The sequence below is a fragment of the Tenrec ecaudatus genome, chromosome 3 (assembly GCF_050624435.1).
Source record: "Tenrec ecaudatus isolate mTenEca1 chromosome 3, mTenEca1.hap1, whole genome shotgun sequence".
Taxonomy (NCBI): domain Eukaryota; kingdom Metazoa; phylum Chordata; class Mammalia; order Afrosoricida; family Tenrecidae; genus Tenrec; species Tenrec ecaudatus.
Window position 1 is genome coordinate 102,759,903 of NC_134532.1, and position 72,089 is coordinate 102,831,991.

The 72,089-nt window shown below is 36.8% G+C and overlaps 1 pseudogene; it reads right to left on the minus strand.

Annotated features, from left to right (window-relative positions):
• Positions 1-25,160: 25,160 nt before the first annotated feature.
• On the minus strand, positions 25,161-45,155 carry LOC142442316 (enoyl-CoA delta isomerase 2 pseudogene; annotated as a pseudogene).
• Between the last annotated feature and the right edge of the window lie 26,934 nt (positions 45,156-72,089).

Sequence of the window (72,089 nt, forward strand, 5' to 3'; positions counted from 1 at the left end):
TCCATGCAAGTAACTATTAAGGAATCATAGGACGTATTTTATTGAGTAAATCTTAAAGACCATATGTTAGCTCTAAGGTGGACCCTTGAGTAAGGGTGAGCCTCACCAAAGCTATGATACTTTCAATTACCTCATACATGTGTGAAACTGGAAATAAACAAGGAAGACCAAAGAAGAAGTGATGTGTCTGAGTTATGTTTCAAACGATTATTGAATGTATTTTGAACTTCCATGAGAAAAAATCTCTCTTATAAGAAGTAAAGCTAGAATGCCCTTCAAAAGTGTGGATTTGAGACCTCCTGTCTCCTAATCTGGACATGTTTTAAGAGTCAGCGGTCCTTGAAGATCAGCATACGTAAGTAGGAGATGAACTAAAAAGAGAACTCTCAATGAGATTGAGTAGCAAACATATTAACGACAACAATGGGGTCAAACATAGGAACAAAAGCAGAAAGAGTTTTGTTCTGTAGTGAATGTGGTTCCTATGAGTTAAACATACTAAATGGCACTTAAAAGAATACATCTTTCTGTAAGTGATTCTATTTGTTTTCCATTAATTAAATATGTGCTCAAAAATATGGCTTACATTTTTCTATGGTGCCCTGGTAGTGGAGTGGTTACGTGTTGGGCTGTCATCCTATGGTCAGCAATCCCAAACCAACAGCTCCTGGGAAGAAAGATCGAAAGACCGGACTTTCTACTCAGGTGAACAATTACAGTCTCAGAAGCCCACAGGGGGTCTCTAGGTCCCAGTATTGACTGAAGGGCAGTGAGTGAGGTTTCTATCTTCAGCTTGTAATTAGTGATGCCAATTTTCAATTAACTCAAATAAATTTGAAAATGTAGAACAAAACAAAATAAAATTAAGTCAATGAAAATTTGGTCGATTATTTTAAAAGACAGTTAAGTGAACTGCATGGTATTTTGTTTTTAATGCTAATAAAGAAAAACATATATGCTGTTTTACTGATAATTGCTCCTTAGAAGACTTTTTAAAATATGCATGCTACTGAAGTATATAATACTGGATTATGCTAATGATGGATGGACTTGACACGTAATGTCACTATGTATTTCACAATGAACAGAGAAATTCTATTAATAGAATATTAGATGATAAAGGGACAATAAATTTTCAGGTGAGATTTATAGTCTTTATTTTTTTTGCAAAGCCATAATTTAGTCTGAACTAGTCTCCTGCCATACTGTAGCTCATTGATGCTCTGTTTAGAAATGGACACATGAGGAAGAGATTTTGCTTTCAAATGAACACATCTAATAACCTTTTCCTCTCACATGTATTGTAAATTAAGAAGTCAGTGTATTTTAGGTTTAGTAGATTTTACTAATGATTTTCTTATTTTAGAAAAGGTCATTCAATAGAGTAGATATTCAGACTGGGAGACTACCATGATACTTAAGTTAAAAAGATAAATTTTAAAATTTATATCTGTGAATCTATAAAAGAAAGAGAAATGCAAAATATAGTGAGAGATTGGATCAAAATGATTCAATGAATTAATCAAATTTAACTCCACCAAAAGTTCCTTAAAATATGCATTATATTTTTAATAATAACCATCTTAACTTAAACCATCCTCACTTGCAAGTAGTTGATTCCAGTCATAACGACACTATAGGACAGAGTAGAATGGTCCCTGTGGGTTTTCAAGGCTGTCACTCTTTACAGTCTGGGAGTAGAAAGCCCCATCTTTCTCCTGCAGAACAACTGGCAGTTTTGGATTGCTGGCCCTTCCGTTAGTGGGACAAAGTATAACCATAACCAAATGAATGGAGAAAACAGCTTTAACATAGAGAAATTATTAAAATTCCATGAGTTCAGAAACAATTCCTAATAAAATTAGAGGGACGGCAGTATAATGTCCATGCTAGACAAAACTGTTTTAACTATACATTCCAATTCACATGAAATTCATACTCAGATTGAACAAATTAAAAACTTAAAAATGCTCATGCATAGTTGTGGTAGCTACATAGTTGAATGTCGACTTGATAAATAAGTGGAAGGTTAGAGTCTAGAGTGTCAATCAGGTCACAGATGGATGAAGCCTCCTTATGGACATGGGCTTCTCATGAGGATTCTGGGAACTTCCTCTCTTCGCTGGAGGCAGGCCACACCCTCTCTGCTTCACCTTCCTGTTGACAAGCCATGTGGAGCCATGCTGAGACCTGCAGAGGCCCTGCAGTGGAGACCTGAGCCAGCCCTATCATGCCTCCACCTCCACTGGATCCACAAGACTTTTCACCCACCGACCTGTGATTGTTCCAAATTTTGCATCATTGCATGTGGCCTGGTAGTCAGCAGAGAAATTTATAGCCTAGTGTCAGACTTATTGGCTAATATTAAGCTTATGGACTTGATCTAGACTGGGCTGGGATTTTTCTTGATATACTCTTTAATATAAAGCTTTGTGTTATACATGTATGAATGACTCAACTTGTTTCCCTATTCAACGCAGCCTAACACAATAATCACAAAAAATTAAAGAATTTTTGCACAGACAGCTGCCGTGATCTGCCAATTCCAATACTCCAGACACTCGTTAGATACTCCCACTGCCTACACAGGTTTATAAGAAGTAGATCTGAGTTCTAACTCTAAGGCTAAACGTTTTGAAAAAATCATTATAAAAAAATGCAGGCTTTTTAGGGAAGAAATCATTCTGTATGTGTAAGTATATGACAGAAACACAGCACAGTGCATCCTGTAAGTCAGGACTTTGCCATACATGCATATGTTGGAAGAAGCTAATAAAAGGAAGGCATAAAATAATGCTCTTTACCACTGATCTGTTTTGGAAGAAGTATGCTCAGAGTGTGCTTTAGAGGCAAGGATGGAGAGCCTTCATCTTATAGTCTTACATACTTTGGATATGTTTTTAGGAAACACCAGTCCTTGTAGAAGGACATCATGTTCAGTAAAGTAGAGGAACAGAGAGCAAATGAGGGGAAGGCCATCCAGGGGACTGATGAACACTGTGGCAGCAACAAATGGGCTCAATTTTAGGAGCCAGTGTAAGAAAGGCAAACGACTGCCCAGTGTTTTTAATTGCTGTGGATTGTGTCTTATGGGTTGGAACAGATTTGAGACACACAACAGCAACAATAACCACATTCAAACTCACTGCCATCTAGTAAATTTTGACTCTTAGTTACCTGTAGGCTCGAGTAGAACTGTTCCTGTGTGTTTCTGAGCTTGTGACTCCTTAGATAGGAGTTGACACCTCATGTTCCTACATCAGAGTGGCTTGTGGTCTATCTAGAAGGGCTCACATTTCAGTGAGAAGCCCAATGCATAACCCACTGTACCATGAGGGATGCTCTACCACCAGCTGCAGTTTTGATTATTTGTGCCAATTGTGAGTTTGGAAAAGGGCTGCTAAGCACAAAGTTAACTTCTGTGATCAACAACCACTCCGTGGGAGAAAGAAGAGACAGCCAGTCCTCATAAAGATGGACAACCTTGGAGAGACTGTTCAGGGTTAATAGGAATTGGAGCAGACTCAATTCCAGTGGGTTTTGCTTATTAGGTTAAGGATATCAGTATTTAGGAGAAGTAGAAGATGAATAGAAGAGGAATTCCCTGAATGAGATGAGTTAACACAGTAGATGCAATAATGGGCTCAAAATTCTCTAATTATCTTTAGAATAAGGAAGAGCTCGGCAATGCTTTGTTCTGTTGTGTATGGCATCTCTATAAGTCACAACCAGCCTGATGGTACCTCAGAACAGCAATTACATACATTTACTTGGTGATTTTAGAAAGGATGCGTTCTGCCATGATAAAAGAAATCAAAAAGAAGACAAGTACAAAGTGACATCATCTAGGTTTTAAACCTATCAAAAATTTCAGTGCAAGCTCTTGGATTTAGGAACAACTCAATTAACAAAATTCTGAAACTCAGGTCAAAATTAATGGAAATAATATTCAGCTGTTAAAATTAACTTTGCATCATTTAATTAATTTTATAATTGAAAAATTTTAAATGTATAAATGTTTAGATAACATTTTAACATAATCTATTTCTGTCAAGTGCTTTATACTGGAAATTAGTTCCACATAATAGTAGAAATAGGGCATATCCTAACATTTTTAGTTACTATTATATGACCGTTTAGTTAGATTATAGGTAAGGATGTTCACTCATAGTCACAGTGAGAATAGATTTGGACCTTCTTACCTTCAGGGCAAGTTCTAGACTTAATATATTATAATATGTTACAGACCTATGGTTGTAAGATTTGGACATGTAGCAGATTATGCCATCATCCAATCAGGGAAAATTATCTCAACAGTTTCAAACCTTGTACTTAATTGCTTTGACTACTAGTTTTAATAACATATCCTTAATAGGTAAGAGAGTCAATCAAAGCAAGTTTCATTTCTAAACAGCAGTAAGTACCCTTGTCATTTCTAGTTTAGTGAACTGCCCAACATCTTACAATCACTAAACACACTCTAATTGACTAAACTGAGAGAGTCAGAATGAGTTCGACCTTTCCTGAAGATAGATTTTCATCACTACAGCATGAAGGTGAATTTGCATCACTTGTGCAATAACGAGCAGTATTAGAGCTGAAAGACAATAAAACTGAGATGATTAAAATATATTTTCAATACTACTTGAACTGAAATTTCTCAGTAAAATGGAGCAATGCATTATATGCTAGATGATTGTTCACATTAACAAATAGAATTAACCTTCATTTGTGTAAAAAATAAAATTGATTTTGTTTACATCATCTATAGGATTTAGACATAATATACGTTAATATTAAACTTTAATGTAATTGCTAGCAAAGTATAATTTTATAAAATGTTGCTCTTTTAATCTTTATTGTGGTTACCTAATTTGCAACTGTAATCTATTTACTGGGTTTTTATTCTGTTATGCTTCCTATATCTAATTGTTGAAACTTATCTTCATATTATTGTATATTTTAGATTATCCATGTGGATATAATATACCTTTACAGTAAGGGCGCATTATCACTTATGTAATTTTAGTCAACTTTGACTGAAAGGAGAGGAGTGAATTTGTAATGTTGTCTATACAATCACAAGGGATATATAATATAAAAATTATAAGAATATTATATGGAAAATAGCAATTAACTTGAAGATCAGTGAGCAATCTCTATTGAGATGTATACTCTCTCAAACATTCCATTATAAACAAGCAATGACACAGTGGTTCTCTATTTCATTATAAAATTCAATTTAAAATTAGACATTTGAAGAAATTAAATCACTCAATCAAATAGGAACCTATAATAAAAATTCCATAGTTAATAAATCCTTAGATGTTCATTCATGATTAAGAATATATATATATGACATAAATGTGGGCAGCCCAATAGTTGCTAGTGGTCTGTAACTTAATCTAGGTTAGTGGTCAAATCTTTTCTCCAGTGTAGCTAGTGGTGAGTTTGAACCATCAACCTTTAGGTTAGCAGTCCAAAAATAAGTCATTGCACCACCACTGCTCAACTGATTCATAGACAAACATGTTGACTCAGCCAAGTCTTATTCCCACAATCAGAATGTCATTATTTTAATTTCTGTATCATTAGAAGAGAGAACCAGCCTACTTATGCAGGTGTCTATGTATCACCCTCATCCGATTGCAAGAATACCAAGGTCATTTATTGCCTTCCTTAAAGTTTCCTTATATTTATGCAGTGTCCTACAAGTACAAAACAATTTCTGAATTTGAAATGATACGCATTTATAATTTTATCTGATAGTGGAAGAAGCATCTTATCTTGATGAAATTTGGGTTGCAAAGCAAATGGACAATGTACAATAAAACTCAAAGACAATTTTACAAAGGAGACGGGGTAATTATACTGGATTGTATACATAAAGACATTATCCTATCACAGATAATGTACTTCACGCTCAATCTTGAAAAGTACTTTTTTATGATGATGATTGTGTTACTCCAGGTATTGAGAACCATATAATTTTCTGATTTAAAACAGCCAACACCATTCAATTTTAGCCCACTAACACCCAGATTATCATTCTTTATGCATTCCATTTCATTTTTAATAACCTCTTTTTTTTCGAGATTTATATTTTGTATTCCAATTTCTAATCATTAACTTATGCTTGCATCTGTTTTTTCTTCCTTTGAATATTGTACCACTAGCAAATGAAGGTCCAATGGCTTTAGTCCCACAGATTTTACTTCATCTGAGGCACTGTGGTGGAATTTACTTTGAAAAGGTAGCTCTTCCTCGATCATATTTTGAGTGTCTTCCGACATGATGGGGCACACATTTTGGCATTATTGCTTTAAAATTAAGAAAGGTGTTCATCAGGATTGAATGTATTTATGATAATTATTCATCTGCATGTGGAACAGATAAAGGAGCTGGATTGTATGAAGAAGAATACAGGATCAGAAGTGGAAAAAGCGTATAACAACATAACATATCAAGAGGGCATAACCTTGCTTGTTGAAATGAGGAGGACTTGAGGCACTTTCTGATAAGGATCGAGGATTGCCGCCTTCAGGATGGATTACAACTCAATGTACAGAAAACAAAAAGCCTCACAACTGAACCAATAAGTAAAGTCATAATACAAAAGAAAAAGATTGAAGTTGTCCAGGATTTCATCTTGCTGGGATCCCACAGTCCATGGTCCTAGGAGAGGCAGTCAAGACATCATATGATGCATTGCATTAGGCAAATCTGCTACACAGATGTCTTTAAAAGTATTGAAAAGCAAAGATGTTACTTTGATGGTACATCAGAGGAGTACAAAGATGGTACTCCTGATGATTCAAGCTGTGATATTTTCAGTTGTCTCATTTGAATGTGAAAATAGGACATTAAATAAAAAAAGACTGATTAAAAATTGATGCATTTGAACTATGGTGTTGGGGGAAATATTGAAAGTACCAAGAGTTGCCAAAATAAATAAACAAGTTTATTTTGGAACAAACAGAGCCTGCATGCTCCTTAGAAGCAAGGATGGAGAGGCTTTGCCTCATGTTTGCTGGATGTATTAATCTGATCAATATATATGGTTGCTATGAGTCGGAAGCTATTCTACGACACCTACAAATAACAACGAACACATAACAAAACCAAGCAAAATCCATTAAGATAAAGGTAAGCATAGTACGAGAAGTTTAAGTCTTGACACATTCATAATATTTCATTGATCCATTATAATATATATTAGAAGGAAGAAATTGTAAGCAATGATGTAATTGAAAACATTTCATATGATCTCACTAAGTGCCACCTCGTCAATGTAAGTATTTTAATGACTTGCAAGAATATATGACGAGAGACAGTCCATTCTAGCCATATCCATGTTAAAATATTCCTGGCTCAGATACATAGCAGAGAAACACTGAAAGACAGCTGGAGATTGATATGGCGGTTAAACGTGTGAAAGGGGTGACATTCATCCATCTAAGTTTTCTCAGATAAAAAGAAAGGTTATGTTAAAATAGATCATAAGAATGAATGAAACCTAATGCCAATGATAATTTTGAAATGGGGACATCTGTATTAATTAACTTCAAAACCTTGTTACTTTTGTGTTGAAATCAACCCATGAAGCCCCATGTGTTTAAGAGTAGAACTCCACTTGATGAGGTTTTGACAAAGTCCTCCAGAAACACCCACAGTGTATTATTGAAAATGTTTTATTTTCTTGAAAAATAATATGACTTACACCAAAGTAATCTTTAAATAACAATATTTTACTACAGAACTTTCATGTTAATTGGACATATGTATTGTAATGTGAATAGCCAGCAACTTAGTTCCATTGTATTGCTTGGTTTAGTTTCTGCCCAGGTATCTCTTTGTAAAAAAAAAAAATCACTCTGCAATTATTTTATACATTTAATTCAAAGGGAGAAATCTCTGACCTTGGTATATGAATTGTGCTACCTTGGTTTATTTTTTTAATAAATATTATATGACAATTGAAATGAGTCCAGAAAATACTCTTCGTTGATCTGAATTCTTATTCTATGGAAAGAAATCTATAGTCAAGGTCATGTTTAATTCAAAAACAAAGAGCAATCCATCATCTGAAACATGCTTATAAATTTTATTTTTAATACTATTAACATTTATGAGAATTTGCTATATGTTATATAAGCCTTTTCTTTAGCACTTTACCACCTGTATTTCCATTTCAAACTTTGTGGGGGAAATGATGTTTAAGGTGCATAAAAGGAAATCAGAGCCTGCAGTTTCACTCTTTCCAAAGTGTCAGGCACAAGCGTCTGGGAATAACCTTCATGCTGGAAAGCATTAGGACTCTGAGTCCTTAGAGCAGCACACAGCCAGAAGATTATTGAAAAAGGATTAGTGGTAAAATTAGGCAGAACCGTGTGCTTCTGTAACTAATTGATTGCTCTGTACTCTTCAACTGCCTGAATGACAAAGATAACCCAATCTCTCCAGTGAGCTTCATGAAAACTTTAAGCATTAAAAATGATTTCTCTCTCTCTCTCTTGCTCGCTCTCTCAATAATTAGTAGAGAAACAGCATGATGGAAATGTGTTTCCATACTGGAAAAGAAAAGGAGGACCAAAATAAATGAATGCAAACAAACATGTTATAGCATTATCAGTATTTTCATACAAATAATTAGCTATAATTTTGATTAATACACATATAAACCAAACTAAAATATTTATGATGCGGTGTAGTGTTTATACATTGGGCTGATAGCTACAAGGTCAGTAGTTCAAAACCAACAGCTGCTCTGCCGGAAAAAGATGAGACTGTCTAGTGCTGTAAAGAGTTATAATTAAAAAAAAAAAGAGTTATAATCTAGGAAACTTACAGGGACAGGTCGACCCTTTCCTACAGGGTCACTGTAAGTCAGCAGGGTCTACAGGGCAGTAAGAGAGAGACAGATGTTACAGAAAACTATTTTTATTCCCTGCAACTGACAAAATCCCAACTGTTCTAAATTTATACTCAACAGAGCATTTTCTTTAAAACAACACACAACTACTTATTAGTCAAAATGTAAATGTTGGCAACATATGTACAAGTGTACTTACTGCAAATGAATGATGGATTTTTACAAGTTTGTAAGAGCCCCCAATAAAATGGTTAAGAAATGAAAAGCTCTTGTTATATGACATAATAAGTGATTATTTTTAAAATCTGGGGTAATATGCCTGCGGTATATGGACAGAACACAATAAAGAACTTCTATTTTAAAAACTGATTTAGATTCCTAACTATTCTAGAGATTTTTCTCTACTGCTGTGATAATTTTTATCAAACCTGAAGATGGTTGAAATGCATATTCAGTTATACCAGAGCCAAACTGATTATCAGCTACAAATAAAGCAAACCAAGTAAGTTGTACCACAAATTAATCAAATTTACTTCCAGTTGGGGAAGAAGAGTAAAGGAGGGAGGGGCAAATGAGGAGCTGATACCAAGGGCTCAAGTAGAAAGAAACTGTTTTGAGAATGATGATGGCAACAAATGTACAAATGTGCTTGACACAATGGATGGATGTATGGATAGTGTTAAGAGTTTTATGAACCCCAATAAAGTTATTGAAATTATCTACTTCCAGTGACTAGCTATGACATTCACCCCTACCCATCTGCCTGTACATATAAAAGGTACCGTGTACATTTAAGAATTGGTCAGCTCCCATTGGGCACAGAGAACACAAAACCACAGTGTGATGTCATGCCTCTCCCACGAGGGCGGCTAAAGGAGCTCTGTTTGTACAGGGGGTAATCAGTTGGCTGCTAACCTGAAGACTGGTTTGAACCTATGGGAAAAGATGTGGCATTCGGTTTTTGTGAAAATCCATTGCCTTGGAAACACTGTGGGCAATTTTGCTTTCTTCTACACGCTTGCTCGGAGTTGGAATCAACGTGAGGAACATGGGTTTATTTATTTGAGGGGTTAGAATGGCTGTAATAATAACACACAAACCAACAAAAATAATCCCAAACATAAAATAGCAATATTTGCCACACTGTGAGGTAATTGGGATCCTTCTCCAATGCTGAATGGAATACAAAATAGTACAGCAATAGTATAGCAACGGTGGGGACCAGAGTAGTAGTTCTTCAATAAGTCAACATAGAAAGAGTCCTCACTTGTGTGGTTGTCAGCTTTGATTGAGTTGGTTCCTAAACATTGAGACTCTTTGTACCACAGAGTGCCATGCTACCTGCTCTGCACCATCCTGACCCATGTTCTTACGTGTTAACCCATGGAGGTTTAGTGGTGGTGTTGTGGGCTACTCACCTCGAGGTCAGATTGCTAAGACTCTTTTCCTAGGTAGGTTTGAGCCGTAGGTAGGTTTGAGCCACCAATCTTTCTACTAATACTCAAGCGTTATCTGTGCCATCCAGCTTTGTAAACTATGATAGTACAAATATCATATTGCACTGTGAATATTCACTTCTGAAATAAAGATCGCTTATTGGTTTTACCAAGAACTCTTACTCTGTTTCAGGACCATGCAAACATTGCTTTGAAAATACATTGTTTTTTGCTTTGCAAAATAACAAAGGAAGGAGAGCATATGGACCCTCTATGTACATCATTTTCCCTAAAACTTACAAACAGCCATCCAAGGAACGAGTTTGTCTCTATTCTCTGTAAATATTCAAAATGTAAATACAAATATGAATTTTAAGGAACTTCAATGGGCACTGATTGAGCCAAGTGCTTTACATATCACAGCGATATACAAATTGTGCAATCTCACAGACAACCAAAATCTTGAAGAAATAAAGTACTTTAAAAAACACTAAAACACACTAAGAAATAGGTAGTTTTTCCAGAGTTTTTTCCCAAGGGCATTCCATGTTCATATTCTTTATAAATGTCTGCTCCATTGTCCTCATGATTTTAAAGTATCTTCTACCATCCAGGTATACCATTAATATGAAGATATACTTAAAATATTTCTATAAAATCTTAGAATTTTTATTAAACAAAAGTACAATAATTTGAAGCTATAATTTCTCAGTAAATCTACATTTATGAATGTAATATATCCATTTGTCAAAGTCTTACCAAAAGAATTATTTACTCTTATTTATATCATATCAAAATGGCTGTTTTCAAATCCTTGGGGACTAAAGTCAAGCTCATTTTAAATGTCCCTTGAGGCTAGAGATCAAAAATCAGTCTCTAGGGGCAATATAAGGGCTTTGGGGTGGGCGGGGTAAGGTTTCCTTATGAAATTCTTTTGCATATCCCTTCCTATCCTAGATGGAGTAGATGCATTATTATGAAAAATAAACACATCCTTGGAGCAAATTGCCTAGACTTTTTCTCACTAATACAGTTTTAAATTAAAAAACAAAACTTTTTTTAATAGTAGATCCTAATGATTGTTCTATGTTCAGGAAAATATATGAAGACTGCCCCTTTGAACTTTCCAAAATCAGTCTTCAGAATCTGAGGTGAACTGACTTTAATTTAACTGACTCAGCAGATCATTCCAGAGGCCATCATCTGGGAAGACTTTGCTTGAAGGCACTCTAACTGGACAAAGAAAGGTGTATTATTGAGAGAGCTTGTCTTTATCCTCATTCTGTTAGAAGTGCTAATTCTTCTATAATAAATTATTTGATGATATGAAACTGGTGTGTATAGTCTATTAACACAACTCTAGTTTCTTCCAAGAATGATAGTGGTGTTCAATAAACATTTGTTTAGTTAAATCATTTTTAAAGTACTTATGTGATCTGGCTTGCATATGACTCTAACTACTTAAACATATTTGTATTTATTTTTTAATGCACATTATAGAAATGGATTATATAACTCATATTATATAAATTTTCTTATTTATATTATATAAATATATAACATATATTTGATTGATATTAATGAAAATTTTAAATCATTGAAATTTTAAATTTTAGACTATTTTTTTTCTTCTACATCTAATAAACCTGCAATAAACCTTTATGAATGTCAAGTGGTCATTTTAACAAATTATTGCAGACAAATATAACTTGAATATCCTTTCTGGAAAGTAAAAAAAATTCTAAATAAATGATATTTTAATTCAAATCTTCCTTGTGCAATGATTAACTCCATGCTACCTGTGTTTCCAGTGACTTAATCTCCATTTTGTAAATGTATTCTTCTCCTAACGTTTAAATTCAGAATTGCCTTTAAAAGTAGAAGTAAATTCTTAATTAACTTATAATGACAGAAAAACAATTTATACTATTAAGATATGTTTCTAGTACTTCACAAAAAGGTATATGCATATTAGATTGTTTAATAAGACAAAAAGCTGGTCAATATTAAAAAATCTGCATCTATAATTATTAATAAGTGCATAGCTTAAGAAGAAAGTATATTTCATATAAAAACCTTGCCATCACCTGAAAAAGTCTGGATATATTTATTTATTAAAAAGCACCAACATTTCCTACGTTTAAATATTTACTCATATTAAAATATTATAGTCATGAATTTAGTGCAGGTATGTGCTTAAAATAAGTATCAACATCATATCGAATGTTAAATTGCACTTGCAACTTTGACTCTTAACATTGTCCACTATGTTGTAACAGTAATTTTGCTGAGGACTATCAAGAAGATTCCAATTCACAGAGACCTCATTTTTCCTGTTTGATCGCATTGTTGAAGCCGCTGATATCAATCCCTCTTCTTAAGGATCTTCCACTTTTTTACACTCATCCTAATTGTAATGCATCCATGTTTTTAGCTCTTTCTTGTACATTTTCTAGTTTTCACATGAGGTGATTGACTATATCATGACTTGACTCAGATACACCTTAGTCCTCAAAAGGACACCTTTGCTTTTAGCACTTTAAAAAGATCTTTGGCTGCATGTGCAAACAATTTTCTGACTGTTAATTCCATGTGCATTGTTTGTCAATTCAAGTCAAATAAAATATTTCATAATTTCAATATTTTCTGTGTTTATGCAATGTGAATTATTGATTCAGTTGGGAACTTGCTGCTTTATTGATTATAAAATGTCATCTTTACTGATGGCTTTGGGCACTGGTTATTATCAGTAATTGGTTCAAGTCTTCACATTCAGCAAGCAATTATGTGCTTTCTGCATAGCACAGATTGTTAATGAGTCTCCTTCTAATTTTGAGTCTGTTTTCAGTATCTCAGATTATTTGTTCAATACACAGATTGTATCAATATGGGGAAAGGATACAATACAGATACATATCAGGCTTAATTTTAAACTCTGCCCCTTGTTTGGTTCAAATGACTGTCTCAGTTTATGTACATGTTTCACAAGAATACAAAAAGTGTTCTAAACTCTCAATCTTTGCAATGTTATCCATAGTTATTATGGTCTGCACAGCAGACTGTGTCTATAAGTTGACAATCAAATTTCATGTCCAATGGAACATCGGTAAATATTTCTTGTGCTTTCTGCTTTTTTCATTGTGTCTATGATTCAACAATGATATCCCTCATTATATAGTCTCTTCTGAATTAACTTTTAATATCTGAAATGTTCCTTTTGATGTACTACTCTACTGATTTCTTGACATATATTAAGCAATATTTTGCTTGTATGTGATATTAATGATAGTGTTAGATAATTTTTACATTCGTATAGATCACCTATCTTTAGAATTGTCACAAATATGAATCCCTTTCAGTTGATTGGGTAGTTAGCTGTCTTCGAGTTTTTTAGTGAGCAGATCTAAAGTTGCATCTACTGTTAAACATCTTCATTGGTATTTTTTTGATTCCTGGATGCTGTTTTCCCTGATATCTTTAGTATAGCTTAGACTTCTTCCTTAAATATTACATGTTCCTTATCATAGACTACCTTCCGAGATGGTCGAATTAAATCTTTTGGATAAAAAACAATCTCCTATTTTCTTTTGATGCTTCCTGTATCAACCATTATTTTGCCTATAAAATCCTTCAATAGTATTACTAGAGGCTTGAGCTTTATCCAGCTTAAGAAATGCTCACAGTATCCTCTCCCTTTTATTTTCTAATTCCAAGTCTTTTCATATTTCCTTATATTTTACTTTATCTTTTGGAGTTGACCTCTGAATTCTTCCATCTAGCTATTTTTGTTTACTTATTCTTCCCTTACCATTAGCTTTTCTACATTTAAAACCAAATTTAAGTGTCTTTACTAATGTCCAATCTATGTTTTCTTTCTTTCCAATCTTAAAAAATAATAACTACTTATTTTGAGTTAGATAAAAGTCACAGAAAGTTTACAGACTTACAGAATCATTTGTTTTCATTAAACAATGTACATACATTTTGTTTCTGTTCATCCATTTCAACCCGCTCAATATACCATCACTTATCTCATTTCCTATGACTCTTCTCTCTAGTCTTCCTTCTTTCCTTGGGTAAACGAGGCCTTTTTATCGTAAATGATTGATTATCCTAACACAGGGGTGGGTTCAGCTCCAGACAGAAAACATGACTAAAGACCACAGTCTTTTAATTTAAAAATAGTTTTATTAGCATATGTGTCATTCATCGTATAATTTAATTGTTCAATCATATTAGCACTTGGCTTATTATCACCATAGTCAATTTCTTTTTTTTCAGTTATTTCTTTTTTTTAAAACAGTTTATTAGGGGCTCATACAACTCTTATCACAGTCCATACATATACATACATCAATTGTATAAAGCACATCCATACATTCCCTGCCCCAATCATTCTCAATAGCGGCCATCTAGCTCAAAAGCAAAAAAGCCCACAAGGAAGAAGCACACCAGCCAATGAGATCACGAGGTGCCAAAGGGACCAAGTATAAGGCATCATGCAAAAAAACAAAGATATATCTGTGTATATGTATATATATGTGGTTGTGTATGTATATATATATGATATATATATATGTGTGTGTGTGTGTGTGTATACCATATTGAATGAAGGGGGAAGTGCAGAGTGGAGACCCAGGGCCCAAGTGTCGGCCAATGGAGATCCCCTCAGAGAGGGGTTTAGGAGAGGAGATGGGTCTATCAGGGTGCGAGGTAGTACCGATGAAGAACACAGCTTTCCCCCAGATCCTGAATGCTTCCTCCCCACAACTACCATGATGCAAATTCTACCTTGCAGGGCTGGATAGGGCAGAGGTTGTACACTGGTACATATGAGGGCTGGAGGCACAGGGAATCCAGGGTGGATGATACCTTCAGGACCAAGGGTGTGAGGGGCGTTGCTGGGAGAGTGGAGGGTGAGAGGGTTGGAAAGGGGGAACTGATTACAAGGATCCACATGTGACCACCTCCCTGGGAGAGGGATGGCAGAGAAGCGGGGGAGGGAGACTCCGGATAGGGCAAGATATGACAAAATAACGATGTATAAATTACCAAGGGCACGTGAGGGAGGGGAGAGCAGGGAGGGAGGGGAAAAAAACAGAGGACCTGATACACCATAGTCAATTTCATAAGACTTTCTTCCTGTGTGAACTCCTCTTTATCCCCCATCCTCCTCTGCTTTATATCCTGTCATGCAATTTGCCTGATCTTCAGTCATCAGTGTCAAAGGACTGAAATCTATTCTGAAGATGGTCTGTAATTTCAAACAGGATATGTTCAAGGTTGAATGTTGGCACTAATGGGCTTGTTTACATTGTCTTCAGCTTTAATGTGAGCCTGCATATAAGAAATTGATGACCTAATGCCTTGACATATAAAATTGAGCATCTCCATTGTCTCTCTTTCTACAATGCAATGAGTTGGGGTTTGGGAATATTACCTGAGAATTTCCATTTATATATACAGTCTTGATCTGTGTTATTGAAATAAAACCCAAGTATTTTAATCAATAAGTTATCAGACATGCAAAATCCTATCATGAAATCTCATGATATTTTTACTACCAATCTATATTTTCCTTCTTTGTTACCAACTCTCATGTTCCAATCACCAATAATTATCAATATAACTCCATTACCTTTTTGGTTAATTTTAAACTGTAGAAGCCAGAAAGCATCTTCAGTTTCCTCATTTTGATAATAGTGGTTTTGAATAATAGTTATATTTTTGTGGTAACTACATTGATATATTTTAATTTAATTTTTATTTTTTAAACATTGAAATATTTATTTATTTTTAAATCACTTTATTGAGGGCTCATAGAGCTCTCATCACAATTCATACATACGTCTATTGTATAAAGCCATTGATATTATTTTAACAGACTTGCACATTAGGATAACTCTTAAAATAATCTCTTTTTTCTGACCATGAGCAAGATTTAGTACTCTTCAATTTATCATTGCTAGCATAATACACTATAGGGTTATCTGATTCAGAGTGGTCAATGTTTGTTCATTTCAACTTGTTGATGCTATATCATTATTTCTGCATTCCATTTGATTTTTAGTGACTTCCAATTTTCATAGATTCATAGGCTATACATTTCCAGTTTGGATTATTAATATATGAGTGCACATATTTCTTCTCATTTTGAGTCGTGCCACATCAGCAAAACAAGGTTTCAAACTTTGCTCCATCAATATCATTAAAGACAATTCTACTCAGAGAAGATATCTCTTCCCTAGGCATAATTTGAGTTCATTTCAACCTAAAGGGTTTATGTCGTGCACTGTGTCAAACAATGTTGCACTTATAGTCATAAAGTTTTCAGTGGGTAATTTGATCCCCTCTTCCTTCCTAGTGTTAGTCTGTTAGTTGCAAACTCCACTGAAACTTGTATCGACCAATTCAATGAGAGATCATGGTGATCCTGTAGGACAGAGCAGAATTATCACTGTGGGATTTTGAGACTGGAAGAATAGCCTCATCTTTCTCTTGTGGAGTGTTTGATGTATTTGAACTGCTGGTTTTGTGGTTAGCAGCCCAACATGAATTGGCAAAGGAAATCTGGTAACAGTGGATAAATCATCTGGTTGCTAACAGCAAGGTGAGCATTTCAATCTCACAACCTTTCTGTGGGAGAAAGACAAGGCTGTCTGCTCCTGTAAAGATTTACAGCATCCAAAAGCTTAGGGAGCAGCTGCACTCCGTTCTTTCATCTCACTGTGAGTTGGCATCAACTTGCAGGCATGGGATGAAAACTAACACCACCCACAAGGGAGAAAAAAATCATTCAGAAATGGGACATGATCAGTCAATATTAGATTGATCCAGAGCATCAGGGTACCCATTACTGATGGGCACTTTACTCCCTTTCCTGAGACACTGCATGGGTTTTTTGTTAGTCTCTGAAATCCAGGAAACTGACTAAAGCAAATCTTAATTTTGAGTGTTCTGTGTTTTTTTAATTTTGCATTTGAGCTCACATATAGAAGAGTTTTCCCATAATTTACTTGAATTCTTTTGAATCACATTTATCTTATTTCTTATTTGTGAAGATTAATTACATATATTTATTCCCATTGTCTCCTTACTGGAGCAGCATTGCCACCATGAGGCTACAGTGGAAAACATTCTTTATGAAAATATCAAAAGCTAACTATGTCAGAGGATAGATCAAAGGGCTCATTCCTTCTACCATACTGAGAAATTATAAAAACCTACATCCAGATTTCTTTTTTATGTGAATAAAATAACCCCTTCCTTAGTTTTATTTTGCTGATTGGTGACTTTTAAGTTAAAGTGGGAGAAAGGTTTACTACACCACTTCAAGAACTTTCTAGAAATCTCCCGATTTTCAAGTCCAAACAACATTTCTTAGCTTGAAATTAACGATTGTCTTTAACTATTCATTCTGTATTGCGCCCTGTTGACTACATAGAGCTCTTCATTGACCACAGCGTCCTCTGTGAGCCTAGGCATTTGTGTGTCTGTATCTGTGGATATGTATTTCTAGAGAGACTGGTAATATATAATAAAATTCAAATTACTCCATTAAAGAAAGAATCAAATAACAGAAACTTTCAAAAGATGCATTGCTTTTCATAAAACAAAATCACATTCTCACACAAAAGCAAGATTAAATTATAATGCAACCACTAACAAAATTCAAAGTAGAATTAGTAGCTATGTAGTTAGTTGTTGGTCTGGGAACTCAGCACTTTGGGTGATCCTGCTGGTATTTGAAATACAAATGACATAGTTTCCAGCATCACATCAACACACAAGCCACCAAAAAGTACAATAGAGAGAACAGGTGTCAGCAGAGTTTCCAGACTCCAAAGAGGAAATAAGTTGTCCACTTCAAGGTAATTAGCCCTGAAAACACTATGTATAGTGCCAAAACATTGCCAGTTATTGAAAACATAATGATCAGAAACAGAACATTGTCAGAGATGGTACCAGAAGATGAGCTCCAAATATGACTGAGGAAAATCTGCATAATAACATGGATGGAGTAACCCTTGGACACCTTTATTTATTGATGCAAGAGTACTCAAAAATGAGGGAAAAAAGGAAAAACTTTTGGAAACACCAATTATTGGAACTGGAAATATATAGTATACGAATCTAGGAAAATTAGAAATCATTAAGAATGAAATAGAGCAGAAAAAGATAAACACTCTAGGTATTAATGAACTGAAATGGACAGGTTTGGGCCATTTTAAGTCAGAAAATCATATGCTTTATTATGCTGGGTATGGCAATATCAGGAGGATATTTCAAGATCTATCTTGAAGTACAATATTCTCTTTGATAAGATAATGTCTATCATCATATAAGGAAATACAATAAATACTAATACTACTCAAATGTATGCATCAATCACTAAAGCAAATCTTGCAGAAATTGCAGAATTTTCCTGAGATTTTCAGCCTTAAATTATTAAACATGCAATGAAGGTGCATGGTCCATTAGTGGGCAATGGAATGTGAAATTTGGAAACAAAGAGGGAAAAACTTAGTTAGCCATCATGGTCTTGGTGATAGAAACAAAGCTAGAGACCACGCTGTCAAATGTTGCAAGACCAATGACTTACTCATGACGAATCTTCTTTTTCAACAATGTACTAGGCAGCTATACACATGGACTTTTCCAGATTGGATAGCTAGAAATCAAATTGACTACATATTTGGGAAGAGATCATGAGGAAAATCAATATTAAAGGCTAAAAACAGGCCAGGGGCTAACTGAGGAACAGGCCATCAATTGCTCCTATGTCAATTCAGGTTGAAGAAAAATTTTCAAAATCCATGAAAGACAAAATACAATCTTGAATATCTACCACTCAAATATTGGAAAACATCAAGAACAATATTGATGCATTGAACACTAATGACAGAAGATTTGATGAGTGGTAGGATCACACCAAGAACAGGATAAATGAAACAGAAAAGGCCATTAGAAAAGATAGGAAAGAAATACAAGATTAACGTAGATGTAAGAACAGACTGCAATTTGCTCTTAATTCATAAAGTAAGTAACACAGATGGAGGGAATGGTGAAGTCAAAGAGCTGATTAGATACTTTCAAAGGGAAACTCCAGAAGACAAAGTAAAATATCATGAAGAAATGTGAAAGACCTAGTGTTAGAAAACCGAAAAGAAATAATATGCTCAGCCTACCTTTAACTGAAAGAACTAAAGAAAATATTCAAGACACAAATTGCAATATTGAAAGATTCTGTGCATGGGAAGGACAAGACAGGGGCTTCTGCCAATAGAATTAACCCTCTGCTTATTAGGAAAAAATAATCTGTTTGCTACGGAAATGCTCTCTCTGCTTCCTAGCAATGTCCATTATTTTACCAAGTGAGGAAGCATTCTGCAAGCTACACATATAAACGGGTCCAGCCTGGAAGCTACAACAAGCTTAGCAAATAATCTCAGTGTTGAGATCAGGCTGGATGGATATTCACTTTAACTTACCAGAGTGACAGTCTTGGTTTGACAACTCCTTACCAGACGCATAGACCCCACATAAGCCTCAAATCATCCTTACCCAAAAGTGTAGCCTGAGATAAATTAGAGAGGTCTATGCAGAAAACCCAAAGATAAAATACATTTCTAAACTAATTAGATATGTGCTTCTTCTTATTTGGAGCTGTGATTCTCCTCCCCTTTGAAAATCCCTTTTAAAAACAAATAGTGTTCCCGTAAACTAGTGGTTCTAACCTTCCTAATGCAGCAAGCCTTTAATACAGTTCCTCATGGTATGGTGACCCCCCAACCATAAAATTATTTTCATTGATGCTTCATAATTGTAATTTTGCTACAGTTATGAGTTGTATTGTAAATATCTGACATGCAGGATGTTATTTTCATTGTTACAAATTGAACATAATTTAAGCATAGTAATTAATCACCAAAACAATATGTAATTATATTGTGAAATATTTATTTCTAATTTACAAATAAATGAAATTTTTGCCTTGAAGCATGGCGTAGCATGGGTAACACTCTTCACACCAGGTACTCATGTGTGATTGTACCTGCATGTTGGTGGACCCGCCTGGAGACAGGTAGAGGGTGCCTGGGTTCCTAAAACCATCAGAAATATGTGTTTTCGGATGTTCTGCGGTGACCCCTATGAAAGGATCATACCAACCCCCCCAAAGGAGTCGCGACCCACAGGTTGAGAACCACGGTCCTAAACAAGTCTTGCTCCTCTCTTACCTTGTTAGCATTTCCTGTAGAGAAGTGTGTATGGCCTCTGCTTAGAGTTTCGTCCTTACCACACAAGGGAACCAACTTTATTCATTTTGAAGTGATCCTACATTAAAATAAAACTTGGCGTAACTAATTGCTGCGGCATGTATGTGAGTGTTCCTGAGCTCTGTTTCCGTACAGTCCACAGCTGTGCAGCTACTTAGTTTCCTTAGATGATAACCCCCTACTGAACCTCAGATATGGCGCTCCACCGTGGTAATTTTTTGTGACCCACGATGCTCTGAAATAAAGTGAAAATAGAAAAAAATTGTTATGAAGAAAATAGCGCTTAGGGGAGATCGAGGCAATACCTTGCACACAATTCCCTGGTTAACCCTTTAACTACTGAAGATGAGTCGATAAGTGGCCTAGTGCCTTTCCTGGGCCTGTGGACATGTATAAATCTGCTGACTCCGTTCCAGCGACATTGGCAAGTGATCTGTCTGCCACTCTCATTGTCACGTAATGTAAACAGATCCCTGGGTTGTGCTGTTGTGAATCATACCTAGCGGCAGCGCTCATTCACATTCTTAGAGGGAAGCCATTATGACTGTGCACCACGTTTGCCAGCTGTCTGACATTTTGTGCTTTTTATTACTTTGTTACATTTTCTGTTCACAATGTAATTGCTAAGTGAAAACTAGTAGGAGGAAAGCGCTGGAAAGTTTCAGGTAAAAAAAGAATAATTTTAGTTTTATAAATACATTAAATAAAATAAATATTTAAATAAAAGTAATTATATAATGTTTTAATTATCCTACCCATATTCCTGAATCCTCACTTCAAAATATAAATTTAACAAAATTTGTCAATGTGATGTGGCCCACGTGAATCTGGCCTGTTGCACCACGTGGCCGGTGTTTTAATTGAGTTTTACACCCCTGTCCTAAAGGACAAACATCACAACTGGTAGAATATTGAATGATGCAAGAAGAATCAAAAGAAGATTAAAATAATATAGAGTCACTGTGCAAAAACAAAACTAACAAAAAAAACTAGTCAATTTCAAGAGGTACCATATGAGCAAGAACCAACGGAACAGAAATAAGAAGTCCAAGCAGCGCGTTGAAAGCATTAGTCAAAAACAAGTTTCTGAAATGAATGGACTACCAACTGAAATGTCTCCACAAGGCAATGAAGTAATGCAAATGCTCTTAAATGCCAAGAAATATGGAAGACATCTTCTTGGCCAACTGGCAGGAAGAGATCTATATTTGTAATTATTCCAAAGAAAAGTGACCCCACAGAATGCTCGAATTATAGATACAATATCATTAATATCACAAGTAATATGTCACTGAAGTTCACCCAGCAGTGTTGCAACAGTAGAGTGAGAGGGAGTTGCAAGAGGTTCTGACGGAATCCAGAAGAGAAAATAGAACACAAGATACCATTGTTGACATCGCATGGATCTTGGCTGAAAGCAGGGACAACTTGAAATATATTTACTTTTGTTTCATGATTCTGTTAAGGCATTTGAATTTGACTGCGTGGGTCATAACTATAGATAGTCTTGTCAAAAATGGGAATTCCAGAACCCTTCATTGGTCTCATGCAGAACTGTACATAGCTCAAAAGTAGTTTGCTGAAGAGAAAAAATGGGAACACTTCATGGCTTAAATTTTAAAAGCTGTGCCTAAGAGTTGTGAGGCACCCCTCGCTCTATTTGTTCAATATTAATGCTGAGTAAATAATCAGAGAAGCGAGATTACATGTGGCATCAGGATTCTAAGAAGGCTTACTAACAATGAAATATGGGCAGAGGACAGAACCTTGCTTGCTGAAAGTGAGGAGGATTTGGGTACTTGCTGATGAAAATTGCAGCCTTCAGGGTGGATTACAATTCAATGTAAAGAAAATACAAATTCTCACAACTAGACCAATGGTAAACATAGAAAATAATAGAAAAGATTGAAGTTGTCAAGGATTTCTTATTTGAATTTGCAATCAGTGCTCAGAGAAGCCGCAGTGAAGAGATCAAAAGACACGTTGCAGTGGTAAATCTGCTGCACTGTCGTGGAGTCAATGGCCATTATAGAACAAGGTAGAACTGCTCCAATAGGTTTCTGAGACTCTAACTCATTAGAGGAGTAGAAAGCCCTGTGTCTCTTGCGAAGTGACTGGTGGTTTAGAACTGCTTATCTTATAGTTAGCACACAACCTGTAACCACTATGCTGCCAGTGCTCCTGGTTCACCAGGGCTCTGGCTGTACTAAACTTCCTTAAATTTTGAAAAACAAGGATGTTAATTTTAGGAGTAAGGTATTTCTGACCCAAGTAATGCTATTTTCCATTGCCTGATAGGCATGTGGACAGTTGTGAATGGGATAAGGCTGATTGAATGAAATTCCTGAATAGAGCTCAACAATGATGTTGACAAAGAATAGTAAAAGTACCATAGAATGCCTAAAGAACAAACAGGTCTCCTTTGGAAGAAGTACAGCCAAAATGCTCCTTAAAGCATGGATCAGGAGACTGCATCTTACATCTTTTGTGTGTTTATTGGGAGATACTAGTCTGTGGAGAAGACACCATGCTGGATACAGTGGAGGAGCAGTGAAAAAAAAGAGATGTTTTGACACGGGTTACATCTAAACATAAGAATAATTGTGAGGAGGGCACATGGTTGAGTGATGTTTCATTCTATTGTACATGCAGCCCCGATGAGTCTGAACCAAATGGATGCTACTGAACAACAGAAACATCACATCCATAAGTTGTAATGGACTCTTCATTCAGCTTCTGTCTTCCAGTCAGCTGTTTGAGTCCTTCGTGTGCATCAGAAAATAGCTTCTTTTCCAATAAGTCCTGCCCTCCAAATGCCCGAGACCTGCCAGAGTGTGTCAGTTCTGTTGAACAACTAATCAAAAACATGACAGAGCTCTGGCATCTCCGAAGCAGGAAGGGAAAGGCATAAAGAGCGAGGAGGACAGTCCGAGGGTCCTCTTTAAAAGAAACTCATATCTTCCAGAAGACAGTATCAGCCTTTGATCTGATTGACAAGTTGAACTTCACCCCTACACTTTCATCTATCTTCAAGTTGACATAAAATTATATAACTATCACACAGTGATGCAGCACTTTGGGGGAAAAATCAGACATTTGGGACATCTTCAAACTTCACCTCACTGGGACCAAATTTTACTAATATCTCTAAAAGAAATTATTTTTAAAGAGTATCAGAAAATAAAAATTATAAACTTGTGCTTCTAACTAGTTAAAAACCAAGTATCTTACATATGTGGACTAAGCCTCCAGTACAAAATAGAGGACATTTTTTGCAAATTAAAATCCATTAAATTAGTAACCTTTCATTTTAGGGTCTATTTTGCTTTGCTTTGAATTCTTTATGCCACACACATTCTAGTATCAGATGTGTTCATGATGTATATGGTGTGACATAGAAAAAAAAAGCCCTCCATGTATTCACTATAAGATAATATAGAGACTGGCTCTTATCTTATAAATCTAATGGGTTTGGGAGAGAAGGCCATGAGCTGCAATGAGAATTTATAGATAAGAAGCAGCATAGACGCAGTTGAGGCTTTCGGGGACCCTGTAACTTGAGGCAGGCTTAAATATCTTTCCTGCATGTAGCCTGCAACTCATGAAAGGATAACACAATGGGGCACTGCACAATTCTTTGAAGGTTTGCAAAGAAGCATTACCATGTCAGTCCAGTTATTCACAGATGTGTGGAACATGACGTAACTGATAAGTTTGCAGACTGCTGCCTTCTGCACTTCAGTCAGGGAACACAAGGTTTGTGCCTGTTTATCTCAGATGGGGAGACAGGCCAGCCACTGCTTCATCAGCTCCTGTGGTCGAGCCATCAACACTCTCCCATGGGCCTCAAAGTGTGGAAGGTGGGGATTCAGTACTATTTGCCGAAGGAGCAAGCACCTCGACTCTCAAACTTCACAAACTATGGAATCACTTGGGGAATGCCAAACATAAGATCTCAGAGGCTTTACTTTCAATGAGAGAAAACCTAAGTGTTTACTTTCATTTTTATTTTCCACTCAAATAGGTTGTTTTGTACAATAGTCTTTTATTTTGAATATGATTTGTATTATTTAATATCGGAAACCAATTAAGAATGTAAGCCACCTAAAGATTTTTCCCTTCAATCATCTACACTGGTTGCTGTTGCCTTGTGAAAGATTTATAAGTGATGTCTTCAGAATATTGAATGACAGCACTGTATGATCCTGAACTAGCTGTGGCTGTTGGGTGTCATCGGGTTGATTTTGACTCAGAGCGATCCTATGTAGAACGACTGGAAGCAGCATTTGGTCCTGTGCCTACCTACAATTTTTGAGCCTATTCTGGCAGCAACTGTACCAATTAATTTCATCAAAGGTATTCCTTTTTTTTTTTTTTGGCTGACCCTCTACCAAGCATGATATTTTTTATCTTGTATTGTTTTCTTCCAGGTATTAATCCCTCTTGATAACATGTGAGAACAGTCTCTTCATTCTTGCTTTCAAAATAAATACATTAGTCTATTTAGTTCAAAATATGAGAAATCAGAATATCACACCCCTTCCTTTGATGTACACGACTTGGTTGTAGCTGTTGTTACAGTTTTGCTTTGCTAGATAAGAAGTTCCTGACTGCATTTGCACTTTCTTCCCACTGCCGCCTGCTTTGGGGGACACGGCATTCTTCAGAATTAATAGCATGCAGCTTTTCTTTCTCCGTATTTCCTATAAGCTGCTTTGAAATTCTCATGGCATTTGATGGAAGCTTTGAATGTACTTTGAGCCTGGTCCAAACTTCTTTTTGAAAAGTGCTCTGAGGACAAACTTCAGTAACAAGTCCTTGAGCACAAGCTTCTCTTGCTCTTGTATTTTTCCCCAAAATGAGCGTCTCGGCTGTCTTGGCTGAGCCCATTATCTTCAGAAACATGTAAGAGGAGCATCCTTCTGGACTTTGACCCAAATGACTAAAAGGGGTATGAAACGGTGCCCTATCAAATAGCCCAAGAAGGGTGATGGAGATCCCCGCAGCTGGGCCATTTGCCATCACAACTAGAGGCTTAGGGAAATTATAAAACAGCCTGCAAAATTCCTCAGTAAAGTGGCAGCATGTTGGACTTTTTCTCTGTATCATCATGGAGACTTCAGTGAAGTTGTTCAGATCATTTCCACTACTGTCATAGTCACCATTTCCTGTTATCACCGTTATGGTTGAGTCATGCTTGCCTGCTGCTTCAAGTGCAACCGTACGAGCTCTTGATACATTTGATGATTGAGTGCATCTTTTTTGGTGGGGTGGTTAAACACGATTTTTGTGAAGCCATCTTCTGAGGTTACTGCCGATACTTCTTGTTGTTTGTGTTCTTCTGGTGGTCCAGTGGCATTTCCAATATTCTTGGCGAATACAGGAACTTAAATGCTTCAATCTTCTTCGGTTTTCCTTAATTGTCCAAATTTTACAAGTGTGTGAGATTATTGAAAATGTGATGGCTTGGGTCAGGTGCATCTTAGTCCTTCAAGTGTTGTCATTGCTCTTCAACACTGTAACAAGATCTTGTACAGAAGATGTAATATAATACTTTGATTTCTGGACTGCTGCTTTGTGAACATTGACTGAGTTGCCAAATGCAATAAAATCTTGGACAAATTCAATTCCCATTTATCATAATGCTATATATTGGTTCATGTGACATCATTTACATATTTTTGCATTGAGTTGCAATTCATACTGCAGACTATAGTCTTTGACTTTCATGAGCAAATGCACCAAGACCTCCTTGCTTTCAGCAAGTAAAGATGTACCAGATGCATATTCCAGTCTGTTAATAAGCCTTCCTCTAGTCTTGCTGCAATTTTCTTCATTTAGCCCATCACCTTGAATTATTTGTTCAGTATAAATAATTAATATATATGGTAAAATGATGTATCCCTGATGAACACCCTTTCTGATTTTACACCACACAGTATTCCCTTGTAGTTTTAAAACCACTGTCTCTTCAACTATGTACAGTTTATGTGTGATCATGATGGCATAGTCTGGAAATCCAGCTTTTCAATGTTATTCCACACAACATACAGGTAAATATGTGGTCAGTTCACAGGCTTATTGGATGTTTACAGAGTAAACCTCAAACTCTCAATTTTATACTTTGCTTATAGTTATTCTGCATTGTTACCAATAAGAAGATGATTGGTATAAACAGTTTCCACTAGCTGTCAATCTGTAGATTGCTCATTGGCTGTGGATGCGATCACAATAAAATCTTGGTCAATTTCTAACTTTGGGAAGATTCCAACTTTTAGTGTTTGCATTATTTAACAATCTAGGTCCACATGACCTCATATAGGTCTGGTCACTCTTAGATCTATGTTATGATTCTATTGCAAGTAGTAATCTCAGCTGTCTGAGTTACAGTACTCAAATGTGTGTATCATAATCACTTGTTAAATGTGGTACAACTCAAAATGAGAAAAAAATCCTGTAAACAACCAGTAATAATTTGGATATAGAATGTGCAAATTAAAAATCTAAGAATATTAAAGCTGTTGAAATGAAATAGAATACATTGTGTTGTATAGTATGGGCATGGTTATTATTGTTAGGTACCATCAAATTGATTCTGATCCCTAGCAACCTTAGAAACAACCAAGGAAACAATGCAAGGCCATGCACCATCCTCACAAGTTGCCTATGTCTGAGCCCTTTGTTGAACCCACTGTGGCAATCCATCTCCTTGAGGACCTTCCTCTTTTTTGCTGCCCTTCCATTTACCAAGTATGATGCACGTTTCCAGGGAGTAATTGGTCCTGACAATATGCCCAAAGGATGTAAGACAAAGTATCCCCATCCTAGCCTCTAAGGAGCATCCGGGACTTTTTTTTTTCAAAGACAGATCAGTTTGTCCTTTTAACAGTCCATGATACTTTCTACATGTTTCTCAGTGCCACAATCCAAATGTATCAAATCTTCTACGTTTTTTTTCTTATTCAGTATCGAACACTCACATGCGTATGAGGCAATGGAAAATAACATGGCTTGGGTCAGGTGCAACGTAGTCCTCAAAGTAACATCCTTGACTTTCCATACTCTAAAGAGGTCTTGTGCAGCAGATTTTCCCAATGAAAGTGCTGCTTCCTGAGTATTTATTATGGAAGCAAGCAAGACAGAATTGGTGGTAAATTCAACTTTTTATCCATTTATCATGATGCTGTTTATTGGCCAGGTGAGAGCATTTCGGTCTACTTTACACTGAAGTGTAATCTATAAAGAAGGCTGAAATCTTTGATCCTCATCAGGAAGTAGCTCAAGTCCTCCTCACTTTACACAAGCAAGATTGTGTCATTGCATATCACAGGTTGTTAACAAGCCTTCCTCCAACCTTATGTTGCCAACCTCTTCATATGTTCCAGCTTCTCTGCTCCTTTGCTCAGCACACAGATTGAATGATTATAGCGAGAGCGTACAACCCTGATGCACACTTTTCCTGAGTTTAAACTAAATAGTATTTCCTTGTTATTTTTATGCAACTGCGTCTTAATCCATGCACAAGTTTCAAATGAAGACAATGAAGTTCTCTGTAATTCCCATTCTTTTCAAGGTTATCTGTACTTTATGATGGTCCACACAACTGAATGTCTTTGGATAGTAAATAAATCACAAGCAAACATCTTTCTGGTATTCTCTACTTTGAAATAAGATCCATCTGACATCAGCTATGATTTCCCTGTTCCATGTCCTCTTCTGAATCCAGCCTGAACTTCTGGCTGCTTCCTGTCAATGTATTCCATTAACCATTTTTAGATGGTCTTCATCAATATAAACCTAGGCATTAATGAGCAGAAATTGACCAGTGTTGATCACTTGACATGAAAAATTCCACTAGTGACTACTTAGAGAAAAATTGTATGACATTTATTGTTAAAAATACAACAACCACAATCTCTCTGGGAGCACAGCATCATGAGTGAAAAGATAATATAAAAATGTGTATAAGGAGGGCCGGTCAATGACTGTCATTCAAATGGACACACCGATTTCTAATGCCAAGAGGACTCCCATTGAAGAATTTCATCAACTTCCTCAATCTGGAATTAATAAAATGTGTAATCAAGATTCATTCATATTTACTGGTGGCTGGAATTAAAAATATATTAATAAAATAGATTTATTAGAGAACTTGGATGGGTTTTGAAATATAGTACTAATGAGGAAAATAGAAAAAATTAAAAGTGAGTCAACATTGTAATATGATTTGTTTAAACTTCCAGTTTACCAGTTGTCATCAAGGTTACTCCAACACATAACAACCAGAGTAGCATATTTCTTGATAGAGTTTATAATGGCTCTGAATGTTGCTAGGGAAAACAGACCTGGCAACATATGTGTAGAAAGATTTCAGATAAGAAAATGTCAGGAAGTATCTCTACTCTATAGTACATGAGGCAACCATGAGCTAGAACAAACTTTGACATCCTTTTTTTAAAACCATGTGAAAGTGCATCTAGGATTTTCTTTTGAACTAATCCTAAGTGAATTCAAACCACAGACTTGTCAGTTATTTGTTGGGCATTTAACGGGTTATGCCATCCAGAAACGCCTCTAGTTCAAGCATATGGCTATGACACATTATTCATTTGAATATTGGAATGCACATCTAAATATACATGATAGTTATTGTAAGGATGTACATTAAGATTATAAGACGTGTTTAGATTTGTAGAATGGTAATGGGATTGAATATACGGTAAAGGAGCAAAATAATAACAAAATGAATATAAAATCAAGTCTTGCCATGAATACTATGAACCGAGTAGAAAGGGTAATTCAATTTGTTAATTATAAAAGCCAACCAAATGTGCTGCTATCAAGTCAAGCCCCCGTATTCCTCATAATCATATTATCCCTTATAAGTTCCTCATTATTTGCATTGTTATTCCTCATATTCCTCAGAAATTTTTCATAAATCTTAATCCACTAACACTCATTGTTCATCATAAATCTTATTTTCTGAAAGCGAATAAAAACGTCAGTTTTGTTTGATTAACTTGATTTCTTTTCTACTTGTCTTGTAAAAATGATTATAATAACTTGAATGTGTCAGCAATCAGCACCACCCTAGTGATTCTGTCTAGTAGGAATTGGACTGCTAATGCAGTGCCAGCTGTTGCAGTAGGTCTAATTTAGGGTTTTACAAAGGATTTAACTTGAGTTATATGTACACATAGAAATATATAGAAATATTTATGGCATGAGAATATCTAATATAATAAAAGATACCATTTCTGATGTCAGATGGAACTTGGCTGAAAGCATAGAATACAGAAAGATGTCACTTGTGCTCCATCAACTATGCAAAGGCATCAGACTAAGTACAGCATAACAAACTACAGAAAATCTTGAGACGAATGGAGGTTCCAAAACACTTAATTTTGCACATGAGGAACTTGGATGTGGATGAAGAAGCAGTTGTGCGATCTGTATAATGGATAAGTGATTAAAGATGCTAGATTATAATTGGGAAAATGTGACATCAAAATTGCAGGAAGGCTTATACCCTGAGATATGAAACTTTGCTTAGTGAAATTGAGGAAAACTTGAAGCACTTTCTGATGAAGATCAAGGATTGAAGACTTCAGTAAGGAATGCAACTCAATGTAAAGAAGACTAAAATCCTCCAACCCGGAACAATAGGGATCATTTTGAAAGACGGAGAAATGATTGAAGTTGTCAACATTCTCTCTTGCTGAGAACACCAATCAATGTATATGGAAGCAGAAGCCAAGTGTTAAAAGAATGGGTTGCATTGGGAAAAATTTACTGTACAAGACTTCTTAAAAGTGTTGATAAGAAGGGAGGTTACTTGGAGGATTAAAATATGCTGGTAGCAAGCTATGGATTCCAATCATCTCATATGTATCTAAAACTTTTTTATTTAATAAGGAAGGTCCAAGAAAAATCCATGCATTTTAATTATGGTGCTGGAGAAGAAAGTACAGTGGACTGCTAGAAGACAAACAAATCTGTCTTGGAAGAAGTACAGCTGGAATGCTCCTTAGAGGCATGGATAGGGAGACTTCCTTATTTGTATTTTTGGATATGTTTTCAGGGGACACCGGTGTCTGTGAAGGACATTATGCTTAATAGAAAAGAGGGGCATCAAAAAAAGAAAAAAAAGGAAGATCCTCAAAGAGATGCAGTAGCACAGTGCGTACAACAATCGTCTCAAGCATAGGAACAACTGTGAGTGAGGCTGGTGCAGGACTGGGCAGTACTTCCTTCTCTTGAGCATAGGGTCACTATGGTTAGGGACTGACGGGATGGCACCTAGCAACAACAGCTAAGATAAATATACAGCTGCAAATTAAGGAAAAATTAATCTGTATCAGCAAAAATATTAATCTTAATTATAATAGATTTGCTTACAATTCTTAAATGGATCTTCAAAAAGTTATATACCTGTGTTAGGCAGGGTTCTCTAGAGAAACAAAACCAGGACACTTATGGTTTTAGATAGATAGATAGATAGATAGATAGATAGATAGATAGATAGATAGATAGATAGAACATAAGAAATAAACAGTTAATTAGACTACAGAGCAGTACAAATGGCTTAGTTCAACTTTCTTCTGTGAGACATTTTATACACTGGCAATCCTTCAATTCATGAGGGCTGCTGGGTGCAAGTCAAGGAAGCAGACAGCTGAGTCTTCTCAGGCAGCAAACAGCAGGGCAGGTCACAGTCAACCAGATGACAGGGTCCAACTGCCCCAGCTCAAATGATATATACACGAGTAGTGTGGAGAAGCAGGTCTTGAAGGAACCTCAAACTACAGCGACACAGTACTTGGGTGTCCCACAGGTAGTGTAGCTTGCAAGTTGAGTCAGAGAACTAGCTAAGGTAGCCACACACTGGTCCGATCATCAGAGAGCAAAAGACAGAAAGACAAGGCTTGTTGAGCCATTTATCTCTTTGCCATTCAAATAAATTACAACCTTATTAACCCCACATGTGTTTATTGGCCACAATAAACTTAGCTATCACAATCCCTCCGATGACAACTTGACATCTGTACAAAATTCTTTAGCTATGTATATACAGCTTCCAGACATTAATGAAATCACACTTATACTTAATATGTACCACACATATAAATGAAAACACAATAAACCTACTTTTCACAATACCTTTAATATTACAAGCTCTCTAACTCTAGTATTTTGAAATGTAATCACCAAAGATTTAAAAAATAGCTCTCACATTAGTTAGCTAAGTAAATTATTATTTTTGACCCAGATTGATAGACATTTGAATTAGGAGTTTTAAAATCAAGTTAAGGTTAAGCTATCTGATAGTTGTGTAAACCAAGATTTTGAATAAGATATTTTAGCATGTTTGGCAATACTTAAAGTAATCAATTTTTGAGAGCAGATATTCTGAGCTTTCTGTTTTAGTAATCTGTAAAAATGCAATGTTCATTGTTCTTGAATTATACTATTTAATCTTTGTGGAGAAGATGTGTGAGTAGCAGGCTTTTGACAAAAATGAAATAGAACAATACATTAGAATATGTAGAATACATCCTTTATGGTGTATTTTGAGAACTTATTTAATATTTTAATGTTAATAGAATTATTTTTTTCATTTTAATACTGTGGAAGATTGAGGGATTAGATTTAAATTATTAATAATTTGGAGTCAAAGACGTGTTAACCTAGTCTTTTCAGTGAAGTATGAAAATATTAAGAAAGGACAAAAGCTCCTATTTTTCTATAGAGGAATATTTCATATAAAGGTCATCTCTTATAAACAAGCAGCAGCATTTGTACTAGCAAATTGTTTAAGACTATCCCCTACATCAGTAATGATATCTCCACAATTACTTTAAGAATAACACTGAACATAGGAGTTGTGGATTCAAATGAAGAAATATATAAGCTAAGTGACAGTTAACAGGTTTATACTGCAAGGACAAATTAGTTAAAATGTCAGTATCTAAAATATTTCTTTCAAACAAATATAGTATTTAATAGTCCCAAATTTTTATAATACTTTCATAGATATTTATCATCTGAAAACACATTTCATGAAAAGCCGCTTTCCTCTCCACCCTTAGTAAATATGATAGTGTTTAGAGATAAAAATAGGAAATATCCATATCACAGGGACATATAACACTGTGGTGAAATTTAACATTTTCTTGGTGTTCCCAATTCTATACAAAAGCAACTCATATTGCTGTGAAGTGTTTAAATATTCTAGGACATAGTCACTGTGATACATCAAATAATTCTCATCTAGAAAATTTATAAGATCCTTTCTGAAATATATATTTCTCTTTTTATTATTTTCCAGGATTGATAATTAATTATTCTTCTAAGGTGTTCAGAAGGGTTTGCTTGTTGCTACTAAAGATCACATCACTGCTTTCATCAGCTTTGAATAGCAAGTGATGCAGCAGGTTATAAAGTCAGTTTTAAAAAATATAATCAAAAACCTTTAGTTTACAGTCAGAAGTGCATGCATCATGGGTAGGACTCAGAGAAGATATGTTTTTTTCTGACCAACACATTTGTATATTCTGAAAGAGAGTGTGTACATTGGAAAATGTTACTTGAATATGAATTTACATTCAAGAGGCTACCAGCGACACCATCTCGATTATGCTTGATCCCCAAAGGCATCAATTTTGTAGTGCTAGCAGAAAAATTTTAGCAGGAAAACAAGTATTATCTTATATTAAATTTGTATTTTATATAAATCATTTATAGATCAATTAAATAAGATAATTGTACATATCATTATATAGTGAAATGTAAAAGGAACATTGATTTATTTTCATGTATATGAACTATTTTATTCTATTTTTAACATTACTCAAACTCTTTGAATATATACCACTTCCAGGAGTTTTAGTGGTTAGAAATCTATATGTGTGCTATGTGACTATTAAGTATGTGAACATGATGGTGTGATTGCCAAAATAATTTAATAATATGAGTTACCAAGCAAGAAGCAACTGATATTTTGTATATTAAAAGGATATCAAGATTTACCTTGGGAATTAAAAGTCAAATAGTTAAGAGTTAAAAACCAGTGTTGTGGCTTTGCTCCCCCTGCTGCTCTCTTGCACTCCCTTCCTGTTATACCCTGGTATGTGCATGGGGAAGGTGGGGGCGGGCAAGTTCTGACCTGACACAATTGTCACACTGCATTGTGTCTCCATTGCTGCCCCACCCCCACCCCCAATAGCACTGTAGGTCAGTAAGGGGACTTTGTGGTGAGGTGGCCGCTATGGTCCTCTCTGTGTATCAGCTGCTCTTATTGGAATTGTTGTCCTCAAAGCTTGTTGGGCCAGGATGCTGTCCACTTCTCACGTGCTCTCTCTCTCTTTCCCTCTTAGCTTGCTCTCATGTGTTCTGGGCAGACCCGCCACTGTTCCCAGGCTGTTTTTTCAGTGTTGTCCTCTTTAATGCATTATTCTGGGGAGAGTGTCAATTTAGCTAGATAAGTGCAGGCGCCACAGACCTTTCTGTTAGTTCACTACTTTATGCTGATGTGTCGCCCTCAAGGCTTGGCACACCAGGTTGAGGTCTGGTCCTTCAAGGAATTCTGAAAATAGACTTTTGGCTTAAGGGGTAGGGCTTGGCACTGGATCAGATCCAATCAGAAAAAAAAATATGTAAGGGTCAGCAAACAAACCTAGGACTATTTATGCCTCTATATAATGTACAATAAGCAATCCTGAGGAGAAAACAGAGACTGTCTGGGGGGCCATGGGGGAGCCAGTAAATCCAGGGACAAGGGAACAACAAAAGATCTAATATCAATGGTGCAAACGGCATAGAATGCCTGGTGCGGTTGGATCAAGTGCAATGTAGCTGAGAGGTATTACTAAGAGTCAAATGAAGGTTGACCATTATAGTGGGAGAGGAGTAAAGTAAAAAGAAATAGAGGGAAGAACTAGGAGGCAAAAGACATTTATAGAGGTATAAACATTGGCATGTATACATATAAATATATTAATAGATAATGATAGGGATATAGGTCTATGTACATATATTTATAGGTTAAGTATTAAGGTAGAAGCTGGACAATGGGCCTCTATTAACGTACTCACTCACCACAAAAATGCTTTGTTCTAATAACCTGGCATTCTGTGATGCTCACCTTCCTGACACAATCACTGAAGACAAAATGGGTGCATAAGTTAATGTGGTGAAGAAAGCTGATGGTGCCCAGCTATTACAAGATATAGTGTCTGGGGTCTTAAATTTTGAAGTTAAACAAGTAGCTATCTAGCAGGGAAACAACAAAACAATATGGAAGAAACAAACCAACCTGTGTGATCACCAGGTGTCCAAGGAATCAGATATCCGGCATTAGAAGATCCAAAGCAAACAACCATTTCAAAGCAAACGGGTGGAGTGGGTGGTGTCAGAATGGAGAGCCAAAGCCCACCTGTAGATAATTGGACATTCCCTTACCGAAACGTCACAAGGAAGGGATAAACTTGCCAGAGTGCCGTATAGCACTGACGAAACACACAACATTCCTCTAGCTCTTTAATGCTTCCTCCCCCCACTATCATGACCCCAGTTCTATATTACAAATCGGCTAGACCAAAGCAAGTACACTGTACAGGCAAGAGCTCTCAACACACAGAATCCAGAACGAATAAACTCCTCATGGGTCAGGAAGTGAAATAAAGGATGAAGAAATGTTTGGACATTTTAGAGACATTGAAATGAGTAAATGTATCAATGCAGAAAAAAAACAACACAAGGGTGAATATTGGCCCTTAGAAAGTTGGGAGTAGATATTTTTCAGAGGAAGAATACTAATTCTAACTTATTTTAAAAAAATAAACAGTCCAAAACATTTTTAACTGAATGCAATGTGATTAAGTCTTCATTTTAAAAGAAATTACATCATTTAATATGAAAAATTAAATATTTTGCTTTATGAAAAAGGAAGGCCAGCAAAATGGACATTTAGAGACCTCTTCCTCTAACTATTAATATTACTCAATAATTTCCTCTAATTAGCTAATGGACATAAACTACCAGACTAGTTGTCATTGTCCTTGCATGTCTAATGCATAAGTGCCTCCCCACAACACCCTTCTAGATAAGTGTAAATGTTATGTGGCTCAGCGAGCATTCTACTATGATTATAAAATCTGACAAAGGAAAATGTATTCCTGCTTTACAAACGAACGTCATTACTGGTGGATAAAAATTGTGAATATCAAACCTAGTACGACAAAGATCATCAATGACGCCAGGGGCTCAAGGGGAAAGCAGATGTTTTGAGAATGATGATGGCAGCAAATGTGCACATGTGTTTGACACAATGTATGTATGTATGGATTGTGATAAGCATTGCATGAGCCCCCAATAAAATGATTTTAAGCAAAGATCATCAGTGAAAATATAGTCCCTAATACATTTTAGAAAGATATCAATCATTTAGGAAACCATACAGTTCACAAGACAAACTCGGTGCAAGAGATCTTCTAAAAATTGGACCATAGTGAGCATCAAAAGATTTCACTAAAAGTGTAAGAAAGAGCCCACAAATTTGTGGGGGTAAAAAAATTGGTGATGACATTTTGAACAAGGGACTAACCTCTCAAATGTATAGAAAACTTTAGTACCCTAACAATAAAATGATAAATAATTCAATACAAAATTGGCATGCGCAGATACTTCACCAAAAAAGACATTCAAGTGGCCAACACATATATGAACATAGGCTTTCAGCATTAGAGTGATGCAAACCAAAAGAAGAATGAAAGATCATCTCACCCAGATTTAACAGAAAAGTAAAAAATAAAACAGTAAAGGAAATAGTATACTAGGACTAGAAAGACAAGATGCTTCATACATTACTTGTAGGACTGCAAACTGACGCTACCACTCTGAAAAACAGTGTGGTGAATGCATAAAAAGATGGAAAAAGAAGCCATGTGACCAAGCAATCCCTCTGCTTGGTATATATCCTAGAAAAATAAGGGTTGTGACACAAATAGATTGGACTGAGAATATCAAGGTCAGCCGCTCAGACACACCAGGCACTCCTCGGGAAAAAGAAGGCCTTTCTTCTCCTGTAAAGAATTGCAATCTTAGAAACTCACAGGGACACTTCTACCCTGTCCTATAGGGACACTAGGAATTGCAATCAACTCAATGGTAGTGAGATGTTCATTACATTACTGTTTATGATAGCAATAAATTGGAAAGAATCTAGTTACCCATCAGTAGAAGAAATTATAAATGAACTATGGTACATACACAATAGTATAGCTCAATGCTAAAAAATAAATATGAATCTACAAAACAGGTCACAAATGGAATAACCCTGGAGGATGTCATGCTGAGTGAAAGTAGTCAACCACAAAAGGACCGATCTTGTGTGATATCACTATTATGAAAATCAAGATATTTTTCCTTCTAAAATCTTGTTCAGTCAAGCAGTACTAGGTCATTAATGGCATAAAATATTTTATTGAAATATGAATCCAAAATCCTATTATAAAAGTCTCATGAGAGAATGAAGGAAGGTTTGGAAACTGAGTAAAGAAATCTCTTCTGGCTATTTTGGACATAAAAAGAAATAGAGTAGTAAGTACCTAAAGGGTAACATGGATTTGAAGTTAGTTTTTAATTGGAAAAATAACAGCTTTGAACATTGTGGAAAAATAAGAGTAATTTTGAGATTCAATGAGACAATCATGTGAGTCAAAACACTGAGTAAGTGACAGGAGAAGGTGCTATGTACAAATTAAATTCAATGCTAAAGAATAGACATGCTAAAACATTTGTAGCTTTAAAAATAATAATATCTCTAGACAATATATTTAGAAAGATTCACAATGTAACTTAGATATTGAGCTTCATTTTGTACCTTAAATTATTTATGTAATTAATTACATATCATTATATAAATAATACACTTGAAAAATTTTAGTTTTTATATATTTATATATTCATAAATACATGTATACGCATAAGTCAGTTTTAGTAGTATAAGTAATTTAGTACTTATATAAGTGAGAAACAGTACACTAATCCATCCAACACCCCTGATATTGCCCCTTCAGATTTCTTTTTGTTCCCCAAACTCAAAGAACATTAGAATAACATTATTTTAGTCCTCTGAGAACACCAAACTGCCATTATGATATGATATAAATACAAGATAACTCTTGAGGCAAGGGTTAGAGATATGCCCTCTGAACTACATAGAACTATATGTAGGCTATTTCAAGAAACAAAAGATTAGCATTTTTCACTTTGAAAAATAAATGTTTCTATGTTTATATAACTACATTTAGACATATGTATAATTTATATGCAGATATAATGTTCTCTATAATAATCATTTCTTCCATAAGGTTTGCATTCACTTTGGAAAATTAATATGTAAAATATATTTTCATTGTTTTGTTACATTTCTGGATATAATTATGGCATGTATGGAAATCTGTCCTTTTAATTTATCATGTAATGCTTCATTGCTAGTGTTTCCAATTTGTTCATCATTGATATCCTCACCTTGATTTATTAAAAAGCATTTACTCATGGAGCTAAAAGACATAATTATTAGCAAGATTAATTAGGCATTGTATATTCCAAAAGGTCTCTTTTATTTCTGTAATTAATCATTTCTACAAATATTAGAATTATCTTTTTAAAATAAAGGATTTGAAAAATGTTCATGTGAAAACTGTGTTCTATAGATTTCTTTATTTTATAGCTCCTAGATAAAAAGCAGAAAAATTGAGAATTTTTTTCTCACAGAAAGATGATGCATTTACTTAAAAGAAATTCAATTAAGCATCAATTTTATTGCAAAGCATATTTATTTATTTCAGAGCTTTTCTACATCAATAGTTTAGATAGTTAAAGTTATCAAGGTCAAATTAAACATATAAACAAAAGGCAGTAAAATTATAAGAAAAGAACAAAAAAGAAAACAGATGTGTTTAACTATTTCTACCTATTCCATAATCTTACAGTATTGTTTTGTAGTGATTATTTTATTTGCTTGTTAAAAATTAAAGTAAAATCATCAATGTTCAAATTGTTGAAAGCAATGAACTCTAAATATATTTTATACCAGGTAATTTTATATCAGTGTTAAGATTTAGTAGTAAATGATTTCTGCCTTCTGAAAACACAGATTAAACACATATTTCAAATTTACATATGACAGGTAATTTTGACTTTTGGTATTGCTATCTAAGTTGCCTTAACTGACCACCCTGTATGAAAATATGTTTGAAAGCTGAAAGTCACTAATTTAAATATGTGTTCCAAACTGGAGATTAAAATCTCGGAGCAGGGAGGTAAGCTACTAGGATTTAAAGCCATCGTTTCTCAGAGAAAAATGAAACAAATTTCCTCAAAGTGTTGATTGTTTTTATATCTATGGCTTTATAATTAATATTCTGAGCATAATTTTTGCTAGGCTGGAAAAAAATAAGAATCAGAGTCTCCTAAGAAATGGCTGTTGCATAAAACATTCAAGGTTTGATTGGGTCCTTAGAGTTAAAGGTGATTGTACATGGAGTAACTTAGAAATATAAAAGGCCGGCATTGAACTACCTCAAGTTCTTACTGAATTAAGTTTATAAGAGAAAATTGTTGTAAATTACCATTGAGTTGGTTTCAAATGACAATGATCCTATGTAAAAGGGAATGACTACTGTTCCCAATGATTGTCATGCCTGAGCCTACTGTTGCAATTGTGTGTCAGTAAGGTCTCCTGAGGCGGTTTTCTTTTCCTTGACCCTCTATTTTTCCTTCCTGAGAAAACACCCAACGTATATGAAACAAGATGAAGTCCCACTCTTCTGATTTAAGGACCACCCTGGCTGTACTTATTCCAAGAGAGATTTATTCCTTCTTCTGGCACTCAGTGATATATTCAAAATCCCTTTCCAAATCCAGAATTCAAATATGTCAAATATCTTACCTTTCATGGTCATCGTTCATCTTTCACATGCATATGAGGTGATTGGAAATACCAAAGCATATGTAATAGTAAATTTTATATCAACATAGTTAGTACAAGATTCCCAATGTTGTGACATTCAAGGACATATTGAGACATAACATAATGTAAGCAACTACATAATGGGATCCGCAGTGATGAGCCGATCGGTTGTATGTAGTTTAAGGTGGAATGCAACACCATTACGTAAGTCACATCCCTGAAGTTTGTTCAAAGGTACAGCCTACTTCTGACACAAACAGACCCTGTTTATAATCTTGTTTACCTTTTACTGGGCCTGAGTCTTGTATCTGGCCAATTGATTTCTGATTCTTTTGAGTTGAGACAATGGCAGGGCATATTCAATGTCTACCCCATAAGCAATCAGTCGCCTGCCATCTTATATGCTATCTAGCTTGTGGATTTTGTATGTATTCTTCTCTGCAGTCATCAGCCTGTGGGTTTCCCACCAATTTTGGATTCATCATTCTCTGAAGGTACTCAAACCAAGAAGAGCTTCCAGTTTAACTGACCCACAGATTTAGAACCTGCTTAGATTCTGACTGGACTTGCCCATTTCTAAAACGATGTAATTCATTTTCTTGATAAGGATGCCTAACTTTACAGAGATATAGTTGTAGATACAGAAACAGATGTAAATATAAAATCACTAGGCAAATCTACTGCACAAGAACTCTTTAAAGTGTTGAAGAGAAAGGATACCCCTTTGAAGCCTAGGGTCCACCTGACTCTGGACATGTCATTTCCAATTGCTTCCTATACATGTGAATGTTGAACAATGAATAACAAAGACTGGGGGGAGGGAGGAAATGAAGCATTTGAAATACAGCATTGATAAAGAATATTAAAACTACACTGCCAGAATAATAAGCTTATCTATCTTAGAAGTAGGCTAGAATGATCCTTAGAAGCAAAGGAATGGAGACTTCATCTTATGTACTTTAATATGTACATGCTTGGTAAATGAGAAGGCCATCAAAACAAAAAAGACATCTAGGAGATGGCTTGACACAATGGCTCAACAATGAGCTCAAACATCATAATCCTGAAGATGCCAGAGGACAAGGTAGTGTTTAGTTCTGTTGTGCGTAGGGTTACTATGAGTCAGAACTGATGGATGGAATAATATACAAGCATCACCTGTTTTGATTTTCTACAGAACCCAGCTAAAGACAGTATATTCAGTCACACCTTAGTCTTCATAGTGACATATTTAATTTTCAAACTTTTAACTTTAGCACGATTTTTGTTTAAGGCATTGTCATATGTAACCATTTACTTTTTCTTTTTTGTTAAATACTTTTATTGAGTGCTCTTATAGATCTCATCACAATTCATACATTTTTTAGTTGACCCCTTAATAGCAGATTCTCATTGTTTTCCCTCCCTGTCCCATCCTCCCTCCCCCATACAACATAATATTTCTTTTGGTTTCTTCCTAGGCACTGAGTGTAAATTCAAGTCTAATGAAATTCTTGACATCATCTATAAGTTTTGGTTTTATCATATTGTCTCTTGGTCAGGTTGTGACGATTTTTGTTTGCATAATGTGGAATTATACGATACTCCTACAAAAATACAATACAAAGTTGATTTAGTATTTAAGATTAATTCTAAAACAATATGTATATTATCCCTTGAGAACTACATTTTAAAGATAAAACAGATATAAAACTGAAGCACTATGTTGTAGAGCAGAACTATAACTGTTTTAATTATTAAAATAGAGAGATTTATGGAGAAGATGACACAATTTAAAGTAGGACATGGAGGAGTTGTTTATTAGAGTAGAGTTGGATGTGGTGACATGAGTTGGGTAAAGCTTATAGAGTGGAGTCTTTGGAAATTTCTTTTGCTGAAGAGGCATGATTCAAGGTAAGGAAAAAAAGCTGCAAATATATGCTAATTATGGGAACTTGGAAATTCCATGTATGAATCTAAGAAAATTGGAAGTTGTCAAAATGTATATGAAACATAATAGATTGATATCCAAGGCAATAATGAGCTGAAATGGAAGGTAATCGCCATTTTGAATCACAAAATCATACAATTTACTATGCCAGGTGCGGGTGATAGACCGGCTATCTTGCATCAAGCTGCATCTGAACAAAGGCGTGTTGAAGAAAGGAAAAGAAAGCGACATTTACAAAGCATGGGATTGGGAGGACAACAGTCTGATGGACTGAAGTACCGAGTATATTCAAAGCTTGGTTTTTATGCTCTTCTTACAAGGGAATGATTAAAAAGTGAATATTAAAGAACTAATGATGGGGAGTGTGTGATGGGGACCCAATGCCCATCTGTAGACAGCTGGACATCCCTTGCAGAGGGGTAGTGGGGAGGAGATGAGTCACTCAGGGTTCAGTGTAGCAACAATGAAACTCAAAACCTTCCTCTAGTTCCTGAACTCTTCCTCCCCTCCCAATTATCATGACCCCAATTCTACCTTACAGACCTGGTTATACCAGAGGATGTACAGCGGTGCAGTAGGGATCTGGAAACACAGGGAATCTAGGGCAGACGAACCCCTCAACACCCGCGGTAGGAGTGGCGACACCAGAATGGAAGGGGGTGTAGAAAGGGAGAACTGATCTTGGAGATCTATGTATAACTTCCTCTCTGGGAGATGGGCAATGGGGAGGTGGTGAGGGGTAGATGCCAGGCAGTGTAAGATAAGATATAATAATTATTTATAAACTATTAAGGGACCAGGGTGAAGGGGTGAGCGGGGAGGGAGGGGGATGGGGAAAAAAAGAAGGGAAACCTAGCTGATTCCAGAAACCCAAGTGGAAGGTGAATTTTGAGAATGACGAGTGCAATGAATGTATAAGGGTGCTTTGCTCAATTGATGTATGTACAGATTGTGATAAGAGTTGTATGAGCCCCAATAAAAAGATTTATTAATAATAAAAAACAAAACAAAAAAAAACATTCTGAACCTCTTAGCTATGTAAACATTACTTAACTAGGCACACTGTATAAACATTTGAATAATAACAGCAGCACTATATTCTAAGATAAGCACAATGACATGCAGGTTTCCAGAGAATCTTAAAGAGGTCATAAATAACTAAGTTATCTCACAACGCTTTTAGCTGCAAGGTAAACAGAGGCACAGGAGACTAATTAGTCACCCATCAATAAACACCTTGACCAGCCGACCACCTCCTACAGCCAGGAGCAACACAACCAAGAAAAATGATGTTGCATTCATAATAAAAAAATACATTGCAAAATCAATCATGAAGTACAATGCTGTATAATTATTGATGGTTGGAATGCAAAAGTTGGAGACAAAGAGGAAGGAACAGCAGTTGGAAAATATAATTTTGGTGATAGAAATAAATTGGAGACCACTTGATAGAATTTCGCAAGACCAATGATTTGTTCACAACAAATATCTTTATTCAATAACACAAAAGGTGACTATCCACATGGACTTCCCCAGATGGGATGCACAGCATTCAAGTTAACTACATCTGTGGGAAGACAAGCTGGAGGAGATCAATAGCAGCAGCTAAAACTAGACTAAGGACCGACTAGGGACAAGACCATCAATGTGCTCATGTGTAAGTTCAGAATAAAGCTGAAGACAATTATAACAATCCACTGGAGCCAAAATACAACCGTGAGTCTATCCTACCTGAATTTTGAGACCATCTCAAGAATAGATATGACACATTGAATATTAAGGACAGGAAACGTGATGAGGTGTGGGATAACATCAGAATCATCATTCATGAAGAAAGTAAAAGGTCATTAAAAAGACAGGAAAAAAAGAAAAAAATATTAAAGTGATGTCAGAAGAGACTGAACCTTGCTCTTTATCAGAGTAGCAAAACAAATGGAAGAAAGGATGACGTCAAAGAACTGATTGGAAAATTTCCAAGCGTCACTCTAGATGACAAAGGAAAATATCATAAGGAAATGTGAAAAGACAAGGAAATCGAAAAACAAAAAAGAAGCTCGGTATGGATGAAACAGAACTGAAGAAAAAAATTCAAACCTCAAGTAGCAATCTTAAAAGTTTTATTAGGCAAAATATTGCATGATGTAGGAAACCTCAAGAGAAGAAGGAAAGAATATACAAAAATGAGAGGTAAACAGAGGCATGGGAACAAAGAAAGAAAGAAAAAGTTAGAGAAGCTGCAACAGCTCTTTATTAGAAGAGAAGTCCCCAGACAAGGTTCCGTGGGCTAGCAAGTAGTCCAGGGAAGTCGCACCCAGCAGTCTGGGATGCGGGCTTTTAGAGGCATGGTAGAGAATGACCGGAATGTGTGTCAATTGGAAGATAGGGTCTGGCCACGCTGAGAATTGTTTGTAGACTTCTTGCAGCTTCATTTGTACTGGGAACAGCTGGTCTCACTTCTTGGTATCGGCTGTCCTGTCTGGCGCCATCTTTCTGGCTTGCTTCTGATCTGGTGGGGGTGCTCAGCCCTTGTTTACCTGCTCCCGTCCAGACAAGAACCCCTTCACCAAAAAGAAAAAGTTGACATTCCACCATCTGGAGACAACATATAAGCAAGAACCAATGGTGCTGAAGGAAGACCTTAATGCAGGACTGAAAACATTTACCAAAACAGGGCTCCAGGAATTGATGAAATGCCAATTGAAATATTTCAGCATGTTTATGAAGCACTGGAAGCACCCACTTATCTATGCTAGAGACTTAAGAAGACTGGTGCTTGGCCACCTGACCAGATGAGATTCATATTCATCTCCATTCCAAAGAAAAATTACCTGAGAATGCTCAAACTATAAAACAATTTCATTGATATGACATGCCAGTAAAATATTGCTTAAGATCATCCAACAATGTTTCCAGAAGTAAATTGACAGGGCTGACAAGCATTCGGGCTAGAATCAGAAGAGGATTCAGAACAAGGGATACCATTGCTGATGTCAGATGGATCTTTGCTCTAAGCAGATATACCATAAAGATACCATAAAGATGCTTACTTGTGCTTTATTGACTATGCAAAATCATTCAGCTGTGAAGAGCATATAAACTATAGAAAACTTTAAAAAATGGGAATTTGAGAACACTTCATTGTACTCATGATGCTCTTGTACATGGATGAAGAGTTAGTTCTATGAATAGAACAAGGGGATCCTGTATGGTTCAAAATTGGGAAAGGTGTGCCCCGGGGCTGTATCCCTTCACTATGTTTGTTCAATACACATGCTGAGCAAATAATTATAGAAGCTGCCTTATATGGAAAAGAATATGGCATCACAATGGGAAGAAACTTATTAACTACTTATAACATGCAAATAACACAACCATCCTTGCTGAAAGTGAGGAGGACTTGAATCACTTGTTGATGAATGTGGATGACAACTCAATATAAAGAATTCAAACATCCTCACAATTCTAATCGTAGGTACATCATGATAAATGGAGAAAACATTGAAGTTGTCAAGGCTTTTGTCTTGATTGGATTCACAATCAATGCTCCTGGACGCATTAGATCAGAAGAGCTGTTGGATAAATATGCTGCACAAGATCTCTTTAGAGGGCTGAAAAAACACAAGGATGCTGCTTTGAGAACTACAGTGAGCCTTACCCAAGCCATGGCGTTTTCAATTGCCTCAGCTGCATGTGAAAGTTGGACATTGGAAAAGGAAGACAATAGAAAAATTGATGTATTTGAATTGCGGTGCTGAAGAACAATATTGTAAGTGCCATGGACTGCTAGAGGACACATTTCTCTAGATATATTAAATTTGTTTAAAATTTTAACTCTTAGAGTAAGACAGGTCTTTTCAAAATGAGGTTTAAGTTCAGACCCAGTGGAAGCATACTTAAGTCAAGTGCCCCAGACAGATAATTTTTAGAGTACTGTATTCCTAGACACTCATATGTGTATAAGAAAGAGCTTTACATAAAAGAGCAATTGAGAAACATCGCAGTGCAGTCCAGAAGTCCGATATTAGCTCATTTGTCCAACACTAGTCCATAAATTCCTCTTTAGAGTCATGCAGCTATGCAATGATGCCAAATGCCAGAAGATCACAGGCCAACGGGCGGAAAGTCTTGTCAGTGCAGTGGCGTTGCAAACATCTCAGTGCTGGCATGGTTCTCAACGTGGCTCCTCCAACTCAAGGGCTCTGGTTCCATCAGTGTGTCTCCATGTGCCTTGGTGTTAGACAGGGTGCTTTAGAGAGCCAAAACCAGATCACTGATAATTAAATATATAATTATCAGTGAATATATAATTATCAGTGATCTGAGATATATATATATATATATATATATATAAAGATAGATAGATAACACAAGAAATGAACTGTTAAATTATATACAGATAGATAGATAATACAAGAAATGAACAGTTAAATTAAAAAGCAGTACAAATGACTCAGTACAACTCACTCCCGCCATGAGAGAGTTGTGAGACACTGGCAGTCATTCAAGTCTTGAGGGTCTCCAGGTAGTCCTCTGTAGAGAGATTTAGGCTCTCCAGGCACAGGCAGCAAACAGCAAGGCAGGTCACCAACCATCAGCCAGGTCACCAACAGTCAGTCCCCAACTCCAGAGATGTACATTCCAATTCTCTGGTGGGCAGGTCTGAAAGGGGCCTCAAATTACAGCGACACAGTCCATAGGCTAGGTGTCCCACAGGGAGTGTAGCTTGAATATTGAGGGACAGAACAAGCAAGGCAGCCGCACACTGCCCTGATGATTAAAGAGCTAGAGATAAGATAGGCAAGGTTTACCAAACCATTTGTCTCTCCACCCTTCAATTAATCCCATATGTGTTTATTGGCCAGGCTGGCACAATAAACTAAGTATCTCAGGCTTGTCAACAGGAATGTCTCACAAGGAGAGTGTGGGTCTCATCTCCTGGGAGGAAGACAGGAGGATCCTTAGGAGAGGGCCATGCCCACACAGAGACCTCATTGGCTATGTATGACCTGATTGACAAGTTAGACTCCATGCCTTCATTCAAGTTGAAAGTAGATTATGTAACTGCCATGAGTACTCTATTTAGGAATGAAGAGAAAGTGGAGAGATACAATGCTTTTTATAGATAATTAAATTAAAGAAGGCAGTAAGAAAAGATATTAAAAACAAGAAAAAGGTGCAAATATAAATAGGTGTTCAATAATTAAAACCCCATCATTGTATAAATTACATGTTATGTAATAATTCAATTGAGAGGTTGTCAGAATAGTTAAAATAATAAAAATAATACACAACACATTACAAGCTATCAAAAATATGTCTTTTAAAAGAAATGTACTTTATATATAAAGACAACTTGAAAAAATGCGAACACTAATCATTAGACATTCAGCAAATAATAATTGTAATATTTATGTAGTTTTGATAATAATGGTTGTAATAATAGTTATAATATGAATTTTAACATACTCATAGAGTTGCTATGAATTATAAAGAGATACATTTCACCATTATCAAAGGGTCATTAGTCAAGCCAACAAAAGTGTTTAAGGAATGTGCATACGAGAGAAATTTAAAGACAATCAAGGAAAACTGCTCAGTCTTAAAGTAAAGATACACAAGTAGGCAATCATTCTTGCCTTTTTAAAAATTTTTCTTATTTGATATTTAATAAAAATAATAGTTAATAAATCACTAAAGATTTAGTTTGGAAGTGCATTACCACTTTACCAGGAGGCTTGGTAGTGATGTGGGTAAAGCTTTTGGTTCCTACTCCAAACTTTGGAACTTCAAATCCAGCACTCACTCCATGGGAGAAAGATGTAGCGATCTGTTTGCCTAAAGACTTGTAAACTTGAAAACCTTATAGATTAATTGTTGTTGTTGTTGTTGTTGGGTGCCATCAAGTCAGTTCCAGCTTAGAGTGACCCTGTGTACAACAGAATGAAACACCGCCCAGTCACACCTGATCATCACAATTTTATTTTGATGCTTGAACCATTTTTTCAGTCCCTGTATCAATCCATCTGGATGAAGTCCTTCCTTTACTCCCTCTGTCCCTCAACTTTACTGAGCATCATGTCCTTCTTCAGGGGATCATCTCTCCTGACATGTCCAAAGTACTGTGAGGAAGTTTCACCATCCTTGCCTCTACCCAGCATCTTGCACGTAATTCTCCCAAGACAGAATTTTTATTGCTGTTGTTCATTTGGCACTACATATTACGTTCAATATTCTTGACCAGCACCAGAATTTACATGCATTGATTCTTCTTCAGTATTTCTTAGTCTAGGTTCAACTTTCACTTGTGTGTGAGGCTTGGGTCTGATGCACCATAGTATTCAAAGTAACATCTGCTAACCACAAGGTCAGCAGTTCTATACCCATAAAGAATAAACATCCCAGAAAACTACAGGGACAGCTCTATCATGCTGTATAGGGTCACTGTGAATCAGAAGAGACTTGATGGCAGTGAATGAGTATAGCATATTTACCCAATGTAAAAGATCATTTGATCTGTTGACTTTGGCTTCCATGAGCATTAAATATGATTCCAAGCAAGATGAAATTCGTGACAGCTTCAGTCTTTTCTCCATTTATCTTGATGTCACCTATTGCTCCTGTTGTGTGGATTGTGGTTTTCTTGACATTGAGTTGTAGTCCATAGTGGAGGCTGCGATCTTTGACCTTCCTCTGGAAGTGCTTCAAGTCTTCCTCACTTTCAGCAAGCAAGGTTGCATCATGCCAATATCACAAGTAGTTAACAAATCTTCCTTTACTCCTGATGCTGCCTTCTTCTTCCTGTAAGCCAGCTGATTCTCTTATTGCTCAGCATTCAGATCGAATAAGCATGGTGAGAGTGTGCATTGTGATCGACACCTTTGTAGATTTTACACTATGCAGTATCCCTTTGTTCTGTGGAACAGCTGCCTCTTAATCTGTGTTTAACTTCATATAAGGTTATTATTTCATGCAGTAAAATCCATAGCAGTGTTTTGATTTTGTATCACCACACAAGAGCTAATAAATACTTACAAAACATTTTCTCTCAATATCTATGACAATATACTATGTGAAGGGCATATTCACACAAATTAATCATATCCTTACAAATTAATGCCAAAATTTGAAATCATATACAGTAACTTTCTTGGGCACAATAAAATTGTGTCAGCAATTCTAGATCAAGCTGGAAATTTCTAAAGATTTCAAATTAAACCTTTTTCTTTTTTTAAATAAATCATTTTATTGGGGCTCATACAACTCTTATCACAATCCATCCATCCATCCATGGTGTCAAGTACATTTGTACATTTGTTGCCATCATCATTCTCAAAGAATTTTCTTTCTACCTGAGCCTTTAGTATCAACTCCTCATTTCCCCCTCCCTTCCCAACTCTTCCTCCCTCACAAACCCTTGATATTTTATAAATTATTATTATTTTTACATGTCTTACACTGTCCAGTGCCTCCCTTAACCCACTTTTCTGTTGTCCATCCCCCAGGAAGGAGGTTATATGTAGATTATTGTGATTGGTTTCTCATTTCTCCCCTACCTTCCCCTTAGCCTCCTGCTCTCTCTACACTCATTATTGGTTCTGAGGAGTTTATCTGTCCTGGATTCTCTGCTCTTATCTGTACCAGGAAACATCCTAGCCATATTTTTAAGGTAGAATTGGGATCATGATAGTGGGGGGGTAGGATGCATTAAAGAACTAGAGGAAAGCTGTATATTTCATCGGTGCTATACTGCACCTTGACTGGCTCATCTCCTCCCTGTGACCCTTCTGTAAGGGGATGTCCAGTTGCCTGCAGATGGGTCTTGGGGCTCCACTCTGCATTCCCCCTCATTCACAGTAATATGAGTTTTTGTTTTTTGATGTCTGATACCTGATCCTATGGACACCTGTGATCACACAGGCTGATGCGCTTCTTCCATGTGGGCTTTGTTGATTGTCAGCTAGATGACCATGACCGCTTGCTTATCTTCAAGCCTTTAAGACCCCAGACGTTATCTCTTTTGATAGCCTGGCACCATCAGCTTTATTCACCACTTTTGCTTATGCACACATTTGTCTTCAGTGAACCTGTTGGGAAGGTGAGTCTCATGGAATGCAACTTTTATAGAACAAAGTGTTGTTGAATTGAGGGAGTACTTGAGTGGAGGCCCAATATCCATCTGCTGCCTTAATACTAAATCTATAAATGTATGCACTTAGATCTATTTCCCCATCCTCATATATAAATATATTTACATGTTTACATGCCTGTATTTAGACCTCTAAAATGACCTTTGCCACCTAGTTCCTTCCTCTATTTCCTTTTACTTTCCTTTTGTCCCACTCTCATGTTTAGCTTTCATTTGGGTTTCACTAATTCCTTTCGATTACATTGCCCTTAATCAAGCCTTACCAAGCCTTCTACACCCTCCTCACCATTGATTTTAGATAACTTGCTGTCCCCTTCTCCCATGTCCCTGTAACTGTTGATACTTTTGTTTTCTCCTCCACAATGTTTATCCTGCCTATCTTATCTAGATAGACCTGTAGAGATAATAATATGCACAAAAAACAAGACAGGGCAAAACAAACCATAAAAGAAAACAAAACAACAACACAACTAATGACAACAAAAAGAAAAGCCTGTAAATAGCTCAAGGTCTGTTTGTTGACCTTTAGGGGTGTTTTCTTGTGGAGTCTGACAGGCCCCAAGCCCTGGCCCCAAAGTCTGTTTTTGGTTTTCCCCGGGTACTTCGTTGCTCTGTTCCCCTTGCTGTTCTGTTGCACACCCTTAGTGTTTCACCTCTGTGTGGTGGGGTCAGATTGGGCGCAATTCCTGCACTGTGTCTCCAGTGTAGTCCCAAAGTAGTGCTATGGTCAGTGAGGGACGTCGAGTCTCATAGTGGGCTGGCCTTATGGTCCTCTCTCTGATTTGGCTGCTCTGAGTGGGAATATCATCCTCACAGCTTGGTGGGCCAGGCTGTGTTCCACTCTCCCTTCCTCTCCCTTCATTTGTTCCTGTGTGCTCTGATCAGATATGTCCCTCTTTAAATAAAACATTTTATTTCTAAGTAATATACAGATCAAATATATATTGCAAGAATATCTTAGATAATATCTTTTAAATTATAATATGTTGTCAATTATGTTGTTGCTGTTGTAAGTGCTTTTGAGTTGGTTCCAACTCGAAGTGACTCTCTCTAACAGAATGAAACAATACCAATCCTGATCCATCCTCAAAACTCTCTTTGGTTTGAGTTCATTGTCCAGCCACTGTGATAAACCATCCAGTAGAGCAGTAGTTCTCAACCTGTGGATCGCGACCCCTTTGGGAGTCAAACGTCCCTTTCACGAGGGTCACCCGATACATAATAGTAGCAACATTACAGTTATGAAGTAGCAATGGAAATAATGTTATGGCTGGGGGTCAGCACAACATGAGGAACGGTATTAAAGGCTTGCAGCATTAGGGAGGTGAGAACCGCTGCCATAGAAGAGTTCCTCTTCTCTTCCCTTCTACTTTTCCAAGCGTTATGCCTTGCTCCAGTGACTGGGCTCTCCTGACAACAAATCCGAAGTATGTGAGATGAAGTCTCACCATCCTTGCCTATAAGAAGCAGTCTGTACTTCTTCCAAGATAAATTTGTGGTGTTTTAATTGTGTTATTAAAAATGAATCACTAATATTTTGGATCATCAGATAATGCAAGCAGTAGATAATATTTATATAATAACAGAGCCCAATCACAATTTTTCATTGTCTTAGGTTTTAGGCCTTTGTCTGGGGTTCCTTTATGTGCTGATTTAGAATATCACATTGGATAGGCCACATCAGCTCTAGTTTCTAGCTATGGTGTTCTACTCTATATTTGGCTATTAAGTTATATAACTTATTAATTTATCTTCCTAGTTTTAAATACAAGAAGAATTCAGACCTCCAAATTACAGGATGAGACAAACAGTAAGAATTATTTGAAAGAGATACAAGTATTAAGGAACTGTCAAGGGAAGCTGTATGTGGGCACATGGTGGCTAGTTGGTTACACACTGAGCTTCCAATCATAAGATCAGTGGTTCTAACCCACCGACCACTCTGTAGCTTTTAAAGGAATTAAAAATTGAAACCCTAAAGGGAAGTTCTTCTCTGTTCTATTAGGGCGACGAGGAGTTAGAATACATTAAAGGCAGCAATTTCTCTTTTTGGTAAGGGAGGCTGTGTAATATATACAGATAATCCAAATTGGGTGCTTCAAAACCAGAACATAGCTTGAGAAGAGTAGAATATAAAAATAAAACTGCATGTATATAAAAAGGCATGAAGGCAATTTATAATATCAAATGTGCAAGACTTCATAAACATTTTCATGATTTTTGATAGAGTTTTATTCTTCAACTTGCCCAGTAAACATTTCAGAATGCATTTGACTATAGAGATGTAAATAGATAATTCATACTAAATGTTTCAGAGGTGATACTGACTCCAAGCATCTTTGTTAGAAAAATGCTAACTTTAAGTAATTTTTGGAGAGTTGTGCCATCTTATCGCAAGATTGAGCATTTTAATTTTACTAAAGGAGTTTGGACTTTGACAGACTCATTACAATTTTCAGAACATTTGAATCTCCACTTATTGTACCAAGCTCACTACCAGTCATTCAATTTTGACTCACAGAGCCCCTATAGGACAGAGTGGAATTTCTCCTCTGGGTTTCTGAAGCTGTGAATCTTTATAGGAACAGAAAATCTCAGCTTTCTCTGCAGAGAACCTGGAAGTCTGAAAAATTTGACCCTACAGCCAACAATGAAACACACACATACACACACACACACACACACACACACATTATGCCTCAGGGATACTTTTTTGGCCCATTTTTTGAGATATAAAATTGGAACTATCTGCTATCCAGTTTCTAATAAAGATAAAGTAATACTTGAGGGAATTTCCAAGTTCACGTCATTTGTATTGTCCACATACATCTTCGGATCCAAGGACACTATGAGAAATGTAACTTGACAGAAGTATTTAGTATGGAGCCCTGGTGGTGTCCTGGTTAAGAGTTGGGCTGTGAGCCACCTAGTTAGCAGTTCAGAACCACCATCTGCCTCTCATGGAGAAAGACTGGGCTTTCTACTCCCATAAACAGTTAAAGTTGTGGAAACCCATTGGAGATCACTAAGAGTTAGCATTGACACGATGGCTCTGAGAGTGAAAAACATTTCCTACATCACAAACTACTGAAATAAATCCAATGTGCACTTCCTCTAAGACGAGCTAACGTTACGTTAAAGTACCCTGATTTTCGTGGGCTGAGTGACGAGTGGTGTGGGGCATACCTTCTGTATCTCAAAAACTAGAGCTAATATGGCAGAACCTGTGCCATTTTGCAATCAGCTGGGAAAATAGATCAGGTCTAATACTTGAGGCACCAACATGTGTGTTTTCTAGTGAAATGGAGCGACAATATATTTTTTACAAATCATAGTATTCATCTCAAATGGAACTCAAAGACAAATGATTTATACTATGGTGTTTGGAGTGTTGGTGGTTGCATAGTAGTTAAAGCACTTGGCGGCTTTTCAGGAGAGAGATGTCAGCATCCACCTGAGTAGGTACTGAGAGCCTTAGAAACCTTGCGAGGTAGTTTTACTTTGCCCTTACAGGATTGTTATGATTTAGAGTTAGTTCAATTGTAATGCTTTTATTGCAGTCATTGTTTTGGTGTATTTCTCTTTTCCCTTTGACAAGACATTAATTACATTTTCTGTAATCATATTGTAGTGTTATGCTTTTGTGCCATTTATAATATATGTTGACATTGAAGAACGGACTTTCAACGCCATGTTGCTATGATAAGAGATTATTGGACACCGCATAAGGACATCCGAAGAAGAATTGATGCATATGAATTGTGGTATTAGTGCAGAAGATTAAAATGAATGTGGACAGCAAGAAGAACAAACAAAATCTTACAGTCTAATGGTCCTGCGAAGTGAAGATGACTAATCTTTGCCTCCCATTCTTTGGACATGATACCATGAAAGACCAGTCCGTGTAGGATGACATCATGCTTGTTAAAGTAGAAGTCCAGCACAAATGAGGAGCTCTTCAATGGGTGCATTGACGGTGTCTGCAGCAATGGCCTCAAACACCACAATTCTGAGGATGGAGCAGGCCTGAACAGTGTTCCTTCTGCTGGACCTAGGGTCGCTATGAGCTGAAGTTGGCTCAGTGACACCTATCGCACCATGTTCTTCTCTATGCTCTTTGCGGTAATTTTGCCCGGCATCAAAAATGATAATACTGCAGTCTCCAACCGTCATTGTAGAGTCTTGCCTGCTCTCTTCTGATCTTCAAGTATTGGTTTCATTTGTTGGGGTCACTGATGTGATATATATTTGTAATTTTCATTTATTTTTCGTGGATTTATCCTTTTACCACTATGTAGAATCCTGCCTTACATCATGCCAAATCTGATTTAAAATGAAATTTTCTTCATAACAGTATGGCCACCCTTGCTCTGTGTGTTACTCGTTGCACAGAATATTCCTCTCCATTCATTGACTCTTACTCTGTTTGTGTCCTGTGGATTAAGGTTTGTTAGCATCCTTATTCAAAGATGAGGAGAAAACATCAACTGGATGAAATGACTCCCTAGTCTAACTTGTTAGTGTCAGCACCTGAATATGAGCCCACACCCCAAACACATGATCTGGTACTCTCTCCATTACACAATTTTATCTTTCATGACCGCAGGTATGTCTACATTTTCCGACCCTCCCCCCAGGGTATAGTGATATGCTTTTGAACCCCTTATGTATTACCATTAAGGCAAGGAGTTTCTAACTGGTTGGAAGAGAAGGACATGCGCGTTGCCGGTCATGACTGGCGGTGCAGCACTCTAGAGGAGTATCTGGATGACTTGTTTCTCTTATGTCCCGGACATCTAGAAAAGGCTTATACGCATATTTATGATTTCCTTCGGGTTGTCTTTATGGTGTTTGGAGGGGTCGGGAGTTAGGTAATTGTGTTACGCGGTGTGTTTCATTTTTGTTTTTGTTTTTTAACAAAAAGTATATCAATTATATGCGTATATGCAGGGGAAATAACTTTAACTCAAGAAAAATCTTTATATCGCAAAAAGAACTCAACTCAATCCGAATCGAATCCAATGGTGCTACCCAGAGTCCCCTGCGGATTCACAAGCAGGAAGGCAAAACGAAAAGCCGGGAGATGATAGGCCAGTGGGTGCTGCTAAGTGGCATGGGTCCAAAGGATTCAAGTTCTGAAGAAGCCCCGCAGGGTGGTGGCAGCATCCAGGGAGGGCAGCCTGCCCCCGCAAGAAGGCAAAGGACCTTAAGCAAGAAAGTTCTCAGGGTCTGCCTCAGAAAAAGACCACACCCGCAAGGAGGCATCAACAGGCTATAACCGGATTGGTAGGTTAGACTCTACCCGTACCTCCACGCAAGTACTAGCAAGTTGACATGAAGTCTAACCATCACAGTGATAGGGAATAATTAATTATCAGGCAAAATACAATCTTTTGAGTTATTTGCCTTAATATTTTACCACCGTAGTCCACTAGTAGATATGTGAACTATGTAATATTTAGAAAAACCTATCAAGCATAACAAAAGATTGACAACAGGCAGTGACTCGGCTTGCACTGTATTCATAGGCAAACATGTTATATTGTTTTTAGGTGCTGTGAGTTTCAGCTCATGCTGACACTGTGTGCAGCACAACCAAATGCAGCCTCGTCTGGCACCAGGCGCAAACGTTTTATATCTGAACCCACTGTTGCAAGCATTTTTTCCATATCCTGCATATAAGTATACATACGTGTAATATAATTCCATAGTGAAAACAATACAGCAACTATTAAAATCCTAAAATGGTCAGGCTAGCAGCTTGTAAAGCATTAAATATTAAATATTAATTACCCCAACTCTAAATGATGCAAGGAATTGCAAATAGCTGCAAATTAATCTTATTTAATTATGTATCCTTTAAATATTAATCATTTTTTGCACAATACAATTTCTTTAAAGTAATATCATGAAGATTTCAGCTTATATGGGAGCTGTTATGTTCCAATATTAACATAAAAATTAGATAGAAGACTAGCATCGTGGTGAGAAACTTGAAAGAGCAAACTGTGGTTTCTTGACGTTAGCTATACCATAAACAAGTTTGAAGACAGCAATAAGTATGCCATACATTTATTGATGTTTCTGAAATATGTATACATAAATATATTCCTTGTAAATAATTCCATGATCCTAACTTCAGACTATATCTTTATATTTCATTTTTGTGTGTATCAAATTGATTGCTTTTTTTCCTACTTCTCATTCAGAAGTGACATATACAATTGCAATCACTCTTCAAAGAGGAAAGGAAAGCAACATATGTATAACATATTTATGCATGTCTATGCATCTTTATTTCAAGATATGTGTTCTATTATAATGATAAATGAGAGACTATTTCTTTTTAAATGGAACACAGTTAGATGCCTTAAAAATGTTGAGCTCAAGGTAGTTACCACTCACAGCTACCCTATGTGTGCAAAACACTACCAGTTCTGTGCCGCTCCCAGGGTTACTGCTGTTTGAGTCCGTGGCACAGCCACTGTGTCAATTTTCTTCATTTAGTGTCTCCATCCTGTCGATATGTTCAATAATCTTTGACAGCAACATGATACAAATGCATTATTTTCTTCCTCGGTAGTGCTCATTCATTATACAGCTCTCACATACATATGATATGATTAAAAATATCATTACTTGGATCAGTTAAATCTTACTTCTCAAGATGACATCTCAGTCTTTTAACATTTTAAAGGTTTTCTTGCAGCAGAACTTTCCCTGATGCAACTGACCAATTGATTTTTACATGAAAATTTGTTGTACATCCAAGTAAAATGCAATTTTTGAAAACGTATTTCTTTTTTCCATTATCATGATGCTGTTTATGGAGGCATTTGTGAAGAGTTTTGCTTTCTTTGCATTGAGGGATAACTCATAGTAGAGCCTTTAATATTTTATCACCATCAGTGTTGCTTGTCCTCCTTGCTTCAAGCCAGCAACATTATATCACCTCTTGCAGATCCTCTGCAGTTTGCGAACCATCCTGTGTGGAAACAACATGAAGCTGCATCTGACAACCCACAGCTCCCAAGCCTGATTGCCACAAGGCAGAGGTAGACCTGCCATCACCCTTCATCCCTTCTAACTTATTCTGACACCAACCATGCCTCCATGACACTATATTTTCCTCACATTCCAAATTCCATTTCAAATGCCACACAGGACCCACAGACTATATTCATAAACACGACTATAGAGTTTATTAAGCAAGTTGATAGGTTACAATTCATGTGATGAATGCTCAGGACACAGTTGTTTAGTCCGGACAATTTCTTCTCAGGTGTCTGTCTGGTCCGCACCTCTAGGTCTGGCCTCTGCTACACTAGGTCAATGTTACAAAAACCTTTTAGGGCTACCCGTAAATTTCCAAAGGGCATGTCACTCCGCTAAAAGCCTCAACCTGAAAACACTCTCTCCTAGTCTCATGATTCCACAAACCCAGCTCTTCTAATTAGGAAGCACACTTCTAATCTAGAAACACCCCACCTACAAATCAGCCTCCCTACAAAAACCAGTCAACTTGCTTGGTGGGTTGGGAAGTCCATCACTGCCTCATGCACTTGTTCTTGGTTCTGCTGTTGCGTGACACACAATCAGAAGAAACAGCTGCAAACACTCCTTCAAAACTGGAGTGCAGAATACACTATGTGCAAATCTAGGAAAATCAGAACACATAAAGATCAATGTCTTAGGCAAGGGTAAACTGAAACACAGTGATACTGGCCATTTTTAATCATAATCACAAAGAACATATTTTTCATGTGTTGGAAATGAATTCATACATCGCAAACAAGTCCAAATCCACTTCAGTATTACTTTTCCTCCTGTGAGTTTCCACTCTCTATTTTGTTGGTATTGTTGGTGGTTATGGTAACTTCTAAATACATATGAGTTGGAATATATTTAATGACTGAGCTTGGTGTTTGGCTTTCTCAATACATAGTAACTATCATTACCTTCTCTCTTTGAGAAAAAAATCTGTGTGCATTTGAACAAGTTAAAATGTTAGCATTAGATACATTTAAAAAATTTAAATATAAAGAGGTTTTCAATCTTTATTCTCCTAATGATTCAAGCAATAGAAAAAACTGGAGAAACGTTCATATGTTTCACAAATACATTTAATTTGGAATATTAAGGGATGTTCCCTAGGAGCTCTGGTTCCTTAGCCAGTTATGCACTGAACCATTAACTGGAAAGTTCGCCTTCAGAAATTACCAACCACCCTGAGGGGGAAAGAGGAGGGGTGCCACTCCTGTAATGAGTTAAAGTCTCAGAAACCCACAGGAACCACTCTATTTTATCCCATAGAGTCACTATGAATAGGAACTGATTGGATGGCAATGAATTTGGTTTTGGGCTGGAAGTTGTGCATTGATTCATCCTTATGGAGAAATACAAAGATTCAAACATTGTTCAGAACAAAAGCAATACTGACTCCTATCGACCCTATAGGTCATGGTAGAACTGTCCCAGAAAATGTTGTCTTTTTCCCAAGGAGAAATTGGTGGTTTCGGATTTCAAACTTTCAGATCACAGGCCAAAACATAACCCTATAGCATCAGTGCTTCTTAACCTTGTAAACATCATTAGGTTTCTGTTTTACATGATTTCTTATGGTTTTTATGACATAGATATTTTTACTGGTAATTTTCAAATTTACAGATGGAAAGTGACAACTATGAACACATATTTCCTAGTAGCTCAATCTTGTGGAGTCTGTTTAACTTACATAATTTTTTTCATATTCTTCAGAGTACAGAAATGACAGAGAAACTAACATGGGATATATTTAGATTCCTTACTTGAAAAGCAAGAGTCAAATAACTACAATTCTGTATAAAGTCAGATTGTTTAGGGAGGTCTTTGGGGGCTAATATTGTATTGTGAAGGATTCGAGTTATTTTGCAAATCAGTTTATTTGTAGCATCTGCATAACTGCATGTAATTCCATTCATATGCCTCACTGCCTAGACTAAGCTGATTTTCAGTTAATTATCAGAAACTACACTGTACAGAAAATAAAGAACATTTATTTGTACATGATATGATCTTGTGCTGTAGGAGCAATGACAAGGTCAATAGTTCAAAGCCACCAACAGCTCTGCAAGAGAAAGAGAAAGATATCCGCTCCCATGAGTTAAAATCTTGGAAACACACAGATGTACCCTGTCCTATAGAATCACTATCAGTGGAAATCAGCTTGATGACAATAAGTTTTTGTTCTGCTTTTTATAAGTAGTGCATATCTCAATTTATCTGATAACTAAACTAATATACAATACCAGTCAATATCTTGATTGAACAATGTTTCTTGGATGAAATGTTTAGCCTATACCCATTCCAAGATATTATATGTACATAAAAATGAAAATTCAAATGAAGACTGAGCATTATAGTGGGACAAGAGGAAAGTAAAAGGAAATATAGGAAAGAACTAGGAGGCAAAGGGCATGTATAGAGGTCTAAATACAGGCATGTACACATATAAATATATTTATATATGAGGATGGGGAAATAGATCTAAGTGCATATATTTATAGATTTAGTATTAAGGTAGCAGATGGATATTGGGCCTCCATTCAAGTGCTCTCTCAATGTGAGAACACTTTGTTTTATAAAATTGGCATTCCATGATGCTCACCTTCCCAACACAATCTCTGAAGACAAATATGTGCATAAGCAAATGTGGTGAAGAAAGCTGATGGTGCCCGGCTATCAAAAGATATAGCAACTGGGGTCTTAAAGGCTTGAAGGTAAACAAGTGGCCATGTAGCTGAGAAGCAACAAAGCCAACATGGAAGAAGCACACCAGCCTGTGTGATCACGAGTTGTCAAAGGGATCCGGTATCAGGCATCAAAGAACAAAAAGGCACCTCAATGTGAATGAGGGGGGTGTGCATATTGGGGACCCAAAGCCCATTTGTAGGTAACTGGACATCCCCTGTTATAGATAGGAACTGGAAACACAGGTTATCCAAGACAGATGACTTCTTTGGGACCACTGGTGAGAGTGGTGATTTCAGGAGGGTGGAGGGAAGGTGAGGTAGAAAGGGGGAACTGATTACAAGAATCTACATATAACTTCATCCCTGGGAGACAGACAGCAGAAAAGTAGATGAAGGTAGATGTCAGACAGTGCAAGATATGACAAAAATGAGAAGCTGATACCAAGGGCCCAAGTAGAAAGCAAATGTTTGGGGAATGATGGGGCAAAAAATGCATAAATGTGCTTGACACATAATGGATGGATTTGGATGAGTTGCATGAGCCCCCAATAAAATGATTGAAAAGAAAGAAAAGAAGGCTTGAAACATTTTGTTTTATTTTGTTAAAGATAGATTTCACAAGTGGGACTGGGTTGTTAATAAATTTTCCAGACTTCAAAAAGAACCTACTGGCTTTAGAGTAATGTTGAAGTGCTGAAGGAGAGCTTATTTAGGACATAGACCATATACAAAGTTTTGTCATAATACTCAGATAAAATAATAAAAATTAACAAATAGATTTCCAAATTTTAGTATGTTAGTTGAAATCAGCCAACTGGGAAATCAGGCAAAAACAAGTACCATATATACTCGAGTATAAGCCAAGTTTTTCAGTAAATCTGTGGTAAATTTAGGTGCCTTGGCAGATATTTGGGTCGGCTTATACTTGAGTATATACAGTGTAGTCGCTATTACCCTAGCCTTTGAAATCTGACCTGGCCCCTGGCAATGACCTGTGAGGAGCTATCATGTGTCACCCATGTGTTAGTCTGGGGGGTAGACTAGCATGGGGTACTACAGAAACAATTGATACAAATGGAGAGTGGAACCTCATCCGACTGCAGCCTCAGGGTAGTGTTTCTTCTTAGGCCAGCCAGATGTCAGATATGTCTATGCAACTTACTGGGTTGTTTTCTGGAAAATGAATATGGGAAGTTAAACTTATGATTATTTTGTTTGGTTATAGCCTGTAGTTATTCCGGTGTGAAATGGCAAACGTGAATGTTGTTAATATATATTTTGAGCTCACGGGTGGAAATCACCCCTTGATTTCTCAGAGACCATGCTGGGTAGGCAAAATGGCTGCAGAAGGTCAAAATGGCTGACAGAAAGCCTTGCCTCTGGTTCGATACTTTCAAGAGGCCTAATCCCATACTTGTGTCAATGGAATAGTTCAGATTAGAATTTGGATAATCTAAATAAGGATTGAACTTGACTGGTTAAAGAATTGCATTTAATATCTGATTCTACTGTGTTTATACTGATTTATTCTGATTGTTATTGATATAATGATTGATAGAAATGTTTATTGGGAAGCATGAAAATAGAGCATTTATAAGCCTACTTGTCTTCAACCATTAAAATTGGATCCTTAAATGGGTTTAGTACATGCTTGCAAAGAAGGATTTGAAAATATATGCCTCACTTCCTGGTACCATAATGTGTTAGTCTGGGTAGACTAGAGAAACAAATTCATAGACACAGTCATATGTGTGTAAGAAAGAGCTTTATATAAAGAGTATTTATACATTAAGAAAACATCCAGATCAAGTTCATAACTCTGATATTAACCTATATGTCTAATACCAATCTGCAAAGTTCTCTTCAAATTCATGAAGCACATGCAATAATGCCAAATGCAGGAAAATCATAGGCCAGTTGGTGGGAAGTTGTGTGGATCCAGTGGCATTGTAAGCATCTCAGCACTGGCAGGGGTCTCCACGTGGCTCCTCCAGCTCCCAGGGCAGGGGACCCATCAGCATAGTGCCATGTGTTTTGTCAGTAAAGAGTCTTTTAGGGAATGATCCAGAGAGAGAGAGAGAATGTCTCCTGCCTCCAAGGAGGAATTTCAGGGATTCCCAGAATCCTCAGGAAAAGGTCACGCCCACACAGAGGCCTCATGGGCTATGATCTGATTGATAGGCTAGACTCCATCTTTTTACTCTTAATCCTCAAATTGACAAACCATTATATAATTACCACCCCACACAGGTACATATTATAAAGACACTTATTTCTCTCTTTTAACAACTGATTGTTCTCCAGTGAATGGTTTTACACAGAGCCAAAGAGTAGCATAAACAAAGTTTGGAACAGAGCAACCATCCTCTTCTTGTGGATCAAAGCTTGAAGGAAAAAGAAGCCTTTGCTGTTCTCAGTGCCACCAAGGTAGTAGTGGGGTAAGGCTGCTGCTGACATACTATTTATCTGGGGTTTGTAGGTAGGGACTATCTGTGACATATCTGTATGTAGTTTAGAAAGACAGAAATTGGTACTCTGCATGGTGTTAGCTAGTAATCAGTCAAAACCTCTCAAATGGTACTAGTCAGTCCTGCGGAAATTTCTTGGGTAACCTCCTAATCACTTGTGTTATGTAATCAGGATGTTTTTATCTTATATCTCTGATGTACTGCACATTCAAGATCCAATGGAATCTGGACAGAAAAATTAGAAATGACCATGACTTTCATAAAATTTGCATCACAATAGACATAATTAAAAATTGCAGATGTACATCAATGGAATTGCCAGAAAGTCATCCTCAGAAGAAGATATAGAATAAGGAGTATCAGTGTTGCTCTCAAGTGGAGCTTGGCTGAAAGCAAAGAATGCCAGAAAAATGTTTTGCAGTATATCAATGACTCTGCAATCACGTTTGACTCTTCAGATCATAACAAATTATGGATAGCATTGTGAAGTATAGGAATCCCAGAATACTTAATTGTGCTTTTGCAGAGCATAGGCCAAGACACAGTCATTTCATTAGAACTAAGGGATATTGAGTGGTTTTAAATCAGTAGGGGTGCATGTCAAGGTTTTATCCATTCACCATACTTATTCATTCTGTATACTCAGCAAATGATCGTAGAAGCTGGACTATATGAAGAAGAACATGGCATTGGGGTGGAGAAAGTCTCATTAACAACTTGCAATATGCAAATGACACTCATTATTTGCTGAACCCAGAGACTTGAAGCACTTACTTATGAAGATTAAAAACTATAGCCCTTTGTAAGGCATGTAATTGAAGCTGTAAGGAGGGAATAGTATCAGCATAAACTGTGAGATTCTGGTTTGCAGAGGATGTGGATGACAATAGGTGCCCAAGATGCATTTGTGAGGTCTCCACGGGAAATAAGCTAGAGTGCATTGGAGAGATGCCGATAGAAGATCAATATTATAAGCCTGACTTGAACAGTTAATTCCTGGTGAGTTGATCCCCTCTCTGAATCATGTTGGACCTGAGCTGCTTCTCCACTTTTTCTGCATTTTATTGTTGTTTATAATGGGTTTTATCTCAGATGTATTTTGTCATTGAAGGTGGCCCTCTTGAATTTTTGTTGCATGTTTTTCAGTATATGAACCTGTAGAGACAGCAAGTAGAATAAAGGTTTCTAGCAAGTACAGTGTGTGTGTGTGTGTGTGTGTGTGTGTGTGTGTGTGTGTGTGTGTGTGTGAAAGGGAGCTGATGTCAGAGAATTCAAGAAGGAAGAGAATGTTTTAAAACTGTAGTAGCAATTGTACAATACTGCTGGATGTGATTGAACTGTGGAATGATATATCTGTATTAACTCCCAATAAAATCATTTTTGATAAAAGAAACATTGCAACCTTTTTATAGATTATACCTTAATGTAAAGAAAAAAAAGAATCCTCACAACTGGACTAAAAAGAAACTTCATGATAAACAGAAAGAAGAATGCAGCTGCTAAGGCTCTGCTGATTTCATTGCCAAGGATTCAATTGTATTTGGATGCACAATCAACACATGACAATGGCAGGAAAGAGCTCAAACAATGCTTTCCACTGCTGCAATCTGCTGGAAAGAACTCTTTAAAATACTAACAAGCAAAAGCATCACTTTGAGGACAAAGTTCCTCTGAAAACATTATTTTTTAGAAAATGTGTTCAAGACCAATGCTTCTGAAGGGACCCGTGGGTGCATCGTGCACCATGAGTTGGGCTGTTAACTGGAAGGTCACCAGTTTGGACCCACAAGCTGTGCCACAGGAGAAAGACAAGGCCCTCTACTTGTGTGAAGATTTGGTCTTGGAAACCTACAGGCAGGTTCTACCCTGCCGGAGTCAGAATTGCCTGGATGGCAGTGAGTTTAGGAATCATAACAAGGCAGAGACTAATGACGTCTCAAATGTCTGAGACTTACAAAATGCACTGTTACACAGGAAGTCTGCAGTTCGGAACCACCACCCAGCTCTGCAGGGGAAGACAAGGCTTCCTGCCCCATCCAGAGCTGCGGTCTCAGAAACTCCCAGAGGTAGTGCTGCTGTGGTCTCAAGGTCACGATGAATTAGCGCCGACTCGATGGCAATGAGTTTGGCTTTGGTTTTTATGCCACTGCATGATACCAGATCAACCACCCCCCTCCCCTTAGTATATTTGCTCATGATCCAGACTAGTCCGGTCATTCACTGCAAGTTCTCAAAGAACTCATGAAATTTTAAGGAAATGGCCCTTACTATTGTAGCTGTTTCTGGTAAGCAGACATTTATTATCTTACAGTTTAAGAGCCTAGAAGTTTGAAATCAGGCCAAGCTTTCTGCCTCTACACTGGGGAAAATCCCTGTCTCTGCAGGTTTTCTTTCTTTGTCCCTTGGAGATCTCACGTGGCCTGGCATCTATCTTCTTCCATCTCTACTTGCTTTCTTACTTGATTAATCTGTTTACTTTTATATCTTAAAGCAGATGGACTTAGAGCACACCCTAGGCTTCTATTGTTCAATAACAAATAAGACATAACTTAATGTAATTATAACTATTGGTATACAAATTAAAATTTATAACATGATCTGGTCTAGCAAGATTTATGAGGTGTCATGATAGTGGGATCATGATAGTGATTTAGGATAATGATAGTGGCGATGAGGAAACATTAAAGAACTAGAGGAAATTTGTATGTTTCATCTGTGTTATACTTCACCCTGACTGGCTCATCTCCTCTCTGAAACACTTCTCTAAGGGGATTTCAAGTTGCCTAGAGATGGGCTTTGGGTCTCCACTCAACACTCCCCTTCATTCACAATGATATGATTTTTTGTTCTGGGTCTTTGATGCCTGATACCTGGACCTATCAACACCTCATAATCACACAGGCTGGTGTGATTCTTCCATGTGGACTTTGTTGCTTCTCAGCTAGATAGCCGTTTGTTTATCTTCAAGCCTTCAAGGCCCCAGATGCTTTTACTTTGGTAGAGGGGCACCATCAACTTTCTTCACCACATTTGCTTATGCATCCACTTTGTCTTCTACTATTATGTCGGGAAGGTGAGCAGCATGGAATGCCAGGTTAATAGAACCAAGTGTTCTTGCATTGAGGGAGTATTTGAGTGGAGGCCCAATATCCATCTGCTACCTTAATACTAAACCTATAAATATATGTATAGTCATAAATAAATATATTTGCATATGTAACTGCCTGTATTTAGACCTTTATAAATGCCTTTGCCTCCTAGTTCTTTCCTCTACTTCCTTTTACTTTCCTCTTTTCCCACTATCATATTCAGCCTTCATTTTTGTTTCAGAAAACACAGAGAATCCAGGATAGATAAACTCCTCATGAACAATATTGAGAGTAGCCATACCAGGAAGAGAAGGGGAAGGTGGGGACAGAAAGGAGGAGCCAATCACAATGATCTACATACAACCCCATTCCTGATGGATGGACAACAGAAAAGTGGGTGAAGGGAGACATCGGTCAGTGTAAGACATGAAAAAATAATAACACGTTTTAAATTATCAAGGGTTCATGAGGGAGGGAGGGGGACAAATGAGAAGCTAATACCAAGGGTTCAAGTAGAAAGAAAATGTTTTAAAAACGATGATGACAACAAACGTACAAATGTGCTTGACATAATGGATTGATGGCTGGATTGTTGTGAGTTGTACAAGCCCCCATTAAGATGACTTTTTTTATTTCCAACATATATTTGGGGACCTTAATTAAATCGATAATAGCATCTTCTGATGATCTGTGAGAAGATGCATTTCTGCTCTTTAAAGGCACACACTTCATAGTATTTCTTTTGCAATGGCAGTCTTCAGAGACTCGGCTAGCTTACAACATCCACCACTGCTACGAGGCCAATGCTGGTGTACAGCAGGTAGACAGAACAGGCTAGAACTACCCTTTTGCATTTCTGGGGCTGTGAAGCTTATTTTGTCTTTTGCATATTTTTATTTCTTCTTACTGGCATTTGATACATCTCTACTTTATAGAAGATAAGCATTTGAGAAGTGACTATAGAAAGAAATTTTGTTTAACAATTACTCTAAATATTTTACACATTTAATATTTCATTTAATTCCATATATGAGGAGTTACCAAAAAGTAACTGGATTTTTTTCATATATATATATATATAGCAAAACAATTTTTTCACCTTTAAATTATCTCCATTAACTGAATACAATTGTCAAATCTGCGATTCCATTTTTGGAAACATTTTTCAAACTTGTCTGTTTGGATGGCTGACATCACTTCCCTATTTTTTTTCTTCTACATCATCCAATCTCTTTCCTTTCATATCCTTCTTCATTCACGGAAACAAAAAGATGTCACACACAATGGGATCAGGTGAGTAAGGTGCATGGGGTAAGGGACGCTTTCTTTTATTTGCCAAAAGCTAGCACACTGAGATGACTGCATGAACCATCCTTTGATGTTGCTTTAGACTGAGTTCCCTAGAGAAAAAAATCAGTAATACTTATATAAATAAATATGTTGTTGACAGATACTATTGAGTCAGTTCCTGCTTAAAGTTACCCTATGTAAGACAGTAGGAAGCAAGGCCCAGTCTTGTGCCATCTTCACATTTCTTCTTATATTTGAACACATTAATGTGGCCACTGTGTCAATTCATCTTATTGCAGAACTTCCTCCTTTTTGGTTCTCTGCCACTATACCAAACATGATGTCCTTCTGGAAAGATGTCCCCCTCTCTCTCTCTTCTGATAACTTGTCAAAAAATGTGAGAATAAGTCTCACCACCTTTGCCTCTAAGGAGCATTCTAGCTGGACTTCTTCCAAAACAGATGTTTGTTCTTTTGGAGCCCATGGTACTTTCAATAATATAGTGAGGCATATGCCTACATAGAGGTATGTATAGATATAGGTATAAATACATAAGATTACCATGATATATAGGTATATACACATATGTATATGAAGATGTATATGTATATACATGCATTATATATGTACACACGCATGCTTGCAATGAGTTGGAAGGGAAAGAAAGAGAGAGAGACAGATTGATTTATATCAAGAAATTGGCTCACACAGGTGTAGAAGATGGGAAGTCCAGTCCAGGTTCGAGTTCATGGGTCAGATGTTAAACTGTAGGCTTCTCCTGATTGGTGCAGCCTCATGGGCTGATAAACCCAGGATTAGCAGGAACACTATAGACTGTGAGGTGGGTCCAAAGTCAGCATGTCAAATGGCAGCCCACTGGTGACACCCAGAATCAATAGGTACTAGGCCCACTGTAGGCTCAAATCCAAAGAACAGGAAGTTAACAAGTCAGGTGGAACATCTAGACTCAGCAAAAAGCAAGCAAGCTTTGCTACAGCGCCTACCTATACAGTAATTAAGCCATACTTCTATGAAAACCTTCTTGCAATTGCATCAGTGCAATGACCAGAGTAAAGGGGTTACAACCCACACTAAACCTACAAGTGCTTGGCTGCTCACAGCATATTCCATAATGGAACTGATTAGACTGAGTTAGGTCCAATAATGAGGGCCCAACTGCCAATTCACGAAGAATTCTGATTCAACCAATGTGACATAAAACCTAAGTACACAGATGCTTAGTCTCTGGGTATTTTTTTGCTTAGCTTTTATGTTCTTTTCCCTTTTAGATTTTTTTGATGCAGTTATAGGTTTATATCAGAATTGAGCAGAAATCCAGAAAACTTTCATATGCTTTCTTTATCACCTTCTATTATTAGTAGTCTCAGAAACTATATAGCATACCTATGTGTCAGAATCGATTAGATAGTAGTGGTAGGAATTTCAGTGATACATTTGTTATTATTGATGAACTGGTTTAGATTAATTATTATTATTATTAACCTAATTCTATGATTTGTGTGGGCTAATAGAAGAACAAACAAATCTATCTTAGAGGAAATACCCTTAGACTGACTCTTCCATAGAAGCAGAATGCCAAGACTTTATCTCACATTCTTTTGGCATGGTACCAGCAGAGACAAGTTCCTGGAGGAGGACTTAAGATTTGGAAGAGGATCTGTGAAAAAAAGAAGACCCTCTATGAGGTGGATTGACACAGTGGTTACAGGAATGTACTCATTTATAGCAAGAATACTGAAGGTGGCTCAGGATTGAGAAATGCTTCATTTTGTTGTATGCAGGGTCACTTTGGGTTGGAAGTGAATCTATGGCACCTCACAACAACAGTAATCACACCTGATATTGGGGTTCAACCTGCGTTTCCAATGGGTTCTATGTATCCCTTCCTGTGGTATGATACCCTGGAATAGATTTCCTGTAATAAAATTCCCAAATACCCCCTATTCTAGCTAATCATTTATCTCCCAAGCCCTTTGCCCTCTGGGACCCACTAATTGTTTCCTTGCTTCTATTGTTTGCCCTTTTCAGAATGTCACATGGTTGTAAACAGACATACACTGTGTCCCCCCCAAGAAATATACATAAGTAATTATTAAATAAAAACATAGTGACATAAGACTTCATGCACATTCTAAAGTTTGTCTGTATTAATTATTTGTTTGAAGTATTAGGCAGAGAAGTATTGCTCACTTGACTAGAAACTATATAAATATATTTGACTGCAGTGTGTTAGTCTGACAGGAAACAGGAGAAAAGAAAGAAAATTCTTATTTCTAAATGTTTTCTGAAAACTGTTTTAGGTAGAAATCAGGTGATTTGAGCTTGTTCAATAAAGCATGTAATTTGAATTATAATACTTGGATTCTGTTAACTATGCTTTAACCATTCTTTGATCTTGGTGAATTTTTGATTACTTTGCCACATAAATTTTCCATAACAGTAAGATATATGTGGTGTTTAGTTTTGTTCCTTTACATTTTATAATTTAATATTTTTAATTCAAAAATGATTTTTATAATACAGATTCACAGCAATAGTCTGAATGGTTTACAGGGCTTTAGGATGCAATAATTTTTAAAACATGAGATAGAAGAAAATGTAGGCATTCCTTAAAGTTTTTCAAAATCTCTTTAAAGCCCATGAGATTTTTCCATGAAGGGATAAGAATGAAAGTGTATTTCACAAATTATAAATTTCTGTACATTTAATTTTCAAGACATGTTTATTTTGCATCTGGGCTCCTGTGATATCAATTCCATTTAAATTTTCTCTTCCTACCTCAATTTCTATTGTCCCTTGATTCAAAATATTTAGACATTCAGCTTTTAGCCCAAAGGTGAGAAGTTCATCTGTACTTAGAGGTGAATCATGAGAAAGGCCTGGAAACCTACTTCTAAAAATTAGAACATACACAACAATAACCAGTGTTAGTAATTTTATGCACTAACTTTGCATCCTTAACCAATCTGTCATAGAATATTGAATTCCGCTCATGAGAATGAGTTATATATAATGAAATATACACATGTGTTATATGTTTATATGTTTAACTTTATATATATGTTTAAAAGAGAAAACCAATCTGTCTTGGAAGAAGTGCAGACAGGATGCTTGTTGGAAATAAGGCTGGCAATGTTTCCCCTCATACGCTTTCAACATGTCGCTAGGAAAGACCAGTTCACAGACAAGAGTACCATGCTTGGTCTCGTAGAAGGGCAGTAAAATACAGAAAGAGCCTCAGCTGTCTCTGCAACGGTGGGCTCAAACATACAAGGATTGTGAGGATAGTGCAGGATAAGGCAGGGTTTCCATCTCTTAGTCATAGGGTCGCTATGAGTCTGAAATGACTGGATGGTACCTAACAACGACCGTGTGTGTGTGTGTGTGTGTACCTGTGCTCTCTAGAGAAGCAAAACCTATGATACTTTATGTGTATGTCTATGGAAAGAGATTTATATCAAGAAATGGCTCACACAGTTGTATTTGGGTAAGTCAAGTTCACGTTGTCTGTCGGTCAGATATAGGCTGTGGGCTTCTCCAGACTCTTGTGGCTCCAGGGACTGATGGGCAGAAAGCAGGAGACGAAGTAGGAACAAAACGTGCTGATGGATGCCAAGCTGAATGAGTCTGAGATCAGCCAAACAAATCCAAAGTCAGCAGCGCTCTGATAGCTCCTGAGAACAGCAGGAGATCAATGAGTCCGATAAGGATCCACATCTAGCAGTAGGAGGGATCTAGTTTCCAGAGAATGTCAATTTCTACTAAAAGAGGCCACACTCTGGGTAAAGACCTTCATCAGTGGTATCAATGAGAGCCCTGATTTTGTGGTGGTTATGACTTGGTCAGTGACCCACATGCAGTTTGGAACCAGCAGCAGCAACTTGGGAGACAGACTGGGCTTTCAACTACCTTAAACAGCCAGAGTCTAGGAAAGCCACAGGGGGGCGTTATGAGTCAGCCTTCACTCAATGACAGTGAGTTTGGTTTATTGATTCAATTATATCAAGGTTGTGGCTTGCAGATGATGAGACCTTACTTACTGAAAGTGAGGAGGACTTAAAACACTTGCTAATAAAGGATTGCATCCTTTAATATGGATTACAAATCAATGTAAGAAAAATAAACATCTTCACAACTGTACGAATTGGTAAAATCATGATAAACCAAGACAAGAGTGAAGTTGTCAAGGCTTTCATTTTGCTTAGACCAGGGGTGCTCACACTTTTTCAGCACGTAAATTACTTATAAAATGATCAAGCCAAAATGATTAATCAACTACAAAAATGAAAAACATGTTTTTATTTATTACATTTATTAATAAATGTATTGAGAATTCTTTATATGTACAATGTATGTTTTTATACCTTGCGTAACTGCACGAGTTCATATTACACAACAACTAACTATGTGCATTTTTTGTCATGACCTGAGTTTACTCTGATGACTTGCACTGAATGGAATGAGCCAGGGATGCATAGTCCGGACAGTAGCTCCTGACAGCCAACCTCAAGCTCATTCCAAATGATCATCAGTCATGGTGGAATGGTGCTTGGACTTAATGATCTTTATGTAGGAAAAGGCTGACACATTATAAGTAGAGCCGAATAATGCAGTCAATAAGGTAGCACATGTTCTCATGTTTTGGTACTTTCCCTCTGCGAGTAAGTTCAAGCACTCTGGACTTCAGCTGAATGTCGGCTTGTAGTGTCAAAATCTCCCATTCCATGTGAAAGTGATAGGTTTTGTCTTCTTACTTGGTCCAGCTCCCCCACTCATTTCAATACCCTTTCTTACGTTTAAGGGAAAAAAGCAAAGGTCTAAAAAATTGGTGATAACTTAGCTTGTCAGTTTTGCTGCATTTAGCGAAGTTGTTTGCAAATGCATTTGACACCTAAGATTGCATCTGATAGGCTGCGCTGTACATCAATTAAGTGACAGGATTGATGACAAGCTTACGTCTATTTTTTCAATACTATGCGATCTACCCACACTGCATTTGTGATCGAAGAGTAAATCATGATCGACGTATTGAGCTCCCCTGGCTTAGACCAGCAACCAATGCTCATGAAACAGCTGTCACCATATTAAAGAGGCCTTGCATTAGGTAAATCTGCTGTACAAATCCTCTTGAAAGTGTCGAAAAATGAGGATGTTACTTTGAGAACTAAAGTCCTCCTGACTCAAGTCATAGTACTTTATGCATGTGGAAGCGGGACATTGAATAAGGAGAACAGAAAAACAAAGGTGATGCGTTTGCACATTGGTGTTAGCAAAGTAGCACAGGCTGCCAATAGAACCACCCGATTTTAACACTGGGATGCTCCTTAGAAGCAAATAAGGTCAGACTTTGTGTCATGTACTGTGGACATGTTATCAAGATAGAACAGTCCCCAGAGGAGGAAATCATGCTTGCACTGAGAAAGTGGGAGGTTCTAGACTAGATGGATCCACACAGTGGCTGCAGCAAAGAGCTCTAACATAAGAACAATTGTGAGCCTGGCACAAGACCGGGCATAAGGTTTCTATGAGTCAGAGCCATTGTGACGTCACCTAACAACAAAAACCATCTTCATGTGGAAGTTTCACAATTAATTAGGAAGAACAAAGAACAATCAATCTATTTGAATTATGGTGCTGGTGAAGAATATTGAAAGCCCCAATAGTCTAACAGAAGAACTAAAGAAATGTGACTTGGAGAAAGTTCACCTAGCCTGCTCCTTAAAATCTATGATGGTGAAACTTCACCTCATTTGCTTTGTACATATCATTGGAAGAGTCTAGTCTCATAACAAGCATTATGTTTAATAAATCGAGGATCAGCAAAAAGATGAAGATCTTGGACTAGAAAGATTA